The sequence below is a fragment of the Herpailurus yagouaroundi genome, unplaced genomic scaffold (assembly GCF_014898765.1).
Source record: "Herpailurus yagouaroundi ecotype Mexico unplaced genomic scaffold, PumYag 196, whole genome shotgun sequence".
Taxonomy (NCBI): Eukaryota; Metazoa; Chordata; class Mammalia; order Carnivora; family Felidae; genus Herpailurus; species Herpailurus yagouaroundi.
Genome location: NW_024412427.1, coordinates 5966517 through 6037435, shown reverse-complemented (window position 1 = coordinate 6037435; position 70919 = coordinate 5966517). Strand labels below are relative to the sequence as shown.

The following is a 70919-nucleotide window of genomic DNA, read 5'->3' as shown; positions in this document are numbered from 1 at the left end:
GCGGTGGTGGAAAAAGCCAGAAGCGTGCATCACAGAGGGGATATGAAAGCAGGTCTGCCCCCAAGAAACTGGCTTGTTTCTCAAGAACTAGAACAGCACGAACTTGGAAAGGCTCACTTGCCAGTGGTCTTAGCCATCACCTGGAGACACACTCTCTCCCAGCTCTGCCCAGAAACAGGAGTTCCCCTGACTCTATTTACCTAGCTATGAAATGGCCCCAATGCCTGATCCTTTCCAGGATGAGGTAAAGAGCCAAAAGTCTTAAAGAATGCAAGAGGGTGGGGTGGGGCCCGGGGCTGCTCACAGATGTATATCAATTTCCCAGCCCCAATTATCCAAAAGAAATGTCCTCTGGAATCATGTCAACCTCTCTTCCTCTATATTCCGCTTTTATCTGTTGTTGTTGGTTTTTTGGGGGGTTCATTTACTTTGAGAGAGAGTGAGCATGAGCGGGGAAGGAGCAGAGGGAGAGGGAGAGAGAGAATCTTAAGCAGCCTCCATGCTCAGCACAGAGCCCAATCCAGGGCTCGATCTCATGACCACGAGATCATGACCTGAGCCGAAATCAAGAGTCTGACACCTAACCAAACTGGAGCACCCAGGCCCCCCTGCCTTCCACTTTTAGAAAGCCTCTTCCTGTATCAATGAAACACAAAGCAAGAGCTCGGGGGAGGTTGATTTTGACTTGAGGACACTGAATACAATCTTTTCTGGATGTTTACAAAGTGTTTACCAAGCAGCCGGCTCTCCAAACCCTAGCAATTGCTTAAAACAAGAAAGCTGTTGATTTGCGCAGTGTTTTCTTTAAAAAAAAAAAAAATCATCACAAATGTTAGATTTAGAGACATTATTTCTTTTTAAAAATAACTTGTCAAGGGTACAAAGTATTTAGGAGGTTTTCTTCTTAGCTCAGAAAGCAACAGGGAAAGGAGCCTTTTTTTCCGCATGAGATTAAAAGGGGGGGGGGGAGGGAGGGGTAGATAAATTGGAGAAGGGAGGGGGATCAGAAACAGGAGTGAGGCTGGTTAGTTCCCTGCCCTCTGAATCCCAACAAGATTCATCTCTGATTCCACCCACCCCTGCCTTTTTCTCTTCCAAGACCCACCAAGAATCTAGAGGGAACAACCAGACTGAGTTCCATTCTGCCCCCCCTCCCAGCCTTCCCTCCCTCCTGTGCCCCCCCCAACGCCCAGTGCTCCCTGACCTGCCTCTCATATCAGATGTCAGCCTCTCTCCTCACACACAGATACCAGAATGTGTCCCAAAGGGTACCACTGAGGGATGCAAGATTTTAGTGGATGATACACAAACAATGTTGTTGTTGTTTTTTTAATTAGCAGTATGTATTTCAAGGAGTATCAAAAAACTAGATACTGATACATGATAGATAGATAGATAGATAGATAGATAGATGAGAGATAGCTAGGACCTCAAAGCCATGCTTTCACAGACATTACCCCTTTCCTTTTTAAGTACATTTTATTCAACACATATTCATTCAACCAATTACTGGGTTATTGGGGTCTTACTGAGTGCCAGGCACCACTCATAGTGCTTAGGGACATGGGTGAACAAAAGTCATCAGACTTTGACCTCACAGGGCTTATGTGCTGGCAGGAAAAAGCAGAAAATAAGCCCTAGATGAGTAAATAATCCAGTGTTCCAAGGTGATTAGCATTAGGTGGGGAGGGGTGAGAAGAAAAGGGTCAGTAGAGCAGAATAAGGCAGGTCCAGAGCGCCCAGGGAGGCGGGAGGGAGCAGGTTGCCAGACCAGGTAGGGTGGTCAGGATAAACCTCATCAGGAAGGGGAGACAGATCTGAGCAAGGAAGTGAAGGGGGTGAGGGAGCTGGCCACAGCTCTCTCTGAAATAAGACGGTGCAGGCAGAGGGAGTACCAAGCACATGTCCTGAGCAAGGAGAAAGAAATTTCCCATTCCAGAAAGAAATTTAGACCTAAAATGTTCTTCCCTTACCCATCCGACTTGGATAATGCTTATCCAGGCTTCATATCCTAGCTCGAATATCACCCCCTCCAGGAAGCCCTCCCTGATCACTCTCCCCAGGCTAGGTCAGCTTCACTTCAGTACAGATGCTCTCAGAGATCCGGGTTGCTTTCTCCTTTTGAAACTCTACACCGATTCCTGTTACATCTAACTGCTCGCACGCTCTCTCTTTCCTGCTAGACTGTAAACTCCACGAGGATTGTTTGCTGGGGTTATTTCTGGTTTTGTTCATTGTTGTATTGCCAACACCTAGCACAATGCCTGGCATATGGAAGACACACAACAAATGTTTGTTCAGCGATTGAATGGATAGTCTTAGGTGGCAGGCCCGGAAGCAGATTATTCGCTGAACGCAGGATTGTAGCAGTTGTGGAGAACTGGGACAGTAGGTTCCTTTGGGACCCAAAGTTTTGGTGGGCCAGAGCAGCTCCAGAAGCTGGAGCCCCTGCCATAGCAAAGCTGGATCGGATCAGCCCAGGAGCCCCACCTCTCTCTCTCACCCACCTGTTCACAAGCCGCCCCCCACAGGCCGTCTTGCCAGGATAGCTTCTGTCTTCACTGGAGAAGCCAAGTCTCAGATATTCAAGAAGCTTTTGCTCCGCCTTCAACTCTGCACCTGCAACAGCAATGTTGAAAGGCTTCCTTTTGAAGCATGCAGGAGAATCCTAGGAGTGGCGACCAACCTGGCACATCTGCTGGGCTGCCTGGCCAGGCACGGAGTGGGCCGTGTGCACCAGCATAAAAGTGACCCTCACGGTGGTCATTGTACAATCATATCGTATGGCTTGGCTGTGACAGGTAACATGCAGCAGTACATGATTGACAGGGGCTTGTGGGGCGAGCTTTCCTCTCTTGCTTCCAGAGCTTTCCTCTCTTGCTTCCAGATCTCGAGTGCTTCATATAAATATTTATGGGAGTCTGGGCCTCCATTAACCCCGCCACTGCCACATTTCACTTGTTACACGGTGCTTGGGGGGCGGGGGGCGGTGTGAAGGCCAGTGCCCGATACACAAAGCACGTATGTCTGTGGATGAGAACATGTAAAGATGATCATGGACCCAAATGCATTTTGTCAGGGTGTTTACACGTATGTAATCCTTGGCTTTCAGTGCAAGCATAAATCCATACAGGTATATGCACAATCGTGTGCCTTTCGTGCACACGGTGTGAGAGTGCAGATACAGCAGATAAGCGCATGGGGATTTAAGCGTGTGCACATACATGCTTGCCTGCCTCTGTGAATTTAAGAGCGAGCTGCATACGTGTTTATGCGCGTGCCTGCCTTAAGAGTGTAAGCACATCTGTGTGAAGGTTCGAAGTTTCCATACTGCACCAGAAACAGCTTTGGTTAAACTAAGGATGATTCCATCAAAACTGCCTCACCTAGAGGCTGCTGCTTTTATAGACACTTGCTCTGCTAATTATGATCCATTTGCTGGAAAGTTCAACTGAGAACAGATGAAAGGTGAGGGGTCTGTTGATTATGAAAAGCATCAATGTCCCAAGCTAGCAATGCCCAAGTGGGCCCCACCACACACACACACACGCACACACACGCACACACACACGCACACCCCAGGACCACCATAAGCTGCTGGCTTCTCCGTGAGAGACTGATGCTGTAGTTTCCCTCTGATCCCCTTATGTTTGTCCTGCTGTATCTCCAGGAGCCCATCGTCCATCTGTGTGTCCGGGCAGGGAGACTTGTGGGTGGAAAATGGTAATTATACCCCCAGGAAAGAGACTACCCTGTGCAAAGGGAATTAGAAAGGAAACTCTCCTCCACAAGGGCTATTTGCCACCCCTCCATATTTTCCCCCACGCTCTTCACCACCACCACCCCCCTCAGGTGTTTCAGATAAGGGATGTGAACTTGTGGAATCTGATGCCAAAAATACAAATTTTGGTATGGGGTGGGGGGACTCAAGTTTTCCATCTTCTGCTGGGCAAGAGGTGCCTGGTCTCGGCCTACTTCTCCGTCTTCATGGACAATAGTAGCCCACACTTCAGAGAATTAAGTGAACCATTTTAACAGGACTAACCTCATGATCTGGCCACGCCTCTTGTGCCCCATGACCTCGTGAACTCGCTGCCCCTTGTCCGTGCAAAGGGACATGTGTACCGGGCTCCAGTTCCCAGGACACCAAGGAGGGCCAATGCCAAGCCTTGCATTGGGAGATGCAATGCCCTGAGGGCGGCCCACTCAGGGAAAGCAGAGCTGAGTCCCCAAGACCAATCCAAGCCCAGGGCCTCTCCTGAGTAGGAAACAGGTGCACGTAACCCTGGCAGGGTCAAGGCAGTGAAAGTGACACGAGGAGAAACAAGGGGACTTGAGAGTGAGCTCCTGATTCCCGATGGAGTCACAGGCCAGGCTCAATGCCTGCCTTGCTCTCTCCAGCTCTGAAATGAGCACCCCTAAGCTTCCCACCCCCCTGCCTGTTTACTGAAAGAAGTGTAAGCCCCTGTAAAACGCACAGAGCCCCACAGGGAAGGCACGGGCGATAGAAGTTTTGAATTTGTGGGCTTCTGCCCCTTTCTCACGCCAAAACTGGCTTCTTCCAGAAAGTATCAGGCCTCCTCCCATTGCTTCTGCGGCTGCCCCTCCAGCCTGAGGACAGGATCCCCTTTTTTGATACAAATAAAAAGGACTGTGTAACAAGCGGCTGCTACTTTACAGGAAAATAACTTCACAGGCAAAGAATGCAGAAAGGCATTCTGAATTTTGCCTCGGAACAAACCCTTATTAATAATTTAGGTGGTTTTCCAAATTGGAGCAGCAACTTATCTCATACATTTAATTTCTTGCAGGTGAGAACAGTCAGCTCCGATCTTCTTATCTAAATTCATCTTTTAAGGTAATTTGTGTCGCACGATGGAAAAGGGGACTTTAGATGCTGGAGAGACGTAAGGTGTGGAAAATGCATGGGGAACACGGCGAAGGCGTTCAAAGCACAGAGAATGTGTGCTCCCCAGCTGACAGGAATGCTCTCCGTGGTCTGGATGCCTGCTCCTAGGAGCAGACACAGAAGAAGGGGCAAAATTCTAGCAGCAGCCTTCTCAAACAGAAAGCTAGTCCTCTGAGCCAGGTAAGCGCCAGCCTGGGAAGCCTTATGGTGACTTCCTCCGACAAGCCGGTCCACCCTGGATCAGGGACTCTCCCTTCGCTGCAAGCTGGCAAGTCTCCTCAGAGGATTGCGCTGGGCCCAAGCTTGGGAGCAGCTCTAGGAACCAGACTGACTTCTTCTAGGAGGGCTGCTGTTGGAAAAGACGGTGTCTGCAAAAGGCGCCTTTTGAGGACTTTTATTTTGGTGGGGGGAGGAGGAGCAGAGTAAACCTCTAATCCTCCCTTCCTTACATAACAAATCCAAACACTGCTATCTCTGGGATGGAAGGCCAGGCCAGCAGACAGCAGGCTGTACAGGGAAGGGTTACGCAAGAAGCCACTTCTGGGTTTTCCTTTCTGAAAACAGAGCGGCAACGAAGCGGGGTTTGCATCTGCAAGTCTGCAAGGGCCCCGCTGGAATCTCCCAAGCCAGCTGTTTCCAGGGCCCTACCGAGACCGAGCTTGAGTAGGGGTGGGTGGCAGAGGGAGTGGAGGGTTTGCCTGGCATGGCAAAAGCTGTGACTCTAGTCACAGAAAAGCCCAATAAATGACCACACTGGCGTGGTTCCTGGCACGCCCACGCTAGGCCTAAGAGGACAGGTGCCCCAGGAGAGTGGGTGGCATGGAGGTGGGCACCTCTGCCTGGGACTGGGATGGCCCTGCCACAACAGTGCCCAGAGACCCTGGATCTAAGGAAGGCGGGCTGGGACCAATAGAGGGATGTGGGTCTAGGGCCCAGCCCCAGCTGTGCCGGCTTCTGCCACGGAGGGCCCGGCTTGGCCGGCGGGGATCCTGCAAGAGGTCGATCCCCACCAGCCGGGCTGCGGGCGGACGACGCGAGGGAAGGCTGGGGAGCAGAAGCCGTCCAGGCGGGAGAGCCCAGAGCCACTGGCTTGGCCCGGTGCCCCACGGAGGCTCGGGAACCCCGGAGCCCGACTCCACCCCCTCGCCGCCGCTGCCCGCACTTACCGGACACCGCGGCCCCGGCTGCCTTAGCCCTTCCTCGCCTGGCGGAGTCTGAAGGCAGAAGGGACGTGGGGCCAAAACGCAGGGAGAAAGTTTTCTGCAGTGAAGAGTTCGCCAAGGAAGGGCTGAAGGAAAGGGAAATGGCAAAGAGTAGGGCCGCGGGAGACCCCACCGAGCGGGGCTGCAGCCGCCACCCCTGCGCGCGGGCCGGGACCCCAGGCTGCAGGTCCGCCGCGCCGAGCGCCAACCCGACCCCTCGCGGAAGGTGGCGGCGGCCGATCCCGCCCGCACGGCCTCCCGCACTTTTGTGCCACCCGGGGGAGGGGGTCGTGGGGGCTTCGCTCCCGCGACCCGACGGGGGCCGCCCCAGCCAGGGATTCGGCCCGGAGCGAGCCACCGTCCCGGGGCCGTGTGCGTCTCACTCGGCGTGCGTCCCCGGCTGCAGGCGCCAGCCTGTCTACGTGGGACCAGTGCGGGCAGGGACGAGTCCCGGCGCAGGGAGATGTGGCCCCCGGGGTCGTGGAGGAGCGCGAGGACCCCGCGAGCAGGGCGCAGCGGCGGGAACAGAAGAGGAGCCGCGGGGCCGGGCCGGGCCGGGCCGGAGGGCCTCGGGACCCAGTTCGCTCTTCCTGCGCTCGCCGGCGCCGGCTCCGCGGCGTGGTGGCGGGTCGGGACGGCGGGCTGCGGGCTGAGACACGGCCAGGGCCTGCCCGCCCCGGAGTCTCTCGAGGTCCCGGCCCCCTCCGGTGCGCCGCCCGCTCTGCCCGGCTCTCGCCCGCGTGCGTCCCGGGGCCGATTGGTGCCCAAACAGCGGGTGGGTGCTGGGACTGACCGCGCCCGCCCGCGAGGGCGTCGGTGTGGGTGCTGTGTGTGTGTGTGTGTGTGTGTGTGTGTGTGTGTGTGTAGGACTGCGAGGTGTGGTTGTAGGCTTCTCAGAGATGCAATTGGTCACTCTGAAACTGCCTGACCCACCATGTCATTCTAGATGCTGGTCGCTCACTGGGTTGGTGTCTGTGTTTCCGTGCTCTGGGGAAGGGAAACCAACGCCTTGGAGTCTGTGACCCTCCCCAGCCCAGAGGCTTTTTCAAGCAGAGTCCAGGTGGCTCTAGAAGTGGAAGAAGCCAGTCCGTTCGGGATTATTCCAAGGGGAGTCAAACCTCCGCCAAATGGAACCCAGGTGATCCCCCCTGGTCTCCAGGTTCGTACAGCGGGGTTTCTTCAAGCTCTCAGCCTGGCCAAAACCGCTTTCGCCCCACAGGGGATACACTTGTACATTTGGCCGTGCTCTTATCAGATTTGTGGACGTGCCCTTGAACACACAATTACCCAACTAATCACACCCCCTTGCTCCTTCATCCATGTGCACTCAGGTAGAGCGACTTCACAGGCAGACGCGGCCACCATCCCTCTCCCCAGCCTCAGCCAAAGCCTTCTGTGCCAGGCGTATCTTTGGCTTGGTGAAATGACCTGGGCCTTGGAACTTAATTCAAGCTAGAATTCTACTAAACAACACCAAAACGCTATTAAATGGATATCACTGCCGGTAGTATTTGCATCCTTACTTTCCGGATTTTTTTCCCCTGGTCTGTCCTTACCAGACCGGGACCACCACGCCCAGGATTCCGGGAATCCCAGGCCAAAATCTATTCCCTGCTAGTTTCAGCCTTCCCTTCCTTCTCCCTGGCTCTTCCCAGCTCTAGTTCCAAGATCTGCTGCTGGGGTTTCTGGCCTCTCCCCATTCAGGTCCTGAAGTTCCATGTTAGGAACTCTGGGCCACAGAACCCCAGGGCTGGAAGGCTGAGTCTCTTGGACTATAGATATTGGGTCTGAAGATACCAGAAGCCCGTTGGACCCAGCCACTGCCAAAGGAGCAGAGAAGCTTTCTGGATTTGGGGGCAGGGGGTGGGTAATCCCACTCCCACTCTCAGAAATATCTGAGGCCAACTCTGAATTATAGACAGGACTGCAAGAAGGCTGAGAGGGGTTTTAGGTAACCTAGACGGGAGATCTTGACTCTTCTGAGCATCTGGAAAAGGGAAGGTCTGGGCCCACCTCCCAGTCAAGGATGTCCAGTTTGCAGGGTGGCTACACCAGAATGATGCCCCAAGCCCCCTCTACCTCCCAGTTTGGCAAGTCACTGAAATCCTGGTCAGGACATGCAGTGCCCTTCTGTGGGTCTGAGGGCTCCAGGCCTGAGTGGCATGTGTGCCCAGGGCACACCACCCCCCAGGAAATAGGTCCGCAGGAAGGGCTTCCTGTCTGAAGAGCCTTACCCTGAAAGCCCTGGTGCTGGGTTCCACCTGCTTCTCCAAGTCCTGGGGAAGGAGGCACAGGCCTCCACTCAGGGCAGGCAGGCGTTCTCACTCTGGGCAGCGAGATACGCTGGGCAGGAGAAAGTTGAGAGCCTTGCAGCCCAGGGAGGAAGGCCAGAGTGGCAGGGCCAACTGAGCCTGATTGCCAAAAAGACCCCTGTTTCCCCATCAGGAAGCTCCGGCTTCTGGGCTTCTTGGGATCGGCCGATCTGTACCTCAGAGCCCGCAGGCTAGCAGGCCAGTCCTGATCCTCAAGCCTGAAAGCCTCCCCAAAACGTGTCCCCTCTCAGCTCACAAACCCGCTCCCAAATGAGGTCTCTACCTAGAGTGAGAAGCAGGAACATATTTGGGACTCATGTACATACACACTCACAAGCAAGGGAGAGAGTTGCCCAGACCTGGTCTGTTTCTCCATTGGCCAGGGAGGGTGAGTGTCCCCAAAGTGATTCGACTCTTAAAAAGGCAAGAGAAGAAAGTCAAAGTCAGGCGCACGCAGAATCCTCTAAATAAACACCATTTCCATGGGTTTAATAAGCAAAATAGGAAACCATTTTAATAACCAAAAAACAGAAACCAGTCTGAATAAAACTACAATAGACTAGGTTTTAATATTTTCATATCATAAGCAGGGTTTGAAATTGATCCCTTATTTTACATGAAATAAAAACAAATTTCTGTTGCAGCAAATTTGATTTCAACACAGTTGAATCCGTAAAAACCGAAGCTCGTTTCTGATGCAGGACGAATATCCACAATATTTAAAACTGCAAGCACCATGCGGTTCATACAATCTTGTTATTACTGTTAATTTATCAACTAATACAAACTCAAAAATGCATCCGGCCAGCAGCGCCAGCAATCTCAAATGGGAACTAAAAAATACGCTTTCGTTTTGGTATTTTTGTCAGTGCAACTTAAATCCTTTTACTGACCTGCAGGAAAAAAAAGGTAATAAAGAAAAACACCCAGATTTTCCCTATAACTACTATACAACTGAAGGGGGTGGGGGGGGGAACTCACCTGCTAGCTCAAAAGCAGGGAAAGAAACACACAGAACATGTTGGTCTAAAGGACGCGCTTGAAAGTTGCAAAATTACTTGCCAATGGTTGGGTTTCTGGTACTTTCTGAATGTGGTGGTAGGTTCAGCACACGTTTGGGTCACCATTGGGCACCATTGGGTGTCCGGGCTGGTGAAGCTACTCACCCTAAGAGCACCGCAGCCACAGCAATTAGTGTGGATGGACCTGGAGGGCTGTGAAGGGACCCTGGGGTGATTCCGACTGCATTAAAAAGCACATAAGATGTGTTTTCCTTTCCGTTCTTGTTAAGGGTGTCAGTTTGGGACACCCGAATTAGCAAGGTAGGAGTGAAGACATTCCTGGGCCGTGCTCCTCCCGGGTTCAGAACTGGGCAGCTACCCTCTCCTGATATTCAGGAACTGGGACCCGGGTCCTCTTTCTGTCGACACCCACAAAACTGAAAACTGAAGCGGAAGGGACAAGAGGACCGAATGAAGACGGGGAGAGGGGAGAAAACATGCAACTTCCAAGGGTGCCCCAAGACAAAGTTGTTTTCTGATGCAAAATGCCCAGAACTATTTTTTTTTTTTACTTACAAAAAATAATGCCATAATCATAAACCCAAACGAAGACACTCAGCTTGCTGCCACGTTCTCTAAGCTGTTTGGCGGGGCGGTATTTACAAGCCGACAGCCGGGACTGAACCCCGGCAAGCAGCCGCCGGAGTTTCTGAACTGCCATCCCTTCTCACTCAAAGAAACAAGGGGGTTATGATCCATGATCAACAACATGCTAAAAGTTAAACAAGAAAATGGTACAAAATAGAAATTATTACCATACATGTCCAGCATGCAGGATTAATATTTTTAATGCAGATTTTCGTATTTTTTCTATATAATGGAGCAGGCAATAAAACTGATGAGAATTGCGCGCAGAACGTCCTAACTGAGGCCCGCGTCTCGGGGCTGAGAGCCAGTGTTCTCCGGACCCTGGACAGACAGGTCCGTCTGTCCTTCCTTCCTTCCTTCGCTCAGCCTCGCCTCGCGCCTGCCGGACGCCAGGGTCCCTCTCCTCTCCTCGCTGCTCTCTTCCTGGGTTGGACTGCGCTCCGGGCCGCGACGCAGCGGCCCCGGCTTAACGCGCAAAGTTCAGAAAGCCAGGAGTCTCCAGACGGCCTTGGCGACTCCTCGGGACTATGCCTCGCCGCCCTCCAGCCTGGAGGAAAGTTGCTCCGGGACTTCCCACCCCCTCGTCTGGCTCTGGCTCTGCTCGAGTCTAGGAGGCGGCGCTGGCGCGCGCCGCTCTCCTCTTGGCCAAGGTCCCCTGCCTGCCCGCGCGCCCTCCCGTCGCCCGCGTCCCGCGCGCCCTTCCTCCCTCTCCCTCAAGTCAAACAGGTCAAGGCTGGGGCCGTGGCAGGGACAGGGTCCGGGGGGAGTCCGGGGCGGGGGACACGGGGACGGGGAGTCCGGGCCCGGGGCATAGGGCGGGGGCCAGGACCGGCCACGACTCACAGAAAGAACTCGGGAGAGGAGGGGCTGTCGCTGGTGGAGCCCGCCTCCCTGAAGCCGGAGTTGGCGAGTTTCTCGCACTTGACCTTGTAGGCGTCTCTTTCGCGGGCCAGCCGGGACACCTCCTGCTTAAGCTGCTCCACCTGCTGAATGAGCTGCGTCTTCTCGTTCTCCAGGTGGTGTTTCTGCTGGACGCGTTTATACCTGCACGACTGGGCGTAGCCCCGGTTCTTCAGGGTCCGCCGCTTCTGCTTCAGGCGGATCACCTCGTCCTTGGTGAAGCCCCGCAGGTGGCGGTTCAGCTCGCGCACGGACATGGACACAAGCTGGTCGTCGGAGAAGCGGTCCTCCACGCTGCCGCTACCACCAGCCGCCGTCGCCGCGGCGGCCGCGTGCGGCCCGGGCCCGGGGTGGCTGGTGGGCAGCTGCTGCGCTGGGCTGGCTGCGCTGGACGGCGGCGGCGACGCTTGGTGATGGTGGTGGTGGTGCGGGTGCGCGTGCGGGCCCAGCTCGTCGTGGGGCACGCCGGCGCCCGGGTATGCGTGGTGCGGGTGTGGGTGGTGGTGGTGGTGATGGTGGTGCGCGCCGCGGAAGCCGTCGAAGCTCTGCAACGGCTGTGGCACCGGGTGCGAGCCGATGAGCGCCTCCACCGCATCCTCAGGCGTCAGGTTGAGCGCCTCGGGGTTCATCTGCTGGTAGTTGCTCGCCATCCAGTACAGGTCCTCGAGGTGAGTCTTCTGTTCGGTCGGGCTGAAGCTGGGCGACGAGGGCACCGAGCTACACGGCGTGCTGAGTGGTGTGGATGACACCGAGCCGGCTGGCTGCAGGCGCGTGCAGGGCCGGCCCGGGCGCTCCGCGCGCCCCAGCGGCTCCTTCTTTACGTCGAACTTGAGCAGGTCGAAGTCGTTGACGTACTCCATGGCCAGGGGGCTGGTGGGCAGCTCGGGCCCCATGCTCAGCTCCGAGGCCATCGCTGACGCGAGGCGCAGCCGCCGCTGCCGCCCGGGAAACTTTGCGGCCGGCCGGGGCGCGCCGAGCCGAGAGCGGGGGCGAAGAGCCGCGAGCCCGGGAGGCGGGGAGCCGAGGGCGCAGCGGGCCGGGGCCGCCGGCCAAGCCTTTGTCTGGGGACGCGGCGGCGCGCCGGAGAGTCCCGAGGCTGCCTGCGCCGCCCCAGAGCTCGGGGCTGTGGCCGCGCCGGGGCCGGGCCGAGTCGGGAGGGGCGGAGAAGCAAGCGGGGCGCGCGGCTGGGCGGAGGGGAGGCGCCGGGCAAGCGCCCGCCGCTCGCTCTCTAGCTCTCCTGCTCTTGGGCTCTCTCGGTCGCAGCCGCTCGCAGCCCGGCGGCGCAGCTGTGCTGGATCCGGCGCCGCCGCCGCCTTTTATCGCCTTCCTGATGTCACCGGGGCGCGGGGGCCAGGGCGGCCCAGAGCTCTGGCCAATGGCTGCACGGCCCCCGCGGCCCGGCGGCGCAGGGCGGGGCGCGCCTGACAGCTCCTCCGCCCCCCGCGTCAGCTGACTGGCGGCCCCAGCAGCCGGAGAGCCGCGGAGGCCTGGCCGAGGGCTGGAGCCCAGTGGGACGGCGGGCCCCGGCCCAGCCCCCAACACCCTCCAGGTCCCGGTCCCCGCCCGCTTGCCTTTGGGGCGCCCCCCCCTCCGTGGGCCTGGCCGCCGCTTCCACCCCTTTCGCGTGCTCCCCTCGCTCTTTACCCCTCGCTCCCCACCCCCAGCCCCTGTCACCCCCAAGGAGGCTCAAAAGGAACGCCGGGACGACACCTCTCGGGCCCTTTGTTCCCCAGCGTCCCCCGCCCAGTGGGGGACGTTCCGTGCGCCGCGCGGCTGCGGGGCCGTACGAGTGTGTGCGGTGGTGCCTGCCTGTGTTTCCGCAGGTCTGCGCGTAATTTGTGTGCTGGGGGTGGGTTTGCGGCTCCAAGAGTTGTGTTCAAATCCAACTCTTAGCCTCAGGGGACCCTCGGGCTAAGCAGGGGCAGTTCCCCTCCTGGAGGCTGCAGGGGCCGAGACCCGAGATGGGACTCCCTTGCCCGGCCGCTCCCCGCGCTCGCCCCACGCACAAAAGCACAGGATGAAGGAAGCGGGAAAGAATCGGCCGTAAGGCTCTGGTTTCCTTTCCCCAGCCCGACGCACGGAGCCCTGAGCTCCGGAGGCTGGGGGCTGAGGCCAGCTCAGGACGGTGCTCCGGGTGGCTCTCGGCTGCTGGGGAACCGACCCTGTTTTTGTTTGAACGTTTTGTAACGATTTAGCAGATCTCGGCGTCAGCGGGCCGCGAGAGGCTCAAACAGGCATAAAGTGCGACCCCAAGTGGCCACTGTGCGCAAAGGCGCGCGGAACAGCCCGGCCCGCGACTGGAAGGCTTGGACGACGCTTCGGACCCAGCTGGGTCTTCCTAACCTGTCCAACCCGGGCCAGCCCAGAACGGAGGCTGTGTGTGCACCGGGGCCCAGGACAGGTTCCCCTAGAGCCACTCACGGTCCCCGGGTCCCGTCCTGGGACTCAGCCGCGAGTTCGGCGCGGATCACGGCGCTTGAAACTCCAAGCCCCAGCTCAGGGCGCGGGGGAGAGGGGCTGGGGGTGCTGGGATCCCCCTCGGCAGTCCCCTGCGCGGGACGGTCCTGGGCCGAGTTAAGTCTGTGGCTGAAAGCCGAAACGCCACAGCGAGGGGGCCCAGGGCTGTCCATGAGAAACCTCAGAGCGCAGACGGGGAGCCCACAGCGCACCGCACTGGGGATCCAGGCAGGGCTCGGGCGCCGTGCACCCTCCCAACTCGGACTCAGTCTGGCCCGAAATAAGAGTCTCTTCCCCGAGACTCCGGCCGGGGCGCAGAAACCGGATAAATCGCAGATTCGCTGTACCCGGAGACCCGACCCGCCTCCCGCGTCGCCTTCTGCTCTTCAGCTTTGGGCGCGCGCAGCGAAAGGCAGGAGAAGCGTGCAATGGGTGAGTGTGTCCCAGCCGCTGACTGTGCAGAGCCAGCACGACTGACGGCGCGTGTAGGGGCCAGGTGAGCCACACCAGTGCGGAGACAGCCAGGTTTTTTTTTTTCAGTGTTAGAAGGTAAAATAGTTTGCCTCCAGCTAATCTGAAAACTCTCTTTTGCGCCCTCGGTCAGGCTGGGGTGGGGTGTGGTCTTGAGCCGCCCAATTTTTAGTAAAATGAATATATTTGAACCAAAACTTGGACTGAAAGGTTTGGATCAGCAACTGTTATTCTGGAAGAGCCCGTCTTCAACCCTTTGCGAGAAGCGTGCTCTCCGCAGAAACGATTCGGCGATCTCCGGGGAGAGTTTGGGCCCTGCGGCTGCTGCGCCCCTGCCCGAAGCTGGGCTCCAGGGACGCGCACCCTCCCTGGCCCGGTAGTGTTTGGACGCGGTGAGAGGACACTCGCACCGCGGCTCAGCGGGGGAACGTTTCCAAGCCGTCTGGGGTCTGCACAGACTAGGGCTCCGGCTTGAGGCGGACAGGGCGTGACAAACGCACTAGGCTCTCTCGGTGCCGACTGACCCCCAGCCGTCGGCGACCTCCTTCTGGGCACTAAAGAAACCCGGTGGCGCAGAGGAAACGCCTGACTCTGTGGACTTCTGCGTTCGTACCGCGGCGGCCGGGCCAGGGTCACCCCCGGTCTGCCTGACCTTGGCTGTCCAGGACAGAAACCGGAATCTCAGCAGTGTGGCCAACTAGGCCCTAAGGGTTCCTTCGGCCCGGGCTCCGCGGTTCCAAGCTTCCCCGTCTCCTGGGGCGTCCCGCCGCCGTCTCAGGGTCTCTAGAACTCGGGCTTTGTCTGGGCAGATGCTGTCCTCTTTGTCCTGTGTCTCCGTCTCCGTTGCGGTCAGTCCCCTTCCCTGGGCTCGGACTGCGATATCTCCGTCCAGCCCTAGGTCCACCGTCCCGCCAAACGCGGTTTTGTGCTGCTGTCCCAGCCAAACCGGTCCTTCCTCTCTCACCCCACCCCCAACCATCTCCAAAAAATGTTGGAACTGAGGGAGTAAATGAGGCACGAAGATTGCTCCGGAGTGAAGGCCGCTGCAGGACAGCCGACCCCACTTCTCAGTGATACCCCAGGCCGGCACCTGCTACGCTCCGCCGCGGAATCTCGGCGCTCCAAACCCTACGGCCTCCCGCTCCCGACAGCCGCTGCCCGCCGCCGCCTCCCTGAGCCTGGGGCGTGCGGGGCTTCCGGTCAATCGGTCTACGGGCAGTTCCTGGAGGCTGCACTCCTTGCCTAAAAGACTAGCTGGGAGAGAGGCGGGGCGCGGGGGCGGGGGGGATGGAAAGAAAAGAAAAGGGATGGTGGGAGAAGTGGAGAGTGGAGGAGGAGCGGCAAAGGGAAGGAGGCCAAAGACACAGGAGTAGCGCGCGGAGCCCCAAGCCTCTTTTGAATTGGAGCCGAGGACTATCGGCGGCGCCCAGAGCCCTCTACCGAACAGTTTGCTGTCTTTTGCCCCCAAAACTCCAACCTGAAGTTTTCGCCCTGACGCGACCTCCTCCCGCTACCCACCCCAAGTTGGGCCAGAGGGGATGCGTCCTGGGCGCACCACCTGGGAATTCTTCAGCTGCAGTTAATGAGCGAGGAGGCTCTGCGCGGCCCGTGCCACTGCGCGACCTTGGGGTGCTCGGGGTGGGGGTGTGCGAAGAAGTTATTCTTCAAGGGAGCACGGGGTCCACCGCCAGCCGCCGGGTTCGAGGTTCGCTGCGCTGTTCCCACCCTTCCTGTTCAACCATCCCGCTAACCGGAGAGTGGCCCCGCGGCGCGTTCCGCGCTGCGCATCCAGCCCAGCGCGGCGTTCCCGGCCGGCCGCCGGCAGCCCGGTTCAGCCCCAAGATGCATTGTACACCCGTCGTTCCCTGAGAGCGGCAGGGTTTTGGTGCGTGAGTGGGCGTCTCTGTGCGTGCAAGGGTGAGGTGGGAGGTGTGCAGGAGGTGTGTGTGTGTGTGCGCGCGCGCGCTTATGTGTTGAGTGGGGAAATAAGGCACGCTTCGAACCCAAGAGCCCGGAAGCCCCTGACCTAAGCACCAATTGTACTATCCGGGGTCTCCAAAGAGGCCCATGTTCCCAAACGCCTCAGGATGGGCATCACCCAGGAGGCCGAACACTAGTCTCCTCCAAGGAGCCCTGAGGCCTCTGCCCCCTTCTTCCAGGCCTGGTGGAAGGGAATTCTGTTGCCCTCACTCCAGGATTCCCAAGGCCCAGGGCTTCCGAGAAAAGGAAGGAACGTTTTCTCCCTCCTCTTCCTTTTTCCCAAAGGCACCTGTCATTTCCACTGCCCCCTGCCCCACACAATGCCCATCAGATTCCAACCCAGTGCTTCCAAAAAGGTACTCTTGGGCTTCTGGATCCTGGTAGCCTTGAGCACCCAAAGGACTCAGTGAGTCTCAGTAGGGGGCCAGAGATCCCCCCTCCTCTGCAGAGCCCTTTTCCCACTCCCTCCCTTGGAAACCAGAGACACCACCCCCCACCCCCCCCCCGCGCGCGCACACACTGGGGGGTGGAAATTTTTTATTAAAATTATTTCACCTGTTTCTTTTTACTTTGTTTTAACATAAATACTAGAAGTTTTTTGTTTTTTTTTTAATTACATTTGTGCCTTACATTCTATTCCTATTGGACAGCAATGTGTTAGACACCCCCGGGCAGTATTGCCTCCAATAGAGATGAAGTGTTTGATCATAATATTCACTCCTATCTCTATGGGGACTTGCAAAGCCTGTATCATTCACTTTTTCCTTTAATTCTCACAACTCTATAAGGTAGCAACTATTGTTATCCTTATTTTACAGAAATGTGTAGACAGGTAGGTAGGTAAGTACAGATACATAGCAGTGTCCTAAGAGTATCAACTCATTCTGTCCTCGCCACCGCACTTTCAGGTGGGGAGGATTATCCCCACCTACACAAAGGAAGCTCAGAGAGGTTAAGTGATTTCTTTAGTTGCACAGCAGCAATATTAGCCAGAGCTTCCGGCCCCAAGGCCGGTATTCTGAATACTATGTAGTACGTGGTCCCTGTCTGGACCCGGTGGCATCCTGGGGACCCAGGTGTCAGCACATTTCCCCAGCTGCTCTCTGGGCCAGGATTCCCAGCTCTCCAGACTCCGCGGTGGTTCCATTCAGGTCACAGCAGAGCCTCTGCTCAGTGCCAAGTCTTTGCTGAGGGCTGAGCTAGAAGGGCAGAGATGAACTTGCCCTCTTGTCAAAGGCCAGTCAAGCATCCTTGGGCTTCTTCGCCTTCTATATCCTCTTCCCTGGCTGTGCAGGGCTGGAGGGTCAGGATGGCAGAGAAACCAAGGCTGCATGCAAGCCAAAGGAGAGAAATCTTGCAGAGTCCTCTTACCCTGTCCTTTACCCTTGGCCTCAGCATGACCTTCAATCTTGGCCTTGATCCTTGGTCCTACCTCTCTCTGGTCTGAGTTTGACCTTCAGCTTCCATTCATCCATCTCTTAAGTGTCAGAAGAGAGAGAGAGATGGCCCAATGCTGATGAAGTTCGTTACCACTCAGAGCTGGTGAGGATGGCCTTCCCACCACTACCTGCCCAGGACCCCAGGACCAGCATTGGAGATCCTGAAACCTCATCATTGTTCTTCAGGGCCAAGGCTTTCGCCTCCCGAAGCCCAACCATCACCTATCTGCCCATCCCTCTACCTCAAGATCTCAGTTTCTCCATCTCTTGCCTTTACCCTCAGCTTTTGCTTCAATGACTACAGAGGCCTTGGCTCAGACTTCCTTCTTCTCCACAGTGTCATGGAGCCAGATTTCATGTTATATGAATCTGATCACCTTCACCCCCTGCCCCCTGGCTTACCTACAAATTCCTTCAGTACTTAGACAAAAACCCAAATGCTTTAGCATGGCCTTCAGGCCTTGAATGACCTGCTCCTGCTCACGTATCCCACCTCATCTCTCCCTGAAATTCCCCTCACCGTGTGCCAAGCACACTGCTTTCTGTACGTTCTTCCACAGCCCAAGCAATATTCTTCCACAGGGCCTTTGCACATGCCATCCTCCCTGCCCAGAATGAGGCAGTCTCTTTGTTCGAAAAGACTTAGAAGAGGTGGTCTGTGGCTCTTGCCAGGCCTCAGAGGGACCTCGCTGGGAACAGAGGTGGGGAGAAGAGTCCAGGAGCCAGAGCAAGGTTCCAGTCACTCTAGGGAAATCTCACATATTGAGGTCTTAGGCAGAGCTCTTACCTCTATCCCTTCCCTCTCCAAGCCACATCAAGCAGACCTTAGCTTTGGGAGAGGACTTAGAAGATAACACGGGAGAGGCTTTGGCCAGTTAGTCCTAATGCTTTCCACTCGAGAAAATGCGTTTAAGACACAGATTCCTGAGCCACAGTCTGAGTCTATAGGTCAAAGGAGAGCCCAGGAACTTGCATTTTAATAAGTTCCCGAGGTAACTCTGATGGTTGGGGTCCAAGAAATACACTTTGAGAAACTAGATGGAACTTGACCATGAGCTCCTGGAGGGAGCCATTGCAATGAGCTCCTGGAGGGAGCCAGTGGCCATTGCAATGCCCATCCCAGGAGGAACTCAGTTACAGTTGTGGAAGAATGAATGAATGAATGAATGAGTGAAGGCAAACACCAATGCTTCCTTGCATTATGACCGTCTTAGAACCCTCAGGTCTTTTCTGCATGCCCTCCAGTCCTCTCCTCTCCCCTAGTTAACAGTCATTCCTGAACCAGTCCTGCCTCCTTCCTCCTCAGACTGAGGAACAACTCAGAGGACATCGGTATGATGAGTGACCCTGCCCTGCTGGCCTTCCCTCTTTTCTCCCCCTCTATCTGAAAGTTCTTCGGGGCCTCAGGGGTCTAGCTTCCCACCGAATGCTCATCACAGCTTGGGGAGGAAGCCTTTGGGTACAGGGGCGTGGGTGGCACTGTCCCACCACTGGGACCTGCCGGCTGGGGCTGATGGAAAGAATAACGCTGTTTGGCTGTGCCTGAGCCCAGGCTCATTTCAGCCCAGGGCTGCTGTGGTCATTCAATCTCTTTCTTACCTTTCGTCTTTTGAAAATGAATTATACAAGACGTACAAGCCTCCTTTCTCATTGTAAAAAATGCAACAATGTAGTTTTAACATCTCTGTCTAGAGCTACAGCTTGCTTTTTATTTTTACTCAGCAACTTCTGCGTCAATACACAGAGATCTTCTTTCTTTTTAACTAATGCATGGCAATTCGTCCAGTGGATGCTCTGTAGTTGTTGGTTTGTTTTTTTTTTTTTTTAGCCAGTCTTGTACTTATGGACATTTAAGCTATTTCTGATATTTCACTACTGCAAACAATCCTGCAACGAATAGCTTTGTACATGCTCCTTTTTGCATGTGGGCAAGTATTTCTCTAGAAGAGATAGCAAGAAATAAAATTTCCAGATTGAAAGATGAACACAATCTGTAATGTTCATGCTGTCAAATTATCCTCTAAGAAGGCTGTATCTACTTAATTTCCCATCCAAAATATGTGAAAGTAAACTGTTTCCCCACAGCCACACCAACAATGGATTTTGTCAAGATTTTTCACTTTTGTGCCAATTCTATCTACGTCCCTTCAATGACCAGACTGGGAGATGAGAGCACAGGAATGGGCATGGCTTCGTTCTTCCCCTCCAGGGAATTGCAAACCTTCCCGCTGTAGCTGGAGTGGTGGTGTAATGGAGAGGCATCCATAATGCTGGTGGATCCCCAGCAAATGAGCCCTTGGTTCAGTGGGGGGCGGGGAAAAGAGTTGGCTGATCTGGGTTGCAAAGCAGAGGTAACACTTAACTAAGGCTTTGAAGGCCAAGCAGAAATTTGTCAGAGAAATGCAAGAAGGCCCAGTGGTAGGCTCAACCCAAAGGCACAGAGCAGAGGCAACGTCTCGGGCACTCGGGGAGCTATTTCTGAGAGGCTACAGATAGACCTTCATGCTTCCGCAGGAACCAGTGTTTAAAGGACCTGGAGTGGCATGTCAAAGAGTAAGACCCCTATCATTTTTTTTTAATTTTTAATGTTTATTTATTTTTGAGAGAGAGAGACAGAGACAGAGAGCAAGTAGGGGAGGATCAGAGAGAGAGACAGACAGACAGACAGACAGACAGAGAATCTGAAGCAGGCTCCAGGCTCCAAGCCTGATGTGGGGCTTGAACTCCCAAACCGTGAGATCATGACCTGAGCCGAAGTCGGACACTTAACGGACTGAGCCACCTGGGTGCCCCAAGTCAGACCCCCGTCTGAAGGGCTGGAAGATCCTTTCCACATGGGCAGGCATCCTTTCTGGTTTACTATCTGTCACATACTAGGTGCTCAATAAATATTTGTAGAAATGAGAAGGAGCAACCCAAAGGCATTTAAGCAACATGTTAACTGGCTTTCATTTCCCTTGGAGACATGCTGTGCTTAGTGCCAGGGACTGTGAGTCTGGCCGAGTTCTGCATGCCAGAGGTATGGCATAGACAAGCTGGGCTCAGGAATCCATTCCTGGGCCTGAGCCCCCCATTCCGGCCTGGTGCCAGGTCCCTTTCACCTCTGCCTGTTAGAGATTGCTTTTGGTTTCTGTGTTGACAAGCCCTGTTTCTGTGTTTGGAGCGGCTGTTCAGTGCCATTTCCTGATTTAATATCAGAGCCAGCACAGAGCAAGGATGCACAGTTAGCACTTTTTGCTCCAAGTATTTTTCAAGTTCCTTTTTGATGTAAGGGTTGGGTTTGCAGCTTCCCTGATCTTGCTGAGCAGGGAGGGAGAGATGGGGGAGAAGCTGGGAGCCGGAGGGGAGAGGGGAGGGGAGAGGGCCCAGAAAAGATTCATCCAGTAGAGCAGAGCTGAGAGAGATGCTAAGCTCCTTTCTAGAGAGGGGATGGCAGAGGGCTCAGCAGAGACAGAGAGGCAGACTATAAGGTCTGCTGGCCGGGGCAGCCTCTGTGAAGCCAGGCTGCTGTTTCTCCTCTGGGTGGGCATAAAGACGTATACATACGTTTATATGTATGTCTCTGTCACATACACAAAGGACTAAAAAGCTTAAATAAGCCAACAATGCAATTCAAAATACCAGAAAATGAAGACGAAATTTGTTCAAAGGAAAATTTAAGATAGATACAGGTCCCAGGCACTCAGGTATTGTGACTGAACATCTTCCATGCATGAGGCCTTCTGCAGGACCATGGTCTGGGAACAGACTGAGGAGCTCATCTTCTTCTGGTGGAAACAGATTTTTTCACTGCACCGTAGTCAATGCAGGGATGGAAGCGTGCACGGGGCGAAGGGGGGGCTGTCCACACACACACACACACACACACACACACACACACACGCATACACACACACGTGTGTGAGCACACACGCACTTCAGGACAAGACCTGGGGAGAGACTGGAGTCTTTGAAGGCCTTGACCCACCCGCCCCCACCTACAGAGAGGCACCTGTGTGGCCTGGTATTGGGTCTCACTTCTTTTTTTTTATGTCTATTTATTTGTTTTGAGAGAGTGCGTGTGGGTGTAACAGCAGGGGAGGGGCAGAGAGAGCAGGAGAGAGAGAATCCCAAGCAGGCTCTGCACCATAAGTGCAGAGCCCAATGCAAGGCTCGAACTCATGTACCATGAGATCATATAACCTGAGCTGAAATCAAGAGTCAGGCACTCAAGCAACCGAGCTACCCCAGCACCCCTCTCGTTTCTACCTCCGCTGCCACTCACCTCTCAGACTCTGCCTCTGACCCTCTGTGTCATTTGGGGTCTACAGAGAAGCAAATGCCAAAATGAGATGTGACATGCAAGAGGTTTACTGGGGAAACACCTGTGAAGGATAAAGTGCTGGGCGCAGGGGGAGGCAGGGAGAGCCTTCGGACCAACACCAGGCCTGACATCTGTGGGAGGGGCGGGGGAAGAAGGCGGCTTGGGAGGGAAGCCTGTCAGGCTTCAGGCTTGTCTCAGAAAGTGTCAGCCAGGCTCATGGGACAGTCCTGGGCCAAAGTCACCTCCTGAGAACCCCACATCTAGTGGGAACGGGCCAGCACGAACACTGCCCTCCCACCATGTGCTCAGTCACTGGCTGGGAGCACCTGGGAGGAAGTGTCCATCAGCGGTGCTCCCCACAGCAGTTTCCCTTGAAAGAGACCTACACAGGGTATTTCCCTGACCATCATATGCTCTCTTGTCCACCCAGTCTTTGCAGGCTTTCCAGGTAGTGAAATCATAGCAGCAAGCATCTTAGGGAGCATTTTCTCAACCTGAGGGCCTGTGCTATCTAGGGCTAGCATCATCTCACTTCAGCCTCCAATATGACCTTATAAGATAGGAGCTATTGTCATTATCATCCCCCATTTTACAGACAAGAAGGCTGAGGCTCAACTACACGAAATCACTTCCTAGAGGCCACACCTCACAAATGGCAGAGAGGAAGCAGGCTCTAGACTGTTTTGGCCAGGAGGAGGCTTAGAAAGGGTAAATGGGAGGCTCATTCCTCTCTGTATCTGTCTCACCTGCTGCTGATTCCTGCGATATGTTAACAAGACAGCCTCCAAGAAGACCCCTCAGGTCTCATCTGGGGTCAATGCCAACCCATTCCAAGCTGGCCTTCGGATACCAACCGTCTGCCAGCCAGCTCCAAACAAGAGGCCCAGAATGCTCACCTGAGGTAGGCACTCTCCAGCAGCCATATAGCTATCTGCCTTTTTCTCACGCATCGCCTCCTCCAGAAAGCCTTCCCTGACTGGCTCGTGTTTCCACGGCACCTTATGCTGAACTCCATCAGTGCATCTATCACACTGTGCCCAGAATGTCTGTTCAATCTGTTTCTACTACCAAATCGGGCCCCTCCAGGACCCAAATCAGGTGTGAGTCATGTTGGCGTACCTGGTACTCAGCACGTAGGGCCCTGGGACTAGACAGGTGTCAATGCATGGAAGGGAATCTCTGGCAAGTGAAGACTAGTCCAGGCCACCAAGAAGACAGCCTTGGAGGGCATGGGCCCCATGTGACAACCAGACCCTGGCCTTCAGAAGAGGAGTCTGCATTCCCCAGCCTGGCCGCCAGGGGCCTCGTCAACCCCCCAGGCAGTGTTAACACTGGTCCTTGCTTCTTGGCAATAAATCCATGCCTCCCACCCCACCCCAGCATCTCTGCGGGGGGCCCAGGCCCAGGCCCTCCAAGACCTGGGCATCTGCTCAGCCGCCAGTGGCCCAGTGGGTAGCCCCAGCCGAGGAGGAGAGTTATTTTTATTTATTTCTTCTTAATCGTGAACTTAATTTAGCCGCTAATCAGGTTACCATGGTGACTTGCGCTGGGTTTACAGCAGTTTCCTAAAGCGCCTTTTCCGCACTCTTTGGGTAAATGAATAAAATTTGGGCGATGAGCGAAGCGCCTAAGTATTGGGTGTCCTAGAAAAAGGTCAGATGCTTCCGTTTTGTATTGCCGTGCTTCCGGAAGAGCCATGACTCTGGGCTGACTCCAGTTTCCTGTCTTCTGCCCTCCCTTTGAAACCTTCAATGGATCACTATTGCCAACCGAGTAAAGTCTGAGATTTTTGCATTCCTCCTCTAGCTTCACCTCCCTAATGCCCCATCTCCCCTTTCCCCTGGGTTGCTCTCTGTGTGTTTGTGCCTCGGTGCCTCTGTCTGTGCTGTGCCCTGGGCCTGGAAAGCCAGGGCGGTCTCAGGGGTGGCCCAAAGGGTTAAGTTCTCTCCCCTCTGTCTTAGGAGTAAAGGAAACCTGGCTTGTCCTGGGACCACACTGCGCCCCGATAAGGTATCTGAGGACATCTTTGAGCACTGTTCCTGGGTCCACTATCACGGGGACAGTGGTGGAGAATAACAGCTAGCCAGCCCACGATTGTAGGGCAGAGGAGCAGCAGGGAGGAGAAATGAGGAGCCAGGATTTTGACAATTTTCTGTATTTTACGGTCTGGGAGGGTCATTTAGTTTTCTGCCCTGTTGCTGGGGGGCACACTGTTTATTTCCCCTCACCCGGTGAGCTCAGAGGCACTCCTGCTTGGATGCAACCAGAAGCCCCCCTGTGGCTTCCAGAAGGGAAAGTGTCTCCAGGCTGGAGGCAATCCTTTCCAGGTTTCCCCTGAGGACCTTGAGGCTGGCGGCCAATCAGACCCGGGATCAGCCACAGTCCATTAGCGAGTGCCCAGGGCTCAGGGCGCCAACGGAGCCACCAGGCATTGGTGCCAGATCCTGCCCAGGGAACCCAAAGCCATCTTTAATTATCATCTTGTCCTTCGTAAGCAGACAAACTGTACCTACAGACTGTAGGCTGGCTCACTGGGCTCAGAAAGCCCCCCAGCTACCAGCCCCAGTACCCTGAGTTCACCGGACACCCTCCGGGTCTGGATGTCTGCCAACAGGGACCACTCTGTGCACCTCCAGGGCTGTAGGAAGAACAGCCAGCCCAGGCTGCAGCCCAACTGCAGGCAAGGCTGTGTGAGTTCACCGCGAGACCACCCCTCTCTGGGCCTCACTTCCCCCATCTAGAAGATGGCAGGCATGCTGGCCTCACTTCTGGCCCTGCAGAACTGGGAGTCAGAAGAACTGGGTTCAAATCCTGGCTCCGCAGGGTTGGATTTTGCTTTAAGACTAAGGCCAAGGGAGAGGACAGGTCAGTTCCGGAACGCCTTTGGGAGGGTGAGGTCAACAGGCAGAGACACGTACAGTGGCGACCAAGAGAGGGATGTCTGTGATGTACCAGAAAAGACCGAAACAGCTACAGTGACTTCGGCAGGCGTGTTTGTCCATTTTCACCCCCAGAGAGTTCTGCCCACATGACTCAGGGGGCATGGGAGGACCTGGAGATCCAGACACAATAGCCCAGGGCTTGAGAGATCCTAGCTCAGTGGCAAATTTACTACGTGGCCTCAGGCAAGTCGCTTAACCTTTCAGGGCAGCAGAAGAGTTTTCCTCTGGGTGGCTCAGTTGGTTGAGCGTCCGGCTCTTGATTTCAGTTCAGATCCTGATCCTAGGGTCGTGGGATCGAGCCCCACGTCAGGCTCCATGCTTACTGCTTGAGTCTCTCTCTCTCTCTCTCTCTCTCTCTCTCTCTCTCTCTCTCTTCCTCTGCCCCTCTCCCCAACTCAGGCGGTCTCTCTCATCAATAAACAAACAAATAAATAAATTTGTGGGTTTTTTTGTTTTTGTTTTTGTTTTTGTTTTTTTTTTTTTTTCAAAAAGGAAGAGTTTTTCTGGGAAGATAAAATCCTACCAAACTGAAGGGGGGACCTTACGTCTCCAGACGGCTCTCCAGCACGTGGGTTTGTCAAGCTGGTTCTGGCCCATCTCAAAGTGGTGAAAGGACAGAAATTATGACTTTGTAAAGCTCAAAGAGCAAACCGCCTTTGGCCACTGGGGGTACCTTAGTTCACCCGCATACACACCTTAGCATAGAAACCATTCCCTGCAATGACCGGACAAGCATCTAGCATGGGAGAAAGCAGGGAACCTCCCGCCGACTCGGTGGGCATTATACAGCATTGCATTGAAGAACACGGGCTCTGGAGCCCACTGCCCGGGTTCACATCCCAGCTCTGCCACTTACAAGCTATGCTGCCTTTGGGCAAGTTACCCAACCATTGTGTCTCCCCCACCCACACATGTATAATGGGGCTAATGGCACATACACCCCATGGGACTGTTAGAAACATTAAATGAGCTAATACACAGGAAGCACTCAGTTCTGGGTGTCAATAACTAGGTACCAAACATTTCCCCCATGTGTTGGCTCTCAAAACTGCTACTATTAGTCCCATTTCACAGTCAAGGAAACTGAGGGGCAAATAAATTAAACGTCTTATCTGGAACTGAGACTTTAAATCAGGGTATTTGCCACCAGACCTTGCCTCTCCCACAGCTGCTCAATACCATCAATGTTCTCGACTGACTTTTCTGCAAAACAAGGTCATATAGCAGCGGAAACAGAGATGGGAGCAAGAGTTCATTGGGAAGGCAGGTGAGCCGCTGATCAATCCTAACATCTTTAAAGAACATATGGTTAGGACAATGGGAGTGCAGAGTGCTCTCCCCGACAGCTTCTAGCCGAAGTCAGATGCGACTGCTGGCTTCCAGGAAACACAGGGGACAGAGGAGCATGCTAGATGACACCATGAGGAGGCCCTCAGCTGGCACGGGGGACAGTATGCAGGATACATGACTCAGACTTACCAAGAAATAAATGTTATTTTAAAGAAGAAAGAAGGGCTCCTGGGTGGTTCAGTGGCTTAAGCATCCAACTCTTGCTTTCGACTCAGGTCACGATCTCACAGTTTGTGAGTTCGAGCCCAGTGTCGGGTTCTGTGCTGTCAGCACAAACCAACTTGGGATTCTCTGTCTCCCTCTCTCTGCCCCTTCCCCACTCTCTCTCTCTCTGTCTCTCAAAATAAATAAATAAAATAAACATTTTTTAAAAAAGAAAGAAGGGCACCAGGGTGGCTCAGAGAGTTTAGCCTCTGACTTCAGCTCAGGTCGTGATCTCGAGCTTGGTGAGTTCGAGCCCCGCATCGCACTCTGTGCTGACAGCTCAGAGCCTGGAGCCTGCTTCGGATTCTGTGTCTCCCTCTCTCTCTCTGCCCCTGCCATGCTCACACTCTCTCTCTGCCTCTCTCAAAAATAAATAAAACATTAAAAAAATTAAAATAAGAAAAGAAAGAGAGGGTAACATTTTAAAATGTGGGGACTGTTATAGATTAAAAGAAAGTTAAGAGAGGTATTAACCAAATGCAGGGTTTATGGCCTGATTTGAATAACCTAGATGTTAAAAAGACATTTTTGAGACGGTGGAGAATATTTGAATAACGACCAAATAGTAGATATTAAAGGAACGGGGTTTTAAAAATTATTTTTTTGCGGTGTGGTAGTAGTATTGTGGTCATGAAAAAAAATTTAAGTCATTATTCATTAGCAATGTCCCCCTAAAATATTTACGTATGAAGTGAGATGGTGTTTGGGATTTATTTTGAATACTCCAGTAAGGACGGGTGGGGGTAAGGAGTGCGCAAGGCTTGATTATAATTCTCTCTACTTTTGTGCTTATTTGGAAATGTTCACAATAAACAGTTTAAAGGGAAAAGAAGGGCAGAAAGTGGAACAGGCCACTATACAGGAAGAGCTCCATGCACAGGTCTCAGCAACCTTGGTTTTGAGTGAGATTTGGTCCCCCTGGAGATGAGAGGGACGGGGGAGACTCCCTTTCCCCCTGGCTCAAGACGGGAGAAACAGGTCTTTGCACACAACCCTAAAAATCATTCATTCACTGGCTCACTCATTCATTCTACAAGCCATTCATTCATGTGCTCACTCATCTACTCTCCAATTCATCCATCCATCTGTCCATTCATTCATTCACCTGTTGAGAGCCTACGATGTGCCAGACGCTAAGAGAGGCCCTGGAACAAAGGTGACCACCTCTGTCCTGGAGACACTGACAGTCAGGAATGGGGAAGGGGTTCAACTTGTAAAATCACACCAATATATCTGCAGAGACCATTGCATACTAGCCGGAAGCATAATGTGGAGGGATGCGGTTTGTTCCAGGGTGGGGGATGGTCAGGGAACGCCGTCGGTAACATTCTAGCTGAGACTTGAACAATGAGGAGACGACCATGTGAAGAGCCCAGGGAGGGGCGTTCAGGCCAACAGGACAGCACGAGCACATGTCCTGGGGCAGGAGGGAGTCTCAGGACTGTTAAGTCTGGGAGGGTTGGCAGGACAGACAGCAGGAGCAAGGAGACAGGTGTGAGATGATGGGGAAAGTCTGGGAGTGTCAACAGCTTCGCCTGAACCGAGAGAAATTTCTCCCCCATAAACAGAACATGCCATGTAGAGACGTAGCCTTGGGCCAGCTGACAAATGCAAGTTATTGACACAAGCGCTGGGAAAGCTGGTGTAAGTGCCATCTAGTGAAAATGCTCTACTTACTTAGAGAGTGTTAATCCAGGAGCCTGGTGGAAAGGAAGGGAGGGAGCCCGCCCTGGGGCGGAGAGGAGGCCACTACAAAGGGAACCACTGGAATCGCTGAGTAAGGAAGACTCCCAATTAGAGTTTTAAAAACCCAGGGTGAAAAGCAGCCCTGTGCCCCACTCAGCCCCTCCTTCCGTCAGCCAGCCCCGCCGGGGGAAGGAAGTCCCGGCCAACTGTGGAGACAGTTGTCCAGTGATTTATGGCCCCGAGACAAAGCCTCCCAGGAAAGGCCCTGGGAAGCGTACACGTGTTGTTGAAACAATCAGAGCCCATCCATCTGCCGACGTCAGCACCGTATCCGGAAAACGGGCCCAGTCTTCCCGTGGACTTTCCATGTGGTCGACGGGCACAGAAGCCTGGGAGCTCAGGGGGACACGTCCCGCTTTTCAGATGAGGTAACTGACACTTGGAACAGTGACTTGCTCAAGGTCACCGGGCAGGAGATTCAAACTCACGTCCCTTTGCGTTCCTGAGTTCTGATGCCACACTCTTGTCGTATCTGGCTGCCTCCCCAGCTGTTTCTGCAGCTGCCTGGGATGGCTGGTCCCGTGCAGGCCACAGGGCCTTTCCTCTGGGTTTCTGAGACTGGGCTGCTGTTGCCCATGCGGGAAAACTTGGCTCCCAGCTTCCAGTCCACCCTAAAAACCAAGCTGAGCCGTCCAAAGCCATCAGCAGCCTTCTCTCCTGTGGAAGCAGGGACCTCACTTCCTCCTTTGAAACTATGATTCTGCAGGGACTTTGGAGGGGTCATGAGGGATAAGCCTCCGCCTCCAAGCCATCTGCAGAGCCCTGAGCCATCGTGAGAGGTGAAGTGGTTCCCTGCAGGGCACACGCACGTCCCTGTGAGTGGATGCCAGCCCCTCCCCATCGCAAGTGCCGTGTCTGATTCAGCTCGGAGAACCCAGCACAGGCCCTGGCCCAGAGGAGGCACGTAGCAAGCATTTGCTGAATAAAGAAATGCGCCTTTGGCATCGGAGGTGTTACAACAGACCCAACTGAGAAAGGAAAATGAGGAATGGCTATTACATTGAAGAAGAGGTGGGGGGACACGCTTACAGTCTGGTGTCCACTGTAAGAAGCAGAATGCAAAACCGCAGACCCCAAATAGCCCATGTAACTCCGGTCTGATTTGAATTGTGTCAAACAGCATGCATGTGTGCAAAGAACTCCTAGAGGAGAAGGCAGATCAAAAGACTAACAGTCGTATCACTGTGCAGTTGGCTTCTGCGGGGTTTTACCGGCTTCCCTCATTTTTCTCCAGAATGTACTAACAGAGCATGTGCAACTTCCCAAAGAATAAGGAAAGTCCGTACCTAATTATTTTTTAGTAACATAGTTTTAGATAAAGTTTAGGGCACCGTCTGCCTCTCTGAACCCAGAGCCAGCTGCTGGGTGCCAGACAAGGCTTCGATGTCCTGCGGGCTTGAGGACAGCCGCCCAGGGCCTGCAGGGCGCACACCGTGGCACCAGGAGCTGCCTGTCACCTGTCCAGGGCCCTCGGGCCAAGAGTGTGGATGCCGGGCCTGACAGCCATCTGCCAAATCCTCACCACAACCAGGCACGTTTCAACAACTCCTTTCCCCTCCAGCAAGTCAGTAAATCAAACCGCGTCTCGTACGCAAGGTGGGCCCTTTCTGGTAAAACACAAAAAAACTTAATCTTTGGTCCAGAAGCAGTAGATTGTGGCGGTAAGTCAGCAGCCAAAACCATTAATCTTTGCCGCGTTCCCCAACCGGCCCGAGTAGTAAAGAAGATAATACCCCAGCAGAATCAGTGACCCACTACAAATTGGTCCTGAAAGGTCCACCAGCATAAATAGACTTTTGCTGATCCAACACTTGTTAGGAACCCCAACAAAGAGACTATTGGCTCATCTGATGAGCCGCTTGCGATGGGCCCTTGCAATGGCTGGTGATGGATGACCACCCTCCCTTGGAGGGGAAGATGCAGCTCCTGGTATGGGGCCCTTTCTCATCTTAAATTTGTCCTCAATAAATCACAGGTGCAGAGGAGCCGGCATCAGTTTCATTACACCTACATGCTCCAGTATCAATCATGCCACCATGGCGGCCTGTCTGGGCGCAGTTCATTTCAAGTGGCTTTTTCTGTCCTGATTCCGTTTCCACCGCGATCCAAGGGGCTAGGGGCCCTGAGGGCGGGAGGAAGAAGCTTCTCTCTGAAGGTCTGTGCTTCCTTGGGCTCAGCTCCTAATTCCCTCCTCCTTCTCCATTAACCATTTCCCAGACGGGAGCCATTTGAGCTCTGAGGCCACAGCCGCGGTGCAGACTTTGAGTCAGAAAGACTGGTTTGGGGACAACGGCTCTGACACTTGCAGACCGGGAACACGTGGCCTTACTTTACTGAGGTTCCGTTTCCTCCTCTGGAAAATGGGGCTAATAACAAGGACCTGCTGAGACTGAACAGAGTGATGCATATCAGGAGCCTAGCAAAATGCTGGGCACAAAGGGGACCCCCAGCTGATCTTAATCCCATGCTCACCCCTGGCTTGGATGGTGGCTAAAGAGAAAATACTGCAGGGTGGCTGGTCCCGCTCTCCCTTCGGTACCCAGGCCCCATGAGAAAATAGAAACCTCGCTGTTCCTTTCGCTGTGTCCACCTGCCTGGACCGTTCCCGGTGCCAGCCAAGGTGTGTCAGTCACAGCTCAGAATTTATGAAGATGCCACCACAGCTCATTTTTTGTCTTGTCCCTTTCATTGTAGGCCGTTAAAATACACTTAAAACTAAGGACACCAGACAGCTCTCAGACCTCTTCTTAATGCAATAATCAAATACTTTGATGTCATTAAATGCATGTGCAAGGCTCGTCATAAAAGCCGTGAACTTCTTTTTTAAAGAATCATAAATGAGAATAGATGGTTTCTTTTTAGGCAGGCCCTAAGCCGGTCTGCCCACCGCCACCAGAGGCAGGGCCGACACACCCCGCCGAGACGGCCCTCTGCCTCCTCCGAAGGACACAGCCCAGCTGCCTCTGCTCTGGGGTGGGGCACTCAAGGCCCAGGGGGCAGCCCTGTAAATCTTTAACCACATGAGCAAATCTTTGAGCGGAAGAGAAGAGAGTGCAAAGGACCCTGCTCCTGAGCTGGTCAGGAATGTCAGAGAGAACAAGCTCTTCAAAAAGACACTTCCATTCACTCTAAACCTACAGGAGAGCTGGAGTGACAGGGCCATTTATTTGCAGAAGAATTGGGGAGGGGGTGGAAAGGAGAGGCAGAGGAGGAGGAGAAAAGTAGGGACAGGAGAGAGAGGCAGGGAGAGAAGGCGGAGGCTCCGAGAGCAGGTAGGGAGAGACAGAGACGGGAAGGGAAATGGAACCGACTTTCCCCAGCACCTGGCGTCTCACCAGCACGGCACGCTGGCTCGGCCTGGAGCCACATATACACGCAACACACGCCAGAGAGGAGGCTCGCAACGACAACTATGGCGATGGTGATATGGAGAACTTACTGTGTGTCCCGAGTTGTGTCGAAGTCCTTTCCAGGTACTGCGTTCAATCCTCCCAGAACCCTGTAAGGTGGCCACCACATCTCATCGATTCTAAGATGGACACTTCCTTTTTCCCATTTTCACATCCCTGAAGCCGAGATGCTTTTTGCAATCACTGTCAGCCGGGCAGCAGCCTCAATGTCATTGTCACATCTGGGAACACACATCAAAACTTGCAGAACGGGTATCTGTGGCTTAAAGTCCTGAGGAAAACAGAGGAGCGGTTTTTAAAGAAACTCCACTGCTAACACTTGCGACACTACAGAAGAGAAACGTGTAGGAGCCAATTCTAAGTCCATCTCTGAACATGAAGAGGTTTTAGTAATACCTTAAATTACTTCACTTGTATTTTCCTTTTTGTGTATGTACAAAGGTCTCATGATAAAAATCTATGTCTAAATAAGGTACTTTCCATAACTGTAAAATTAAAATTCTAAGGGGTAAGAAAGTATTGTATCATAGTTTTTAGTTGGCAATGATTCCATTTTTCTTAGTGTGACAAAAAACAATGGTGCAACGTACCTTCATTGGCTTCTCGGACTTTGAGAGATACAGTACTGTCCCATCTTAAAGATGAGCAGACTGAGGTTTGGATGCCTTTATTACTTGCCCGAAGCCACACAGAGAGTCAAAACCCCAGATCTTTCTGATTCCAGAGCCATGTTCTCAGCCATAATTGCCATTCCTCTTCAACATCTCTGGAGCCAAATCAACACAGGCTCAAATTCCAGCTTGGCCACCTACTGGCTTTATGACCGAGAAAGGGACTTCTAGTCTCTGAGCCTTAAGCCGAGATGCTAATGAAATCCGCTTCTCAAAGTTGTGTGTGTGTGTGTGTGTGTGTGTGTGTGTGTGTGTGTGTGTGTCGGGGGGGAGGGGGGGTGGGGGGTGGGGAATCCTCGTGGGAAAAGGTACAGCACTGTGCCTGGCCCTGAGGAGATACCCACAATGTGGGGGTTGAGTGAGCGTCTCCATAGAGGTCCATGGTGCACTTGAAGAGTGTCCCCTTCCCCTTTGCCTCTGTGGCACCTGCCTGGAGAGGCAGATAGCACCAGGAGGCTGGGTCTAGCACTGGGATACTTTCATTGCTTACTGTTTTAAGTCCCATCTCGGGACCAGCCAGTCTATGCACACTTCTCGCTGCCTACGGGATACTCGGTCTTCCTTCCTACTAACACAACGACAGCCACATCCTTACCATCTTACTATTATTATCACCGTTCACATTTATTGAGTGCCGATATTGTGCCAACACTGTTCGAGGGTCTTTACACATATTTTGTGCTCACAGTAACCCTAGGAGTGGGCATGTTACAGATGATGAGGAGACTCAGAGAGCTGGACACACAGCTTGCTTTCAGGTGTCCCGGGCTGTGCAGGGAGCAATGCACCCAGTGTCTTGGGTTCATGCGGTACTCTAATGTGGGGCCAGTGATTCACCCCCATTAGGCAGGAAATTTAAGTTGTGAAGTTGACTTTTAAAAATCATAAAGGAGGAGCGCCTGGGTGGCTCAGTTGCTTAAGCATCCAACTCTTGATTTCTGCTCAAGTCACGATCTCATCGTTAGTGGGATTAAGCCCTGTGTCGGGCTCTGCGCTGACAGCATGGAACCTGCTTCGGATTCTCTCTCTCCCTCCCTCTCTGCCTCTCCCCTGCTCATGCTCTCTCGTGCATTCTCATTTTCTCTCTCTCTCTCAAAATAAATAAACATAAAAACAACAACAACAAGGGGCGCCTGGGTGGCTCAGTCAGTTGAACATCCGACTTCGGCTCAGGTCATGATCTCACAGCTTGTGGGTTCAAGCCCCGTGTCGGGCTCTGGGCTGACAGCTTAGATCCTGGAACCTGCTTCAGATTCTGTGTCTCCCTCTCTCTCTCTGCCCCTCTCCCACTCGCTCTCTCTCTCTAAAATATAAATAAAAACATTTTTAAAAATTTAAAAAAACAACAAAAGAGAGTCATAAGGATGTTTCCTGCCTCCAATTAGAAGCCAAACATGTTGACTGTAGAAAATTTCAAAAATACTTTATGACAGAAAGCTATGACTACTCAGAATCCCATTACAAAGAGAATGCCCCCTGGTTCACATTTTACATTTCTTTCCATTCTGATTTCTCTCCATATTTTATGTGATTGACATTATTCATGCAATTTTATAATCCTGCTTTTTCCCCCAGGATAGGTATTTCTCCATGGTATTGGAAACCCTTTGACAACATCATTTTAGTTTGTTTTTTTTTTTTTTACTATTTCACTAAATGGGTTGACCATAATCCACTTAACCATTCCCCTAATGTGGAGGATTTAACCGTTTTCCTGTGCTATAGCACAGCTGTGTGCCTAAAGGTTTGTTTATATTTTTACTTCCTTGGGATAAATTACTTATCGTGGTGTTACCGGGTCAAGTGACTTGTACATATGTTAAGACTCTTGCTAGAGATTGTCAAATTGCAATTCCTATGCAAGAATGTCTGTTGCAACCCATCCTCGCCAGCATTGAATATGAACATTTTTTAAATTCTCTATTAATTTGATAAATGAAATTTTTCTCTGTTTTAGCATATTTGTGTTTACTGGTGAACATGAACTTATTTTTCAACTTCATCATCTGATTATATCTGTGAATTCGTGGGATTACAGCAGACTCGTTAAGTGCACCTGCTAGATCAAGATGCCTGACCTCGAATCCTGGCTCCCTGCTTCCAATCTGTATGTAACTTTTAAAGCTTTATTTCTCTTCATCTTTCTATAGGGGTGAGAATAGTAACCCCTGCCTCCTCCAGTCTTTGTAAAGAATGAATGAAGAGATCCCATGCAAATTATACCCGGTACATAGATGTTTAATAAATATTAGCTACTTCAATTTCTTTTGTAAATTCTTTTTCACACACTTTTCTCATCTTTCTCTTGGACTCTTGATATCTTTCTTATCAATTTGAAAGAGCTCTTTTTATATGAAAGATACTTGTTAGCTCTTTGTGACATTTGTGGTGAATATATTTGAGTGGGCTTTTAAAGGTGTATTCCTTCTGCCTTGATGGTCTAAATCAAATCATTTTAGTGCCATACATATCTAGTGTGGCTGCATCTAGGAGTTATTTCTATTAAGAAAAGATGTAGAGGGGCGCCTGGGTGGCGCAGTCGGTTAAGCGTCCGACTGCAGCCAGGTCACGATCTCGCGGTCCGTGAGTTCAAGCCCCGAGTCGGGCTCTGGGCTGATGGCTCAGAGCCTGGAGCCTGTTTCCGATTCTGTGTCTCCCTCTCTCTCTCTGCCCCTCCCCCGTTCATGCTCTGTCTCTCTCTGTCCCAAAAATAAATAAACGTTGAAAAAAAAAATTTTAAGAAAAGATGTAGAGAAAGGAAGGGGGGTTGGTGTGCCTCAGAAGACGTGACCTCAGTTCACAAGGCTGCATTTCTCACAGACGGGGTAGGACTTGATGGGATTTCTCATACCCACAAATGCAGCCTGAGCACCGGGACGCAGAGAGAACGCTGCCACAGCTCGGACACGGTGATTCCTGAACCCTGCACCTGGCACTTCACGCCAGGGAAGGAAATAATGGAGCTTTCTGGGGCCCAGTCGTTCTCATCCTCAGTTCTGAAGCTGTCCTTGTGTTCACAAGGAAATTTTGACACACGCACACGCACATACACGCACACACACACAGGATCTCCACTGTACGTACATCACCACTTCCGTGCACTCAGTATTTTTCTGTCAACGAGGGTTCGGAGGAGTGAGAAAGCCCCTGTTTTCATTTTTTATGTCTATTAAAAATAAACATGCTGAGAAGCTGCCTTTTAGTCTCTTTATCAAGCCCCAAACGACGTGTAGCCCTTGTCAACTCGGCGTTGACGAAAGCAACCAGCACGATTTATAAGACGTCAGGAACAAACTTAGTTAAGGGCGGGTTTCCCCTCCATTGATCAAAACGGGTTTTAGCCCAATGGTGGGCAACCGGTCCCTCAACGCAGCTCCGGCAGTCGGGCAGGCAGGACGCTGTCCCCAGCCCACCGGCCTGGGCACAGCTCACGGGACTCTTGGCAAGCTCCTGGGCCAGGAAAGCTGGGAAGCCACCTCTTTATGGGTCAGCACAAACGAGATCCATTTCATGCTGAGTCAATTTAATCAATACACTTCTTGCTTTGGAAACTCAGGGCATTTAGAGAGAGCAAAGCCATGATACAGTAAAGCAGCTTTAAAGTCTAATGAGCTTCTCTGTGCTAATTAGTGACTTTGCTAACTGGAAGCTTTCTTTGTTAGAAAACACACCCTTGCCTTGGAGTGACACGAAATGCCAGCTTTTCTACTCCCAAACGTACCTCCCTTTAGCTTTCATCAAGCCACAAAAGGAATCCCTCTGTTCCTCTCACCCTGTTAGAATTAATACTTGTTGTTGTTGTTGTTGTTGTTGTTGTTGTTGTTTTAATTTAAGCAACTACCATTGCATTTTGCCTTGTAAAACCTAGAAAGGGCAAGAGCTCAATATCTCTTAAATTCCACCCGCCACCCTCCCGGCAGGAACCAGTCAGTGATCTCTGAAGGGTAAACACAGTACCCAGCCCAGGCGCTTCTGGAAGAGACACGATTGTGTGCCCCTCCCGCCGCCTCCCATTTCACGGTGAGATTTGGTAATTTGCAAATTGAGCAGCCTTCATTATTTTCCGAGGCACAAGCAGGGTCTCCACTCCTTGCGAGGAGAATGTGACCCAATCATTTGTCACAGCAACGCACGGATTCTAGAGCACTTGAGAATTCTTAGCCATAAAGCTGATTACTAACACAGGAGTGGTGGGGAGTGGGGCGGGGGTGAATCTTTTAATCTGGGAAGGAGGGGAGGACAGAGGCAAAATGGGAAAGACATAGAGCCCGCTGGTGTGGTTACAGCCCCAAGCGGAGCTTTTGGAGAATCAGAATTACAACTTGGATGTGTGAGTGAAATGTCCTTCCTTCTCGCTTTTCTGCCTCGTTTTCGTCGCCGTCTGGGTCTCTCTGTCACTGTCTCCATCTCTGCTCTTCTGTCCTTCCTGAGCACTTGCTGAAGATACCCTGCCTGGAAATAATTGCATTCAGACCCCTGAGTCCCACTTAAAAGTCTTTAGGACTGATCGAGATAAACTCAATCAGGCTTCTGTTTCCACCCAGAGTGCCCCCATCATTTATTAGACGAATTAAAGTATCAATTTCTGTTTAAACATTAACAGGGTGATGCCAAATATTAGTCAGTTCCTAATAATTTTGAGGGATTAAAAAGATAATAAAAGTAATAGTCCATTACATTACCTACTTCAGCAAGATTGTAATGAACGTAATAAATTCTGGATCAGGGTTATAACAACTTCCATCTATTTAAAATGAATTTGTAGGGTTACTTTCATTAACTATGTATATGGGGGAAAATGATCTGACATATTACTTTAAAAGAGCTGTAAAACCGATTAGGAGAAAATATGCTTTCCAGACAGGGATGCCGGCCACCGGGGACACGCGCATCCTTGGGAAGAGGGGGTCCAGCTGCCGAGACAGCCCGATTCTGGGTTTCTCATCCTGTGCCCTCGCTGCTGGGGAGAAATGAGGATGGAATCAACGCCAGAATGAGGGGAAAGGAGGCTTTTCTCCCCCATCTCTCTCCTCCTTTTTTTTTTTTTTTTTACTCCCCAGGTATATTCCCGCTAATGAACCGGGGCTTGCCATGGGAAGTTCTGCAAGGAAATAAACCCGGAGGCCTGCCCGCCGCCCAGCCTGGCCTCTGGGCCCCCAGGGGAAAGCTGCCGTATTAAAGGGGCCCATGCCCTCATCGCTGGAGGAGACAAGGGAGCGAGCACTTGGCTGCACCACAGAAATTACTGCTGTACCTCGAATGCCCGCTTCATTTATCAATTTCATAGCAGAAAAACCCATATGACTGCCTTGTTCACTCGTACGCTAAATCTCGACACGAAAGCTCCCCACCGCCAGTCAAGTGTGTTATGTGTGGGTCTGGATAAAGTAACTTGAAATACCACTAATGATTTATACTTAATTGAACCTCTAAGTGATTAAAGTGGCAGTAATGAATGAATAACACCCTCCCCGTTCCCTCGCCCGCTGGGCCCAGCGTCTCCAGGCAGAGTGGGCCTCGCCTGGGGACATCAGCTCGGACAGCCAGCCTGAGCCATTCCCTAGGCTTCCCCCCCAAGCTGCTCGTCTTGGTCCTGGCTAAATTGCTCTCGCCTGCAGTAAATGACTCCATAAGCACCGTATCAGACCATTGATCCTTTTTATTAGATTACCCAATTGTAAGGTTAATGCATTTGCATTTGGCAAACGGAGTGGGTCGGCCTGAGTCCCACGCGGGGATCGGTGTTTAAACGGACACACAGGAGAGTGGCTCTATCAACATATTGATTTGTTGGTAGCAGTAACCAGATGCTGATGCCCTTCCCCCACCCCACCCGCCAAAGAAAGTGCCAGGAGAACACAGTTCCAGGGCTGTGTCTTCCTTCCAGAAGCCCTTCTGACAGCCAGGAGACCAACTCTAGTGCCGACCCCCGATACTTGTGTTTCTAGAAGAAGGAAGGGTCCTGCAAAGGCTTTCAGTCACCTCAGACAGGGATAAATGTGGGCCCCTCACCTCGGACCAGGAACGCAGCTGATTTCTCTAAATGAGGGAGAGCCAGGACTTAAATCAGTGACAAGGACACAGCTTCAGAAGCCAAAAATTCTTCTTTTCTGAAACTCATAGAGTCAGACCAGGGCAGCCATTTCTACCTCGGTTACTATACTCGACATGAACTTTTTCTTGGATTTTCTAAACGCATTAACCAAATACCATTAAAATGGTCCACCATTGTTAAGGCTTTTCTAGTAAGTAAATTTCTAAGTTGGAAGAACATACTTTGTTAATCTAACATGAGTTCTACAATGAAGATAGTTTTTTGCAACTAGAAGCTACCCAGAGAAATCACTCCAGAAAACCATGTTCCTTTATAGATGGGGAAACTGAGGCCCAGTGAGAGAATGAATCTTACCTGAGACCCCCCAGTGAGTTCATGGAAAAAGTCCCCAGTCTTCCGCCTTCCAGATCAGCCTCTGGTAAGAAGGCAAGACTCCTATAAGAGGTGGCTTTGAAGCTGTGACACTGAAGAAATAGTCTTTTTATACAAATGTCTTAAGACACGAGCCATATTTCATATTCAGCTGCATGAACTAGGTCTTTGTCTGAATCGTCCTGCGGAGTAAGATTCGCTGTGAGTAGTGCTTACAGGATGGATTTGTTCAGCATCCTGCATCTGAGGACAAGGAAGGCAGTTTCCTCAGTACAATTCAGTTCCCTTTTTCCCCTCTCCACCTTCCAAAGGGAGCCAGGAGCCTGGGGAGGAGCCTGTCCTGTGAAGTCAGACATAGAGAGTTCAAGTCTCGGCTCAGTCACTTGGGGGTCAGATCATCTTTCTGAGCCTCAGCCTCCTGATTTGTAATAATCCTTCCCTTGCCAGATTGTTTTGAGATGCAGTGGGTTTATATGGGTAAAAATGACTGGCTTGGATGCAGCCCTTGTCCATGTAGGGCTTCTTATCTGTCGGTTCCCTCCCTCCTGGTTTCTAGGACAATGGCGATCCCCTGGTCCCTACAGGCACTAACTGGTGGATGACAGGGAGCTGGGGACAGCTCACACTAGTGAAGGGAGCTGCTTACCTACCCAGCTCTCTCCTGCTGTATAGGAGAGGCCCAGACCCTGTCCTGGCCTGAGTCTCAGAGGACCTAAGGAGCCACAAGGAAGAGGGTAAGGCCATTGTTAAAACAATAATCTTATTCACTTACGTTTTTAGAGCACTCTGTCATTTATCAAGGGCTTATTACATGCATTTAACCTTGTCTAATGCTCCCAACAACACTGTAAGGTTCAGATGGTTATGCCCACTTTACAGAAGCAGAAATTGAGGCTTGTGAAGGCCAAGTGACTGTCCGAAGTGACAAACCTAGGAAGATCCAGGGCTGGGATTTATACCCAAGCACATCAGCCCCCAGGATCTGTGTTCTGTCACTGTGCCTACCCCACTCCCACTCCCCTCCCAGGACTGGAGGTAACTTTGCAGCAGGGGACAAACCAACATTCAGAGACCCTGCTTCTCCTTCCCTTTCTCGCCTGCTCTTCCATTAATCAACAGCCCTAGTGGCAGGCAAGGGACAGGAAGGCATTTGTCCAGAGCTTCAGATGTGAAGGGGAAAAAAAAAAAATCACTGAGTGAGCAACAGTTGGCCTTGGTGAGTTATTGAGAAAGTGCTGAGGTGGCAGGTGAGGTGGTGACAGGTCCCTGGGGGCCCACGGGAAGCAGGGTATCTGATAGGGAGCGTGATGCGGGTAGATGCCATCTGGAGATAGTCGAGGCTGGTCTCTCTGGGAAAGAGGACAAAGAGAGGCCCAGCTAGAAGAGGCTATTTATCCAAAAATTTCTCAACGTTAGAGCTTGGTACCCAATACGCTTTGGCCTGAGCAGGCCAAACTCCCAATTCCCATAGGCCAATCAGTCAGCTACCGCTTCTGTTCTAGGGAGGACGCTCAGAATATCGGGGTAGGGGAGCTGGACAACCTGGAAAAAAGTGGCCTGTATAGACATGGGCAGACTTTTTGTCTCCAGGTGGGCCTGTGTTCATCTGCAGGGATGTGTGTGCATGTGTGTGTGTGTGTGTGTGTGTGTGTGTGTGTGTGTGTGCGCACGTGCAGCACATGACACTGATCGTGATATGTGGGACAGTGTCTCTGCGTGCAGTTGTGTCTCCAGGAGAGGAGGAGGAGGGTGGTGGGCATGTGTCTTAGTGACTGTGGCCACTCAGACTGCCTGTCTGCATATCTGTGGACACGTGAAGCTATTATGCCTCCATGAGAGGTTTAATGGCCACAGCCCAGCAGAGGTGAAGGACAGTGGGGGAACTTGGCCCTCTCAATAATAGGAATGTGACCACTCAGAGAATTCTGTGCCGCAGGGTCAAGGAGGGAGGGTCTGCTCTATCTTGAAGAGTCAGGGAGGGATGTCTGGGGGAGGGGCGTTTGTTGATTGCAACTTCTTCCCAAGTCCCTGATGGGACGGACTTGAGCCAGAATTTGTGGAAATTTCTATTGCCAACCAACGTCATATTTGCTCTATTGTTACCAGAGCAGACTGAAATGGGGACACCGCCCAGGCCACACAGCATGATGAGCTAAGGCAGTTAACCAGCTGTCTCCCCGGAAGTGTAACATGTGCTTCCCACCAGGCCCCATGCACATGGGAGGAGACAAGAGGAACCAGGACAGACCGCTGGCCGCCCGGCCGCCTGGACTCCTGGACCTGGAGCTTCTGAGTACTTTCTCGTGGGTGGGTGTTTCGAAGTCTGAGCTGAAAGACTCAGAAAGACACCACAACACAGAAAGACAGAACCCTACCCAGAGCTGGACACTGGCCTGGATGCAGTGGTACCTGAATACCCCTTCTGGCACCACCTCTCATGGCTATGTGCCCTTTCAGCGACGCGAGCCTCAGTTTCTTCATCTGCCCAATGGGGATGATTATTCCTCCCATGGAGTTATGCACATGGGGGCTGGAGTCCTGACCCTTAGCAGCTATACAACCTCGAACAAATCACGAAGCCCTCTGAGGCTTCGGCTGCTCATCTGTGAAACAGGGATAATAGCAGCAAATGAGATAATGTGGAGGAAGGCGCTTTAAAAATTTTTTTTAAATAGCATCTGAGAGAAGTCACCTGTGAGACGGAAAATCTCAGCTGGATTCTCAGCTCTTGGCCTGGTCTGCATTGCTGGCTGTGCATTTCTTAGAGAATTTGGCCCTCTTGGTGTTGCCTTCAGGGGGTGAGGAAACCCGCAGAAGGGGGTCCAGGACCCCGAGGACAGGAAGGCCCAGGGACAGAGTCTGCCGGCCAGAAGGCACTGGCCCGTGGCTCCCTGGAGCTGCACAGCAATGATTCAGGAAAAGGCTGACAAGGATATTAGCAGTGTGGGTTTTTTTTTTTTTTTTTAATCCTGAGCCCAGAGAAAATGCACGGTCAGGAAGAAAGGCGCCCAAGAGAGCAAGGAGAAAGAGAAATAATCAGAATTAGCCAGCGGGCAGGCAGCGTGAGCAGGGGCAACTGAGCCTCACAGAGGGCCGGGAGCCCCCGCAGGACCCCCGGCTGGGGAGGCGGCCAGGAAGTGGGCAGCCCTGGCCAGGCACACGAGGGGTGCTACTCCTGCAGCCAGGACCTGGGCCGCTGGAGCCCAACAAGCAGGCGCAGTGAAAGACAAAGAAGCCATCGCCAGGTGAGTCCGGCAACCCCTGGGGCTGCCATGTAACCCCTGGGACCCCTCCAGCCACAAGGTATGGAAAGGGTCCCAGCAGAGGGCTTGAGTTCTCTGTTCCCCATTGTTCACGGGGCTCTGGATGTCAGCGCTGGGGTTGGGGCCGGCCAAGAGTCTGCTCAGACACTGCAGAATGTCTGCAAAGCCTCTGCAGACAGGAGGCCTCCGTGCCCCCTCCCTCAAGGCTGCAATGAGACAAGATGACAGAGACCATGGCCCAAGAAAGCCACTGGGGTGCTTTTTCTGACAGGTGGAACGGGTGTATCAAGGTATTCCAGAAGGTGGTTCCCAGTGCCTACTTTAAGAGCGAAGAGGAATGGATTTTGATGAGCTGGGGCTGAGAAATCCACTTACGTGGGCAAGGGAACTGACATCCTTCCTAACTGAAACCTGCTTTTCACAAGTCATGTTAGACTATCGGATTGCTTAAGGAAAAAAAAACTCTGTCCCGAGAGAAACACAGCACACGAGAGAAACACAACACACATACACACACACACACACACACACACACACACACGGGGGGTAGAGGGGTGGAGAGGGAGAGAGGGAGAGAGACGGGGCAGAGCCGAATTAACGCACCAGCCCCTGATTCCACTCCAGATTCCAAATTAATGGAGTATAAATTAATGACAAACGTGTGTGATATCCTGGAAGTCAGATGCTTCTCTACACCCCCTTGCTGTCCTCAGGCAAAATGCTTCCCTTCCCCGAGCTGCTTTTCTGAGAACATGATAACAGGGAAGGGGGGTTGTATACCCCCAAGTCACCCAGGCCGTGGTGGGAACCCATTCGGCCCGGCCTTTATTCTACGAAGGGCATTAAATTAAGATTTGACAGCGTCTGTGTGAACAGAGCCGTTATACAGAATTAAATTTTGCCCGTGTTAAAAACATCATTTCCTGAATGCTACACTTACTACACCAAAATTTTGGTAACACCATCGTGGCCTTTTGCCCCCACTATTTTACTGTTCCAGTGAATCTCGATAAATGGAAGCACTGGGGCCCGTGTCACCCTCTGATCTCTGAACCCCATCTCCAGCTCCTGTAACGTAAGCTCCCTTCCCTCGTGATGTGAGGTAAATTGGGATCTTATCATTCAGATGAAGTATAGAAGGAAGAGAAGGTGTGCTTTCCCCGCAGCCTTGCTGACTGTCCAAACCTCTCTGTGCAAAGCTCTAAATTACACTTGCTCACGCGGAGAGCCCAGCAGACGTTCCCGAGAACCGCCTCGAGCTCCGGATGGAGCTGTCTCCCGCCAGAGCCGCTCTGGCTCACGGCAACCAGCTTTTGTGTTCCTCTCTGGGCGCCAGGTCAATGCAAGGGTCATCCGGACCCTCACCTTCCCAGCCCAGTCTCTATGGGTCACCTAGGTGAACATCGAGCCCAAACAACAGCCCCCCAAATTTAATTTATTTCTACCTAAACAAGTTCTTTTATCATAAAGCAATAAATTTGTCTTGGTGCTAGCAATTTGTTGCGGGTGACATAACATTGCAAATTGATTAATCGCTACCGTACGGGGCAAAATGAGAAAAGCAAGGAATTATTATGAATAGCGTCCGTCTTTTACGGGAGGGATTCATTATTCAAAAGTGCTCACTGGTGCTTACATGTGCCCTCGGTGCAGATTACATCCATTTGCAGACTTCCCACATCATGCTTACACAAATCAACAAACGTGCATTTATTAAGACATAGAATGAAGGCTATTTAAAAGTGAAAAATGGCCTTGTGCCGTTACTTTTCTTCAAGGAAGGCAAATCTGCGTGGGATGTTCCTGGGAAGCGACACCGTAGCTGTCACACGAGCGTCTCTGGGTTCTGTGCACGCGGGCTCATGCAGGCGCTACCAAAGCAGCCAGTTCTGCCACTGACAGCCCCAGGGTCAGAAACACCCCACCGGTGGTTCTGGAAGCCTTGCTCTGGCTCAGGAGACTTCAGCGATGGGCTGTCACCGCCTGCTGGGTGAGGACCAGCAGGTAGGAGTCAATTCTCCGAGAAGGAGCCTCCTAACCACCCCCCCTTCTGGGATGGGAAAGGAAACAAATATTCACTGAGCACCTACTCTGTATCAGACACCAGGCTGAATGCTTTATTTGCATTAAATAAGTAAGGCAAGCCCTTCTACTTTTCTGAATTTCACAGGGTGGTTGCAAAGACCAACTGAAATCATACAGGCACATAGTCAATGCTCAACACATGTTAGCTGTCATTGCTATTCTAATTACCGTCAATCATGCTCCAGGTGTTATTATCACCATTTTCAGATGGGGAAACAAAGGCTTAGAAAGGTTGCAAGACTTGTCGAATGGCACAGTGAGTACGTGAGCAGGACCGAGCTTCAGCTGAGGATATGGCTCCAAAAAGTCATGCTCTTTTTCACTAAACCGCCGCCACAGCTCGACGCTCGGAACAGGGCGCATTTGCTGCCTCTCCTCGAGCAGGGGAGGCCACACAACACCCACGATGCCGCCCCCCACTCTTGGCCTTCAGGAACCAGACGGGACGTGGAGAGGGTCTGGAGGTTCCATGACCTTCCCCATCTCTTCTCCTAACTGTTCCCCACATCCGCAAACCCCCATCTGCCCCTGACAAGTCTGCTCCTTCTCCTCCCACTTGTCCCTCATCGAGGACTCATCCTGAAGGAAAGCTCATGGCTTGCCGCAGCCCCACTATTGATTATTTCTGCTGAACCCATGCTTTGTTTAAAAATAGACCAAGAGCTCAACTTTCATATTCTAATTAGATTTCAAAGCAACTTTTATAAAATGAGAACACCTCCGTTATTTCTCTGCTGCTTATGGTGCCCTTAACCACTCCTGGCCAGGGTTAAGGCCCTTCTCATCCCTATCACCCATCAGATGACAGTAGTTACTCATCCTGTCCTGACAAACCTGTATGGAACCACAGACCTGTCTCCAGGTACCCAGAAGCCAGGCAGGGTCAGGTGATAAGCCATGAGCACATTTCACAAGACAATGTCTCTCAAAGGATGGCCTCAAACTACAACTCTGGGGCTTGTAAAATATGCGAGTTCTCGGCCTCCCCCAGGCCTGCCACAGAATCAGCCAGGGGTACGGCCTGACAGCCTGAATTTTTTATAAGATCCCTGTATAATTTTGTGTGCGTGCACCAAAATTCGTGACCTATTGTCCCAAATACTTCCCGGACTCCCTGCGCAACTTTTGATGCTATCAGGTTGAATCTTTGATTACCGTTAATTCTCGTTGCCTCACTGACAACGAGAGAAGGAGAGAAGACACAACCTAAGAAGGTGTTCACTATCTTGAGGCCCAGGTGGGTCCCTTCTTTTTAACTGCCCCCATCCTAGGGGCACTTGGGTGGCTCAGTCGGTTGAGCGTCCGACTTTGACTCAGGTCACGATCTCGCGGTTCGTGAGTTCGAGCCCCGCATCAGGCTCTGTGCCGACAGCTCAGAGCCTGGAGACTGCTTCGGATTCTGTGTCTCCCTCTCTCTCTGCCCCTCCTCCACTCATGCTCTGTCTCTCTCTCAAAAAATAAACAAACACTTAAAAAAGAAAGAAAATGTTTAACTGCCCCCATCCTAGATCTCTCAGGGCATCCCTGGGTATTCAGCAGGACGAGTGTGCTCAGGCTGAGCTAGGTGATAGTCACTTGCTGGATACTCCATTGTGCTGCTCAGTCTACGGACAAGGAGAGAGCAGACTTCCACACAAGATGGAAGTGAGATGGACATTTCTGTGCAATCCTGGGTTCTGTTTACAAGGCCCAGAACCTTCAAGTTATCAGAGACCTCCGTCCCTGGCTCTTGCAAAAACAGTCTGTCATTGTTTTACGTGCCCTCCAGTATAGTTCTCAAAACTTAGCCTGCATCTGAATCACCGTGAGGGCTTGCGAAGACAAGACTGCTGGGCTTTCTGACTCAGTAGGTCTGGAGTGGGGCCTGAGAATTTGCATTTCTATCAAGTTCTCAGGTAATACTCTGATCCAAGGAGCAGATTCTGAGACTAGATTCCAAGCTCCGTGTAACCTCCCCAGAGTCCACATAGTAGGTGCACAGTTTCTGGTCAAAGAATGAATAATTGATTAAATTACATGAGCTGCCTTCCTGAGCCCTCTAACTGAGGCTCCTCGTTCCACAACATCTGTGAGACATCTGTAAGAGCGCCCAGGAGGAATACGTGTGGTGGAACCGGGCTGAGGGCTCCCCAGCTGCAAGACTGGGTTTGTGGCTGCTCACATCCCCGGGAACAGGCCTGGCTCACCTAGGAGGTTGGCAAGCTATGGAGGGAGAGAGGCAACCCGTTACAGCCTTGATGAGCGTGATGACGAGTCTTCCCACCTCAAAAAGTGGCCAGTCACTTCCCGGCCAGACATTCACCTCTGTGAAGTCCGGCATTGATCCTTTTCTCCAGGGTAACTGTGAGGGTTCGAGGGGGCTGCGCGTGCAAAGGGCCCAGCAGTGTCCGATGGGTTCAGACAGCAGGTGTCTGTTCCCCGGCTCACTCACCACAATCCCTAACCCCTGTGAAATGAGTCCCAGAGATGTTTCGGGGAGTAATGAATTCCCTCATTTCAGCTAAACCACCCGTGATCCTGGTTTTGCGAAGACGTACGGCGGAACATGATAAATTATTGTTTTAAGGAGAAGCTTCATTCAAATATCCATTTCCCTGTCAAGTTAATTTTGTTTCAACGTATTTTCTAGTGGGTTCTGACTGGGAGCATAGATCGTACATAAACAGAAGAACATTATGTCTTTGGCCCATTCCCTGAGTAATGGGGAGCATGGCATGGGGGTGGGAAGGTCCAGGGATTGTGATGGACCAGAATCCACATTCCCTACTCTCCATGAATTGGTGACAGCTCTGAGGATTTATTCTAGGCTGCTTACATTTGTCCACAGGGCACAGAGGCACCAGTCGAAAGACTGAGTTTTTCCAGCCAGGGGCATATTTCCGGGAAACACCCAAGAAAGCAGCCTCGTATCCAGTCTCTAGTTGTGTCCGGAGCCATGGCCTCTGATGCATTATCTCACTTCCCTCTTAACCCCTAAAGACTTTAGGGTGTGTTTCCTAAGAACAAGGACATTCTCTTACATAATCAGAGTACAATGGCCAAGATCAGGAAATCAACACAGATGCAATACTCTTATGTAGTTCATGGTCCATATTCAAACTTTGCCAGTTCTCCCATTCACGCTCAAGTTGACTTATTTTCCTAGTTGAGAGTCTGGTCCAGGATCACATATTGCCTTTACTTGCCACGTCTCTCCAGACTCCCTCCGTTTAGGACAGTTCACCTCTCACTGTCTTTCATGACCTTGAAATTTTTGGAGGAGTTCAGACCTGTTATTTTGCAGAAGGTCCATCAGCTTGTTGGCTTGATTAGACCCGCGTTATGAATCTTGGGCTGAAGTAACAGAAGTGATGTGTCTTTCTCAGTGAGTCGTATCTGCCCCATTACTGGTGATGTTGACTTCGGTCACCTGGTTAATGTGAGGACCTCAGGTTCCTCCACTGTAAAAGGTATTGTTTTCCCTTTGTTATCTGTAAGTAATTTGTGGAGAGATATATAACTATCCTTGCACTCACTCGTTTTATTGTCTGTTGATGACTCTTGCCTGAATCGGTTATTACTGTAATGGTGGCAACATGGTGATTTTTCTAAATTTGTCATGTATTCTACATTTCCCAGCAACATTCTACTGTAAGAATACCATAAGAACTTTCCCTTTTCCCCATCTATTTATGTGAATATATAATACATGAGTCTATTTCTTTCTAACTCTATGGACTCAGAAGTTCTTCTTTTATTCAATGTGTCCTAATCCACTGCTATCATTACTTGATGCTTGAATCACATGACCTCATTTAATCCTATGACAACTGGGTGATATTATCAGTGACCTCCAGATTATCCTCTTAGGTCTTCAGCTACATCCGCAGGGCTCTGCTTCCTGACTCCCAGCCCCAGGCTCTGTCCTCGTAGCTAGATGTCCTTGCTGGGGAGACAGGAGGCTACACATTGCTTCACCCATCTCTTATATTCTGACCTCGTTTCTAAGTCCCATGTGAATGGGCCTACAGGGTGGAGGGAAGCCTGACTTCCCCAGCACTCTTTTTCTCTGTCTGACACAGATCAGTCTGGAGGCAAAGAGGCCTGTTGTCTGATCTGTAAAATGGATCCACTTATTGGGATGCCTGTTGTCATGATGCCCGCAGGCCACTTGTTAAATCAGTGAGTCTGACTGCATGAGCCTGGGCACTCTTGAGTTCATCATTCAACAAATATTTGTAAGCACCTACCAAATTTCAGGCTCTGGGTTAACCTGGAGTTATAGCAGTGAGCAAGTTAGACAAGGTTCCTATTTCAGAGAGCTCAGATTTGAGTGGAATAGATAGCAATAAAGTCATCCCCGAAAATAAAAGTCTGATGGCAGAAAGGATAAGGCCTATAGAGTAAACATCTCTAATAGGGGAACATGACCTTGTGTTGGGTGTAGCAAAAAGCTGAGACTCAGATTCATTAAGTAATTTACCCAGGGTTGCACAGGAATGGAATCCAGATTCTGGGTCTACCGACTCCCCAGCCCATGTTGGTGTAGCTGTTCTGTCACAGTGGTTTCCTGAGGGTCTCTGGGGATTCTAGGCAAAGGGTCTGTGTTCAGCTGTCCAGCTTGGCCCATTTTGTTTCCACTGTGACACTGCAGAGCCCAGATAAGTGACAGCAAGGAGGAAAGGACTCTGATAGATCCCACATTTTCTAAATCCCTTTTGTGGGGGGGGGGGGGTGTTGTTGTTTGTTTTTTAAGGACTAAAGCCAGGAAAATTGAACAAACTTGGGCATTAAAATAAGGGGAATAGACTCATACCTATGGTTCAACATCAGAGATCTATAATTGTGCACCAGGCCGTGAGCTGAGCACAGAGGAAGGCTGGGAGTACCCAGATGGGTCAGATGGGCCTGAGGCCAGAGCCCATGCTCTTCGCCACTGTACTGGGCTACGTCCCTGGGGATGTCCATCTGTCTGTCCGTCTGAGAGGGTAGAGACAAGGCCTCAGCACTCTGAGCAACCAGGTGAAGCCTAGGAGGGAGGAAGGAGGCCCACACCTGCCCCCACCACGCAAGGTATCAGGAAGAGTTGAGTTTATGCCCACACAGTACTACATGCCCGCACGGACACCCCGGCCTCCAGGTCACCTTTGGCTGGCCTTGACTGGTCCTGGCTTGATACCTGATCCCCGTGGAAGCTGACACCTCAGCATGAGAGGGATCAGGACAGACACAGCTGCCGCCACCAGAGCCTTGGCCGACTTCAGGGAGAGACTCTGAGGACACTGGCTTACGAGCTGCCTCCAGCTCCTCGCCCAGAGAAACGTGCGCATAAATTCTCGAGAAGAACAAGAACGGCAGGAAAAGAAAAAATTTTGACTTAACTGACTTGACTAAGTTTACACAGCTGGAAAACTGCGCTCAACATCCAAGTCATACATCTTCCGAGCTTACACATTTAACCTCTTGTTCAATAAACCACCTCCCTATACACAGGGCATGATATACACGCATCCAGTGCCTGGCATATAGTACGTTCCCTGCAAGATTGGTTCCATGTCTGAGTGCACGTGTGTGCACGTCTGGGTTTGTGGGTGAAAGCGCCTGTGAGCGTACGTGCAGGATGGCACAGAACGCTGAGATTATTGCAGAAGATTCAGTGAGATCAGGAATGGGATGCATGTGCTTACTTCTTGCCTCTCAGCTCTTGCTTCAGCTGGCACTTTTCCCTCTAAGGACACAGAGGAGCATAAACACCCTTCAAACCCATTTAGGACAGGCAGGGTGATAGCCCAAAACCTACCCTAGGCCTAGCATGGGTGGTTCCATTCTCATAGCGCATGCAGCTTGCACAGGCTCTGGAGCTGAGAAGACCTGCTTTGTCTCCCGACCCCACCCCTTCCTTGGGTCGAAGTAACACTGGACAAGCCACTTCGCTCCCCCGGGCTGCTAATTCCTGGAAATGGAGAAGATAATACTTACTCCTCAGCATTGTTATGAAGTTTCAGTGTAAGAAAATCTCCCAGCACAGTGCCTGAAGCATAGTAGGGTCTCAGCATATGTAGCAGTGTTCGTAGACTCCTTCTCAGGGGAGAGAAGGACGAGGGTGTTTAACCTCTGCTGAATGTCGCAGTCCCAAGGGAGCTTGAAAAATTCCTGAAGTCTGGGCCCCAACCTGAGAGGTTCAGACTCACTTGGCCTGGGGTATGGCCTGGCCTGGGAATCAGGGCTTTTAAAAAAGCTGCCCAGGTGATCCTAATGGACAACCGAGATTGAGAACCTTTCGAACATAGGTTCCCCCTGCCATTTGTTAGGTTCCACGTGGGGACAGATCTTGGACAGCCTGCGTCGAAGCCCCTCTGCCTGAGTCTGCTTTGTCAGCTTAAGCCAAGGCAGAGAGGAGGGAGAAACTCATCCCATCAGAGGCTAAAATCCTCTCCCTTGATTGGGGCTTGGACTTCCAAATCAAAATGCAAGACTCTGCCCAATGAAAAAAAGTTTTTTATTTGTGATTGTATTGATATTAAGGTGTTTTAAGAGGGCTGCTTGGGTGGCTCAGATGGTTAAGCATCTGACTCGATTTTGGCTCAGGTCATCATCTCATGGTTCATGAGTTCAAGCCCCACATCAGGCTCTGCACTGACAGTGTGGAGCCTACTTAGGACTCTTTCTCTCCCTCTCTCTCTGACTTCCCCTGCTGTCTCCCTCTCTCCCCCCACCTCAATAAATAAATAAACAGCAAAAAAAGATAAACACGTCTTAGATATACATTTTACTGTCTGCAATGTTCCAGATACTGTATCTTCCATATTCTCTTAATAGGCATTGCTCACAGCACCCTCTGAGTGTGCTGGGGCCGGTAGGGATAGTTATGTAGAATATAGATAGGGATATTCCCATCTCCCGGGCCTAAACTCCTAGTCCTTTATACCTCGGCCTCTCCACAGATTTCTGAGTCATTTTGGAATTTGCATGTAAAATAAAAGCTTCCTACATAATTGAAATTATGGCCAATTGACCGTGAAATGGAAGCGTCCATGACCAATGAGGTGTTGGGTTGGGGAAGGCTGTTGTGCTCAGAAATGGGGCCTCCAGAGCCCCAGGGCTGGTTCTCCAGCTCTGGAAGAGAAATCCTCCCGGAATCCTTGTTGCTTCCAGCCAGTCCAGCAGCCCTACCTTGGTCCCTCCCTCTGGTAAGAAGCAGTTTGGTGCATCTCCAAGGAAAGACATTCTGTTATGATCTTTTCTTTCTTGGTTGAGAATCCTTTTAGGGGAAGACCCAGGTAGAAATATCTCCTCTCTTAGGCCATGGCTTGTCAAGTCAAGGACCTTCTGACCAAGACTGGGGTGTGGGATGCCCTGAGGAAGGGAGTGGGAGATGATGCCAGAAAGGTAGACACAGATCAACTGTAGATGGAAAGTTTGAGCTTTGGGAGGCAGTGGGGAGCCATCAAAGTACTGGCAGAGGAGTCATATATATAAGCTGTGTTTTACAATGATGGCTTCGCAAAGAGGATTCGATGGGGAGCAAATGGAGGCAGGGAATCCAAGGTGTCAGCTTCAACAACAGCCCAGCAAACACAACATGTTTGCATGGACAGCGTGATGATGAAGAAGGGGGAAAGATGGGAGGAGACTGAGGAGATGACTAACTGAGACACAGAAAGGGAAAAAGAAGAAGTGTCATGAACTACTATCACAACAGGGTGAGGAGGCATTGTTATTCACCTCTTGTTAAAGGAGAAACTGAGGCTCAAAGAGGTCATACGTGTGGCTAATAACAAGCAAAGCCAGGAATTAAATGAAGGTCCATCCACATTTTAGAAATGTTAATGAATAGATAAGTAAAGTATTAAGACAAAAAAGGGGACAATGCTTTACTCTGGTCATACCACACACATTCAATTCTAGAACCCACACTTTATTTTTTTTAATATAATTTATTGTCAAATTGGTTTACATACAACATCCAGTGCTCATCCCAACAAGTGCCTTCCTCAATGTCCATCACCCACTTTCCCTTCCCTCCCCCCGCAATCAACCCTCAGTTTGTTCTCTGTATTTAAGAGTCTCTTATGGTTTGCCTCCATCCCTCTCTGTTTGTAACTATTTTTTTTCCTCTTCCCTTCCCCCATGGGCTTCTGTTAAGTTTCTCAAGATCCACATATGAGTGAAAACATATGATATCTGTCTTTCTCTGACTTAGTTCACTTAGCATAATACCCTGAGTTCCATCCATGTTGCTGCAAATGGCATGATTTCATTCTTTCTCATTGCCAAGTAGTATTCCATTGTATATATAAACCACATCTTCTTTATCCATTCATCAGTTGATGGACATTTGGGCTCTTTCCATAATTTGGCTATTGTTGAAAATGCTGCTATAAACATAGGGGTACATGTGCCCCTATGCATCAGGACTCCTGTATCCTTTGGATAAATTCCTAGCAGTGCTATTGTGGGTCATAGGGTAGTTCTATTTTTAACTTTTTGAGCAACCTCCACACTATTTTTTAGAGCTAGAACCCACACTTCAAAGACAGATTTTGATTAATGGAATGTATACAGAGAAGGGCAATGGGGGTGGTCCAGGAGTTGAAAATTATGTTATATAAAATGAATGTTCTGGGGGTGTACAGGTTGGGAAAGAGCAGAACTAAATGGCAAGTGATAGTGCATTCAAATGTCCCGAGCCCTCCTGAAGCCCCGGGAGGGAGCAGGAGCAAACCTCTGCATGGGTCAGCAATGGCCAGAGTAGGCATGTTATAGACAGGTCTTTATCTTGCAGGCAGTGGCAAGCCACTGACAGTGTTTAGCAATCAGTAACACATCTTTAGTTTTAAAAGATCACTCTCTGGAAGTGGGTCCAAGGATACCCTTTTCCATAAAACTGGATATGTATATATTGGATATGTATATATAATTAATATGTATTCCAGTACATATCTTGGTTCATTTATTTCTCACAATTTTCTATTACTATTTCTATTTTCTATTACAGTCACTACTGGGATAAAATCTTTTGGTTCATTATATTTTCTAACTAGGTGTTATTGGAATTTTGGAAACATTTTTGTGTACATATTTATTCCATATCCAGCCACTTTTTGAACTCTTTTCATTACTCCCAATAAAGATTCTAGGTAGTTAATTCTTTTCAGCTTTCTAGAAAGCTGCTAAACACATCTTCAGCAAGGAATGACGATTTTTTTCTTTCAAAAGTTGTAATTTATAATTTAAAAAATCACATTGTCTCATTGCATTTACTAGATTAAATTAAATGGTCTCATTGCATTTACCAGAACTTCTAAAACAGTGATTCTCAACTAGGGATGGTTTTGCCCCCCAGGGACCAATATCTGGAGATATTTTTGTTTATCACAACTAGGGAGATGTTTCTGGCCTCAACTGGGCAGAGGGGCATTCTTCTTCTTGATTTCAGTGAAAATTGTTTTTGTGTTTCACCATTATGTATGGATTGACTATTGGTTTTAAGACCAAAATTTTGTTGAGTAAGGAGTCTTTAAACCTGTGTTAACTAAGAATTTTAAAATCATAAATAGATATTGAGTTTTACCAACTTCTTTTACAGTCTTCATCAAAGTGTAATATTGGGTGTTGTTTTTTGTTTGTTTGTTTGTTTGTTTGTTTTTACATTTGACCTGTTCTTACATTATAATTGACTTCTTGGCTCCATTGACATTACTTTATAAAATCATTGGCCATTGTTAAATAAGCAAATCTCCATTGCTTCATCCCTTGTGGCATACACTGCACATGTGAGTAGTAGCTTGGTTACAAATCAATGCCCGTAATTTGCAGTATCTATCCTGTGGCTTTAAATGAGGACTCATATATGAAGCCATTGTTTCCTCCACTCTGATTTTTAATATGGATACCATGGGCCTCTCATTGTTCTCAGCTCCTCTGAAGGATGACTGCCAGCCTTCCTGAGATCGTCTCAGAATTCTCCATCCCATGGTGTGAATTTTTCATATTCCACAGAGACAGTCAATAAAAGGGCATACAATCTCAAATCTCAAAGTTCACCCAAGCATTTTCACCTGACAGAGTAGCAGACAGAAACTTAATTTTTTAATATAGATTTCCTGGTTTTAAGCTACCCTTGCAGTCCTAACATAATTCTTATATGTTCATGGTTTATTATTCTTTTAATATTAGACGTGGTGTTTTACATTTTTTGGTATCTACATTCAAAAGTAAGATTGACCTTGAGTTTTCTGTCTTTATATGGTTCGAGTATGAAATTTTGCTAATTTTGCTTTTCTCTTTATGCTATGAAACAATTATCAATGAGATTAAAAATTAGACTATAAATCAGAAAAGATGTACCTGGGTTTGGTTTTTGGTTTATCATTGTTAAAAACTATCTTTGTGATGTTAACTGCCCTTTTTCACTTCTAATGTTCTGTATCCATAGTTTGATCTTTTTATTAGTTATGAAAGAGATCTTATTGACATATCCAGAACTTCCCTTGCATTTAGTTGGCAATTTTTCTGTTTCTACTTTCTACATCATTAGTTTCTGCTTTTGCCCTTGAATATCACTTTTCACCTGTTTTCCCAAAATGCATGTTTTCTGCTAATTTCTTGAATAAAATGCTTCTCTGATTTTTGTGTTATTTTAACAATGAATTCACTTGATGAAATGTATTTATCTTTGTGTACAGTTTTGGCCACGTTCCTTAGGTTTCCTAAATAATGTTCTCATTCCTTTCACCTAAATATCTCACGACTGCTAGGTAGCTGAGGTTCTCTTCAACCCAAAGGTTTGGTTTTCCTTTCCACTAATTAATATTTTCCCTCTAATCTTTCCTTTCCTTAATGTTTCCTACTTTTATTATTTTGAGCTCTAACAATTTGACTTCTATAGCTTTTATTTTAGGTAAAACATTGAGGTTTTTCTTTCTGGTTAATATAGGATCAATTTGTCTTATTATACAAGAGTTCCTGAAAAGAAGTTTTTTCCTAGAACACAGTATCCCCTTTAGGATGTGCATCACAGAAGGGAACACAGCATTATCTAATAGGGGTCATGATCTCACGGTTCATGGGATCGAGCCCCACATCAGACTCCGTGCTGAGCATGGGAAACTGCTTAAGATTCCCTCTCTCTCTCTCTCTCTCTCTCTCTCTCTCTCTCTGTCCTTCTCCCCCACCCTCTAAAATAAAAAATTTAAAAAAAACAAAATTTGGAGGCAGTTGCATTATCAATAATAATAATTTTATCAAGAGATTGAAAGGCTTTGTTTATCAGAATTCTAAGGAAGGTAGGGAAAACAATTTGGATTCATAGGGGCTGGTAATCTGGAAAGAGCCCACTGAAATAGGGGGACCAGATGTATTTCCTAGGGTCATATCATACCCTAGGAAGAGTACATGAAGAGTATGGGCTTATGGAAAGGAAATCACTTGTGAAGGGATGGGCAGAGTACTGGGCACTGAGCTATGTGATCCTTCCATGTGGCATGGCCAAAATCTTCTAGAGAGTTACTAACTCCAAAAATACTTGGCTTAACTGGGTTTTTCATAGAAACCTGTGTACAGATCACACAACTCAAAAAAGAAAACCCAGAGAAACAGGGAAAGGTGAGGTTGATAGGTTTTAGGGAGCATCTGACAGCCCTAAGTCATGGAAGTGGGAACTGGAAAAATTTTATCTATATCTCCAAGGGTCAAGAAGCCCTTGGTGTGATAGACACAGGCAAAAAATACATGTTTCTCAACTCATCAATATCCTTACTTATACTTTATCTACACAATCTGTCAAAGACAGAGAGAGGTATATTAAATGCCACTGCCACTCCTCTGTTTTATCACTTTTCTTTGTATTGCTAACAGTCTTCATTTTATGAATTTTAATGTTATGTTATTTGGCACAACAAGATTCATGACTATTATTTTTCTTGTTATGGATTGCTTCCTTATTAAAATGGAATTATTTTAGTTTTGTGCTTTTTAAAAAAATTATTTATTTAAATTCAAATTAGTTAACATACAGTGTAGTTTCAGGAGTAGAACCCAGTGATTCATCACTTATACATAACACCCAGTGTCATCCCAACAAGCACCCTCCTTAATGCCCATCACCCATTTAGCCCATCCCCCCCACCCAATACCCTTCCAGCAACCCTCAGTTTGTTGTCTGTAGCTTTGTGTTTTTCATGTTAAATCCTATCTTATCTTTCTGTGTCATTTTGACTTAGGTTTAAATTTTGTACAAAACTTATAGTTAATTTCTGTTGTCTACTTGCTTGCCTTAATCTAATCTAAATGGCTATATGTTGATAAAATTTTATTCCATTTAAAGATCCAGAATTTTAGGTCTTACTGCACTGCTATTTTATACTTTCTGTTCTTTGATTTTTTTTTTTGCCATTAGTTATATTTTCTATGAGCACTGTGCCTAATTTCTGAATTTTGAAAAATGTTTAAAATATGAAAAAGCATGAGTAATAATATACAAAAATATTCCCATTAACTGTGTTCTGTGCTTTCTTTTGAAGAGTATAATACTTTCTTATATTTCTCTAAGGGATTGTCTTTTCTTTGTAAAATTTGTACTTGAACCTGTATTTGTCTGTTCATCAGTGCAATGAATTAAGTCATTTTTATTGGCTCCTCCTCTAAACAAGGAGCAAGGAAGCATTTTAAAATTTACCTCCAAGGGGAACCTGGGTAGCTCAGTCGATTAAGCGTCTGACTTCAGCTCAGGTCATGATCTCATGGTTTGTTGAGTTCGAGCCCTGAGTCGGGCTCTGTGCTGACAGCTTAGAGCCTAGAGCCTGCTTCAGATTCTGTGTCTCCCTCTCTCTCTGCCCCTCCCCCACTCACACTCTGTCTCTCTCTCTCACAAATAAATAAACATTAAAAAAATTTTTTAAATTTACCTCCAATTCCTTCCTCACTTTCATGTTTCATTAATATAATCTAGAAATTTTAAACCTGGATTAATAATTTTTAATTATATATTTGTTTATATTGTGCTCATCTTTTCCAGGAATTGTTTTTAGATAATAGCACCATTGCTAAGTAACCATATTTATGGTCATTAAAATAATATAACGGACTCAGTTCTATGTTTAACTGGTTTTAATATTCTCTACTCTGACTTTACATCTTGATTTACCCAACTTTGGGTAGGTCTCCAACTTTGATTCATCTCATTCATGTATGTATACCTTCAAAGAGTTTATTTGCTTTGTTTTTGTATTTTAGGGGGAGCTCATCAACAGTATGCTTTGCACATCCATCTTTCTGTTGTTTTCACAAATGAACAACTTGACTGAGAATAGTGTTTTTGTGTCATAACCTTTTCCTCTAAAAACCCATAGATATTGTCCTATTGTCTTGTAGTCTTCAGAGTTGTGGCGGAGTCTGCCAGCGGTCTGACCCTTGTCCTTTATAGGAAACCTGAGGTTTTTTTTTTCCTGTCTGCCTGTAGGATTCATTCATCTACTATTGCACATATTCAACATGTATCTGTTGGGTGCCTCCTGTATGTGAAGCAATGATCTCAACAGCAGTGAATGGAATAGAGAGAGATCTCTGCCTTCATGGAGCTGGCATTCTAGTGAGGGAGAGATGAGCCAAATAGAGATTTTGATGGTGATACATGTTGGAGCAAGGATAAAGCTGAGGAAAGGTACAGGGAGTTGGACACGTGGACATTTTCAACAGGGTCATAGGGAACCCTGCAGTCGGATGTCGAATAAAAACCTGAAGGAAGTGAGGGAGCTAGTTGTGTGGCTCTAGCAAAGAACATTCCAGACAGGGAACAGCTTATGGAGAGACCCTAAACCGGGAGCATGCCTGGTATATCCAAGGATTAATGGGAAGGACAATGTGACTGGGGTAGAATGAGAAGGGGGAGAGTAGAAGCTGCTAAGATTAGAGTTGTAACAGAGAGCCAGATCATAGAGGGTCTAGTTAACCTGGTTGTATGTAGGTCAGCCTTTGCCAAGCTGGGGTTCCAAGGAAAGTAGGCATTGGGTCTTGCTCTCCAAGAGGGAGATGTGGTAAGCAAAGTTTAAGCAAAATTAAGTTGTCTGTGGAATCCCATTAATATACTTTGTTTTTTCTTAAGATCAAGAAAGTTTCCTCTAGTTCACCTTCGATGGTTATTTCATTTGTTGTTCTGACTCCTTTTAAAATTTTGCTTTTGGGGCACCTGGGTGGCTCAGTCGGTTAAAGCATCCGATTTCGGCCCAGGTCATGATCTCACGGTTCGTGAGTTCGAGCCCCGCGTCAGGCTCTGTGCTGACAGCTTGGAGCCTGGAGCCTGCTCGGGTTCTGTGTCTCCCTCTCTCTCTGCTCATGCTCATGCTCACACTCTGTCTCTGTCAAAAGTAAATAAACTTATAAAAAAATAAAAAAATAAAAATAAAAATTTTGCTTTTATTTTGAATTTTTTGGAAATGTGTTAAAGTATTGCATGTATATGAAATAATATACTCAATGGTCTGTTCTTTAGGAAAGGCAGTGATCTCTGATGGAGCACCATTTTCTGTCTGCTATATATTTAATCTCTGCTTTTTTCTCTTACTATTTTGCTGGTTTTCAAGTTTATGCAAGATTTCTGATTTCAAGTCTAATAATATCTACTTTGCCTACTATTCGTGCAAATGCACAATAAAATATATTTAAAACCATTTCTTTTGTGATCATATTAGTTTTTTTTTTTTTAATTAGAGGTCTTTTAAAAATTTTTTAGAGAGAGGGACAGAGAAAGAGAGAGCACGAGCAGGGGAGGGGCAGAGAGAGGAGAGAGAAAATCCCAAGCAGGCCTCGCATGTCAGCGCAGAGCTCGACCTGGGGCTTGATCTCATGACCCTGAGATTATGACCCGAGTCAAAATTCAAAGTTGGACATCCAACCAACTGAGCCACCTAGGCACTCCCTATTAAGGTTTTTAATTGTAAAATTAATGGCAAATATTTATTAAAGGCGTGCCTCATCCCAGATATTCTGCTAAGAGCTTTATATGCTTTATTTCATTTACTACTCAAATCTACAGACACTTTTATCTGCATTGAACAGATAATGACACTGAAGCACATATAGTTTAAGTGACTATTGACTCTATTTTCTGCATTGCCAATTCTGCCTTTGTGCTGCATCTAATGTTCATGTTAATTTTATTTCTTTATATTTCATCTTTGTCGATTTTGTTGATGTTTTCTTTTATTTCTAACTCTTCTCAACTTTGCTCCCTTCGTGTCTTATATTGGTGTATCATCAACTAGTTTTTCATATCTTGCATCACGAAACTGCATGTTTCTCTGAATTTTGCTGAAAAGACAAATTTAGATGTGTCATAAAATGGTCTTTAGTTTACCATAATCGGTCTTTTTCAAAAGTAAGTTCTTTCTCTGCATCATGAGTTCTCTATTTTATGGCGACGATTTTCTCAGAGATCCCACAGCCTTTTTTCCTCCGTATTTACTCACCCTTGACAATGAAGGGAGGCAGGGAAGAAAAGTCTGTCCAGACATAAGATTTTTCTGGTAAATGAAATGAGATTTTTCTGAGTCCTCCTCACTGTCCACCTGTCTGCTATTTGAGTCCTCGGACCCAAGACACATGCCAGTGAGCTGGCTCAAATGACACCCTCTAACCCTGTCTCTAACTTTCCAGTTTCTGCCTCATATTTATGTGAATCTGATGGCTCGTGCAGAGTGAGACTCTCATGAGCCAGCCAGCTGGCCATGTCAGAAGGTCACATATTCCTAAAGAAATTGTGCAAGGTGTAATTTCAGAGTCCAACCCCTGAACTCCCATGTTTGTCTCAGGGTCAACCTCTTCCCTGAGCCAACATCACACCCCAGATGCCCATCGGCTCCCCTGATGCACTCCCACCCCGGTAGCAGACAGCGCGGGTAGCTCTACGTGGTGGGGGGAGTGTGGCTTGGGTGAGGAGTAGGAACTGAGGATTCTGACCTCTTGAGAACACAAGTCCCACAGAATGGGGATGGGAGGTTGAACCTGCCTCCTGCCTTTTCACCCATTCGGCCCCACTTTCTGCCTCAAGATTTATTCTGAGTTTCGGTTGGTGGTTTGATATGTGCATATCGCTGAATGGTGTTCCAGGACCTGGAGCCGTCAAACATGGCCATATTTGTGTGTTTTCATAAGCATTCCATCGGAAAGGTGGGGAGATAAAACTGGTTTGGCCAACGTAGGAACAGGGAAACAAGCTCACATGAGGGATGAGCAGCTCTCTAAGCCAGCCATTCCCAGACTCCCAGCCTTGCCTTACCCGCACATCTCTTATCCCCTTAATCAGTAAGGTGAGCTGGAGTTAGAAGCAAAATGTGACGGTTGAAAGCATGGACGCTGAAACCAGATTGCCTGGGTTCAAACCCAGGCTCTACAACATAGTAAATGAATGACACTAGACAAGTTATTAAAACAAAACTTCCTGTGCTTCAGTTCCACTCCCCACCCCCCGTAAAATGAAGGTAGTGATAGAACCCCTCTCTCTCTCTCTCTCTCTCTCTCTCTCTCTCTCTCTCTCTCTCATAGGGTTATTGTGAGGACTAATGATGTACTATTTGAAAAGCTCTTATATAGCCCTTGGCACATAACAAAATGCTATGTATGTGTCTGATTGATTAATTGATTGATTGATTGATTGATTGAAAGTGGGTAGCAATGATTACCACTGAGCCCCTTCTGGGTAAGCACAGTCTATCTTCATGAGCTACATCCTTGACTTCCTTTGCTCAGATTGGAGCTCTGCTCAGGGCCACCTGTTTTGCCTTGCCCCGACCCCTGGCCAGACTTTGCCCCTGAGGCCTGAGCCAACTCCTTATCCCCAGGATCGCCAGCATCCTTTAGGAATGGGTGTTAATGAAAATAATGACCAAGTGCCAAGGGCTCCGTGTGTGCAAGCCTTCAACACCTCGCCTGCACAAATCAGGTAACCCTCGCATCAGCTCAAAGGGATTGGTGCTATTATCCTCCCCACCAAACAGACAAAGCAACAAAGACCTAGAGGTTTCGCTGCCAGTAAGCAGAGGAGCTGGGATTCAAACCTGAAAAGCCTGAAGTGCAGAACCACTTCTCTCTTTGAAGAAAAGAGAGACTCTGGGAGTTCAGAGACAGGCCACTCCTTTAAGAAAGTTCCAGAGCAACGTAAAGGGCCCCCAATCCAGCACAGATCTCATGCACTGTGAATATCTGCCCAATGTCTGTAGAGTGAGAGCCTTGCCCTAGATCAGGCGTTCTCAACTGGGGGCGATTTGGGCAATGTCTGGAGGCATTGTCGGTTGTCACAAAGGGAGGGGGGATGCTATCGGCATCTAGGGGGTCGGGGGCAGGACCCTGCTAAACATCCAACAGGGCAGAAGCCCCGCAACAAAGAATTATCCATCCTCATAACAGTAGTGCCAAGAGTAAGAAACACAAAGCTTTGGATTTGGCTAAATCAGTCCCCCTTCCCCTTTTACCCCTGACAAAACAAAGAAAACTAGAACCCCACCCCCTGTGCCATAATCCTCCAGAAGAGCTCTGGGCCTGGAACTGACAGAACTGACCGTGGTGGACAGGGCTCTCTCTGTGCTCCCTTCCGTTCATCCCCTTGTCCCGTATCTTTGGGACAACCTCACAGCTGCGCTCCAAGACAAGACATTGTGAATTTCAGAGAGAGAGAAGGGGAGCATCTTGTCCTTTGGGAAAACTGAGTCACTGGATTACAAAAAAAAATAATAAAACTTGGCCGGCAGCCCCTCAGAGCTGAGAGAGGATATAGCCTAGAATATTTCAGATTTCAGAGGCTGCCAGAGAGAAGTGACTCTGCTCCTTGCATCCCAGAGCTTTTGTTTTGCATTTAAATGACGAGATTGCTGCCTGGGAGAAGCCCTTGGCTGGGCTGTCCTCTGCCAGGAGGGAAGCTGGCGCCCCTCTGAAGTGGCTGCCTTAATGTCATGTCATTACACCGTATTGCTGCACAGGTTAATATAATTGGGTGACTATGTGTGAGCAATGATCCGTGGCGTGTTCCAGCTCTGAAACAAATGACATTTAACCAGCCGGTCTGTAAGGTTCCTCGTTATCTACATGGTGAGCGATCGGAACGGAGAAGCAGACCTCTCCTCAGAGCAACTGATGAATTAGTTGTTGGGTTTCCTCGACAGCCTGGATTTATAAGAGCACAATTCTAACATAATTTATTAGATCTATAAACAGACAGATCCGATGTTTTTACTGAGATTACATCTTGTCACCCTCAGATATTGTGTCACTGACAGCCCTGTTATAATTTAATTTTATTATTCTGATAAGGTGTTGTTTCCGGGGGCTTTTTCAATTTATTTATTTATTTTTTTCCCCCCCTGAGAAGACATTTTTGTTTTTAGCTGGAAAGGAATCAGAAAATTTCATGCCGGTTGTGTCTGGTGGCCACCCAAACAGCTTTTCCGGTTAGTGACTGCGAGCGTCTCAAGGGTAGGAATGAAGGTGTGGCATGAACTAGTGTAGGGTCCCTGGCCTGGGGGACCCACAAGTACATGCAGGGTACGGTGGGCCTGTGGGGGTGGGAGGGGCTTCCATTCACCGAAACACCAGGCAATGATATCATGACCTCCTTCCCTAGAGTTCTTCACCTTTGCCAAACCCTGTCCAGGCCCACCCATCAGCCCAGGACACAGGCAAATTCACCCCAGATGCAGTCACCATTCACCCGAGATTGACTGAAGCGGGGATGGTGGGAGAAGGTCTGGCTATCTGGCCGAGGGAGCTTCCGAAGAACTGCGCTAAGCCCATAGCCCCGCGCTGACCACGTAAAAGGAGAGATGTGCGTGCCCACTCTCAAAGGCTCTGAGTGACCAAGACCTTCCAGTAAAGAAACAGTGGCCGTCCCAAGAACTGCAGAGGAAAATGAGTCCAAGAGCTGTGGGTCCAGTCCAAGCGGCATACGATGCTGGGGAAATGCCCCCCTTAGAGGCAATCAGATAGGGGTTTATGCCTGTCCAGTAGCTGTGACCTTGGGCCTTCCATAGCTGAAATACAGGGGGAATGATACCTGCCTCACAAGTCCCGGTGAGAATAATATGAGATAATGAAGACAGTGACATTTTAGAAGTTAAAGTACTGTGCCTAAGTGAAGGGTATATTTATTAGCAATAACATCTCTAAGCTCTATTTTTTTTTCATCGGGGAGAGATATATAACTTTAGTATTGCTATTGTTTTATGATAATAATCGACAGGCCGCTTTACATTTTACCAGGTGCTTACATGTCTTGTAAGGTGACATGAGTTCATTTTAATCCTCCTCCTTACACGGTGAGGGTGGGTGACTTTGTTGTCCCCATTTTGTGGAGGAAGAAATGGGCTCACGGGAGATACCTGCAGTTACTCAACTAGTTACAGGGTTTAAGTCGCAACTGAGCAGCCCTACACCCATGACTTTGCACTTCTGATGAAGTCGGGGCTCTCTCCGCTCTGAAAGCCTGCTTATTCAGGGTTCCGACGGGGCTGAGCCCGGCTCGGAGGACAATCAGAACCAAAGTTGGTCACCTGCTCCCCGATCTCAGGAACGCAACTACATACAGCTTGCTCGTTGAAGAGTTGATTTGGGTCAATTCACAGGGAGCCTGGGGTGGGGGTGCTCTAGGACTTCAGCACCATTTGCTTTCAGGGCCAGCTTCCGTCCTCAAAGCCGGAGGCAATTCTCGGAGTCTTTCACAAAGCCCTCCGTGCCTCATGGGGAGAGAGGAAATTAATATCAGACGTGGCAGAGTCTGAGTGGCAGCTTCGTAACAGGCTTGAACCCCGACCTCTCGGCTACAGCTGGGAACGGCTCAGTCAAGCACGTCATTGACTCCCGGGGCCCTGGAACCTGAGATGTGCATGTGGGCCTGGAGGTCATTCAGTCCAGCCCCCTCATTTTACAGATGAGGAGGCTATATCCCAGAGAGGGCAAGGGGCTCATCCAAGGTCAGACGGTGGGTCAGGGGACAAAATCAGGGCCGGAACCAGGTCTCCTGGTTCAAGCCTCTTTCCAACATGGGGTGCCCCATCAGGCATACTCTATTGTTGGATGTTTTTCTGAGGTCCAGTAAAACACAAGGCCCATCGAAACACCAACTACTCAATACGCGGCCTGCACATACTCGTTAAGGCACTGCTGCACAGCAGTGGGCTCTTAAGCAGGAGGGAGGCATTCACCCTGTGACCCTTCATCACCCTAGCCTTGAACTTCTTGTCTCACCCCACCAGGAGATCCAGCCTAATCTCCCTCTCCCACTCACCACCGGCTCCTCCTCAAGACTCAGTGCCACGATGTGCTGATTTTCTGGATAGTTTCTCTATTCTCATTAAAATTTTCCTTCCGGACGCTCCTGTCTCCCACCATGCTAGTGAACATTTTCCAGTCTCACCTGATCCTCAGGACACCCTCCTAGTAGCTGGAGGGGGACAAAAGCAAAGCTTCCAAAATACAATTTCAGCTCCAATATCCCATCCTCAGAGAAGCCTCCCCTCACCCCAGCCACCTCCACCAAAGACCAAATCCATTTCCAGCATCCTCGGCCAACTAGCTCTGACAGTTTGTGATGAGATATCGTCGGTGCGATTTCTTGATGAGCATGTGCCTCCCCCATTAGAGTGAGCTCCGAGAGGCCAGGCTACTGCGGGCCCTGTTTGCTGTGATATTGCCAGAGCTCCGTATGCGGGGCAGGTGCTCAATAAACACCTGCTCAATGAAGGAGACATAACAACAAAGCACATCCCTGCCCACCCACCCCAAAGAGAGTCCGCCTCGGTAGATGGGGAATTGTGGCTGCCCTTGGGGAGTCCAAAGAGGATGCACCTCTGAGCCAAAGAATCCCTCTTCGGGGGGTCGGCTTGGCTGACACAGAGCACAGAGAGCAAAGAGATAGCACCCTGTCTCTGCTGGCCCCCATCCCTAAGGATGAGTGTCTCCAATTGTCCCCAGCCAAAAGGATGCCCCACGTAGGGATAGGGGCAGGGGTCACCCAGGGATGTCTACAGCAAGATGCTCCCTCCTACCTGCTTCCCAAGATTGCTCAAGCTTGCTGGGGCCCCTGCTTGGAACCTGGCAGCCTGTCAAGGTAGAAAAGGTATGAAGCAAAAAAGGCTCAGCAGCCTGGTCTTGTGGGTCAGCCAGGGACAAGGCCAGCCACCATAGGAAGCAGGAAGAGAGGTCCCATGAGGCCCCTCTGGAGCCTGTCTTTGGATCCAGAGGGAGAAACCATGAGCCCTGGGGCCTAGCACAGAGGCTGTGTCTAGATACTGCTGGTACCTGATCAGCAGAAACTTCTCAGAGGAAGCAAAACAGCACCTACAGCCACTGTTCTTTGGAAACAGCTGGCCCGGGTCCCAGAGGATCTAATTGAACTCACAGTCTGGTCAAGAGAGGAAGGGATGGCTCATGCCTCCAACCTGGCCATCTTCAGCAATAGGGGTTACTGGGAAAATTTTGCTGAGGACGCAAGTACAACGTCATTGAGAAGGATGCTACCAGATCGGCCCCCTAGGACAGTACTGTCTGAAAAAACAGAATGCAAGCCCCATATGTCAGGTTTAAATGTGTCAGTAGACACATTTTTTTATAAAGTGAAAAGTGATATATCCTATTTAACCCAGATATATCTAAAATACTAACATTTCGACGTGTAAGCAAAATAAAAAAAAAATGTTAAGATATTTTATGCTCTCTTTTGAAATGTGGTGAATGTGCGACTACACTCACCGGGTGGCTCGTTTTGGGCTAGCCGTATTTTAAGGGGTCAGCCGCCTCCTCTGGCTGGCGGCTACTACATATGGGATAACATAGCTCTAGAAGGTCAAGCCAGGCTTCAGCTTGACAGTCCTATCTGGAAAGTGGGCTATCTCAAGGTTATCAGGCGTCTGAAGGCACCAAAAGTAAAATGCAGACCTGCAAAGGAGGTGCAGAGATAAGGGATTTCAGGGAGTGCCAGAAAGTGCTCACTCAGACCCGAGATTCCCTGAGCCAACAGAACCAGGCTTTTGCAGGGTTCCAGCCGAACTTTTCTGGCTGGGGGCACCCTGGAGCTGCGGCCTCCGTGGCTGCCCTCCGGAAATTCTCTGCTTTCAGCCTGGGAAATGGGGCTGTTTGAAACCGATCCAGGTTTTCAGCGGCCTGGTCCCTGCGGCCCATCTGCCAAGCACCAGGAGCGAGGCAGATGCTGGAAACACATCTGTCAACCTGCCCTGATGGTTTCTGGCACATCCCCCAGCCTCTCAGATACTGTGTCCCCCATCCTGGAAGAAGTCTCGCTCACAGGGCTTAACAGTTCCTGCCCCACCCCCACCCCCACCCCGTCGGAGGACATCCCGGGGCACCTTTAGAGTTGGCTGCCACAGAGGGTGGTCCCCCTCTCTAGGGTACAGATTCCTCAGTCTGCTCTGCTGCTTTGCTGGTGCCCACTGCTCCAACAAGCCCCCTCTGAGGTGGCGAGTGGGGTGCAGACCCTAGAGGGTCACAGACACAGCGAACAACTCTCGGAAGGGGCTGCGTGTGTTTCAGTCCTGCAAATCCCAACGTGGAGCAGGGCTGGCACCTGCGTGGCCAGAGGCCACACCTTTTCTGCCTCCATTTTCTCTTCTAAAATACAAGTTGTATTGAAGATGAGATGAGAATACGCAAATAAAGATGCTGACAGTCAGCATTCATCAGCTTCTGGGTAGAACAAGACAGAACGTTAACAGAAGCTCCGTGAGCCACGGTGAGATCAGGGCTTCTTTCCAGGTTGGGGGGTCCATTGCCCCCTCTCCTGGCCAGTTCAAGTCACCATCATCGGAAGTTCCTAGATGATCTCAGCACAATGTACATTGTAGGGAAAGTTGGTCAGCCTGGTTGTGCATATCTGGGTGTACTTTATATGTCAAAAAATCTTCCGGGACTAGACAGCCTAAAGCTGTCTGATTCTCCTCCAACCACGCCAACCCCCAGATCACGGCCAGCCTGGCACGGGTGCTCGGTTACTATGCCTAATCAAACAGGTGAAGGAAAGGCAGGGAGAAGGGAGGGACGAAGAGAGAAAAGTGAAGAACATTTGGTCAGGGGCAAGGGAGAGCCATAAGGAGACAGCAGTTGAGGGGGAAGATGAGGCACAGAATAATTGTACCTGCTACCCCAGCCCTAGGTCTGTGCATCCCCTCGGCCTCCTCCTCCCAGGGGACAATTGGGTGGCTTTGCACAGTGGGCTGGGCATGCTGGCTAGAGCTCAGTGCCTTTGGCTAACTCTCCATGTTTCTTCTTGAACCATCAAGGAGTTTGCACGTCAGCTAAACACAGTACCATATGTGGAAATACTCATTCTGATACCCATGTTCTCCTTATAAAAGCACGTTGTTTTATGTGTGGGCAGAAGAACTCATTGTAAACTGTTAAATATGATGTAAATGCTAATTTCTCTGCATTGCCCCGTAAAGGAACGCCCTGTGAAGTGCATCTCGGGGAAGGGCCATAAAAGAAAATGGTCAAAATAAATTAGGGAGGAACGCGGGTGGTAGCATACGGTGTGTGTTTTGCCAACACGCAGCCGTGAGTCCCTCTCCACGCTCTGGCCTCAACAAGAGAGGATTTGCATAACTGCGGCGACAGATGCCACCGCTTCCCAGCGGCCACCCGGCCTTGACAACTTTCGGGAAACAGTCTGCCAGATTTGCTTCAAACAAAAACATTTTTTTTTTTTAATCGCCAAGCATTTCTTCCTTTTGCAATTCTTCTTTTTTTTTTCATGTGTATTTATTTTTGAGAGAGAGAGACAGAGCGCAAGCAGGGGAGGGGCAGAGTGAGAGGGAGACACAGAAGCTGAAGCAGGCTCCAGACCGTCAGCACAGAGCCTGACACGGGGCTCAACACGGGGCTCAAACTCACAAACCGTGAGATCACGACCTGATTCAAAGTCGGACACTTAACCGACGGAGCCACCCAAATGCCCCTGCAATTCCTAATACAAATATGTTTTTTAAGTGCTTTAGATTTCAGTCCTGAAAAGAAGAGGCACAAATGGAAGGCTGGGGGTGCGCCTTCTATAACTGGCGCCTTAGAAAGTATCCTAGGGTTTGCGTTTGTTCCCCCAGGCTTGCAGTCAACACCCACCTTCTCTAAAAACTTCAAATGCGTTTTGGCCACATTCAAAGGGAGAACGCAGTATAATGAGAATGCATGACAGGTGTCCTCCCATGGCTCTTCGTTCACCGAGCCCAGCTCTGGATTTTAACCACAACGCAGATTCCGTCACACACACACACACACAAATTAGAATCCCGGGGTCACGCAGCTATTTGTGGAATGGATATTAGTACATTCTTTGCAAATGCATGATGTATGAACTGTATATATTTCTTTGATAAATTGTTTTTAAATATTTCCTCCTTTTTATTAATTGAAGAGGAGCCTCATGTATCAATGCCATTTCTTCCTGTTTTTCACATAAATTATTTTCTTGCAATGTTCGTTTGTATTATTATTGCCGATATTAAGGCAAAGACTTTTTTTTGCCTTGTAAACAAGATTTTGCTTACAGCTAAATGAAAAGAAGTGAAGTTAATCACATTGAAATAATAGGTTTAAAAAGGTAATTCAGTGGTATTGGAATGAAGTTTAATCTTCAGCAATAGAAGCCGTGCTGAGAGACACAGCAGAAAAGCCTGTTCTGTAATTAAATGGTATTTATCATTGGCAGGTCAGCCCTGCTGGGTGAGAGGCACCAGGTCTCCGCAGGGAAGGGAAAGGCAGCTGGAGCAGACAGAAAGGACCCAGAGCAGAGCCTGGGGACTCCAGAGTGGGCTGGGAAGAAGAGCCAGGTGTAGATAATACCTCCTGGGAACAGGCTTCACCACCCCGGCCGTGTGTATCTCAGCTCACAGCAAGGAGTCTGACAAAATGGGAAGAGCACCCTCCAGAAGGGACCCACCCCACAACCTCCGTGGTCAGCTCAGAATTGAGAGAGACCCAGAATCCAATCATTCCTTCAGGGACAAAATGAGAAAAAATGATACATTAAGCTCCCGGGGCTATCACAGCTAGTCACCCAGGGTGTGATGAGCCATGTCCCACGCATGGCAGTATAGCAATAATCAGTACTACCAGCGTGCTGAGCTTCCAGATCTCAGGCAAAGCCAGCACAGGTTGAGAATCTCCAGCCTGACAAGAAGGCTAGAATCTCAGACAGATGGTTCTCAGGCAGCCTTCTGCCAATGTAGGCAAACCCATCAACACGGTATCAACCCTTGCGTAAGCTGAGGGCATCCAGCCTGCAGCAGAGAAGGCTGAGGTGGGATTTCAAGACGGTCCTCAGGGTGCATGGCTGGCTTAATCAGAAGAGCATGCAACTCCTGATCTCAAGGTCATGAGTTCGAGTCCCATGATGGGTGTAGAGATTCCTTAAAAAGTAAATACAACTTGAAAAACAAAACAAAACAAAAAAAGATGGTTCTCAAACAAATCTCGGCAAATATGGTGAAACCCAGGACCAAAGCAAGTCATTAGGTTGGACCTTATCCCTGATTTCTCTTTGCAGAGCTGATCTCCTCCTAGACTGGGGGATCAGAGTCCCCAGAGAGCTTGGCGAGGCTAAGACAATGCCTTCTATAATTTGGGCCCGGGTTCAGGTCCTGAATCTACCGCTTGCAAAGGCGTGATGGTGGACAAGCAAGCATCCAAAAATGGGAGAAAGTGACAGTGGCTGGTGGTGATGAGGATGAAGTTAGATAATTCAGGGACAACAGTCCTTACTCTTCCAAAGGCCAAAACTACAGCTTGTTGCTAGTTGGTGGCTCTTTCCTTGAGGCCTTTTGACTCAAACTCCACTTCATCCATGAGATTCTCACACCACTGCCCTTTCGAGAGACCAAAAGATCTAGCAAAGGCTGACTGGTTTGAGGAAGGACCTTCCAGTTTTTAACTCTGATGTGTCTGTTGGTCAGGACATTTGCTGACAGGGAATTCGAGCATTCCTGAAGCTGCCTTCAAGGATTCCTTTTCAACCAGGCCTGTTTGATGTCTGTGGGTCCCTGGGGCTCATGTGCTGTCACAAGATGCCTTAAAATCAACCTAGTCCTCCACTGGCCCATGCGTCCTCCTGGAAAATATACCAGAACATTCTTTAGCATCAGAACAGCTGCATCTGGCACTGCTCCAGCCTTCATCTCCAAGAAGCTCGAATTCGGCCCCTTTATTACCATTCCCATTTTTATTAGTGTTCCGGAGCAAAGAGTCTGCAGCTAAAGTTATTGAATTTTCACTAAAACCTAAATACATGCACGACCCTTCTGTACTTTCATGTTCAAAAAGGGACAGACTTCCAACTGCTGTCTCCTGCCTCTGCCCGTGTCTTTCCTCATTACAGGCTGTGGTCCAAAACCAATACGGATTAAATAAATATCCCACTGAGAACCGCACTTGGGAGAATTGTCTCATTACCGTACAGATGTGGGCTATCTCCAAACAGCACCAACATCTTGTATTTTATTTTATATTAAAAAAAAAAAAGAAAGAAATTAAAATCCGAACAGTATCCAGGAAGGAAGTGTTTGCACGGGTGAATGTTTGATTTCATTTTTCTCCCAGCATGCCCTTTTCTTTTATCCCATAATGGCTCTTCTCAGTTAATCTGTCTTGAAAACCCGCAGGTAGAGATGTTTATTGATACAAGCCCTACGTGCAACTCGGTTTACAGAGACCATTGAACGTGCATGTAGTAAATTTCGCTTGATGTCTCCTTATTAATGCAATTCCACTCTGAACATTTCAACAGAAAGAGGTTTTGCCAGATGGGGGATAAGTCTTACGTTATAGACATATATGGAAGAAAACATTTGGTTTCCATTCTGAACGACTGATCCAGGCTGTCCCAATGACTGCATTTTTCAGGGCAGGTCACCAAATTCAACATCAATTACTCTGCCTTTTAGCAGAGCTTAAGAGAAAAAAAAAAGTTGTTGTTGTTTAAATCACCAAAATTTCATAAAAACATTTCAGCCTCCCATGTCGTACAAACAACAACAAATTACTTTCATAATTTCACAAAAGCAACTTTCACCATGGTTCGCACAGAAACATCCTGTACCCTGAAACCACAAATCCAACTTCCCGGCAGCTGGTAAACGTGAATCCCCAACATAATGCCCACAGAAGTTTGTTCCCTTCGACCCACCCAGGATCCAATGTTGGTGGACAGAAAAGCAGGGCAGAGGAACTTACA

At 49.7% G+C, this 70919-nt stretch overlaps 2 protein-coding genes and 1 long non-coding RNA gene across 3 annotated transcripts in view; 1 reads left to right on the top strand and 2 right to left on the bottom strand.

The window, feature by feature from the left end:
- The window catches only part of LOC121012035 (translation initiation factor IF-2-like), a 16876-nt gene extending 6731 nt beyond the window's left edge, over positions 1-10145 (bottom strand). The window contains exons 1-2 of the mRNA XM_040446793.1: positions 10001-10145; positions 6076-6980 (exon numbers count right to left, since the gene is read on the bottom strand). Coding sequence (XP_040302727.1) covers positions 6076-6980; positions 10001-10145 — 1050 coding nt within the window. The remainder of the gene's footprint in view (positions 1-6075; positions 6981-10000) is intronic.
- Positions 8907-11912, bottom strand: MAFB (MAF bZIP transcription factor B). Its single transcript, XM_040447059.1, has one exon. The coding sequence runs from the start codon at positions 11881-11883 to the stop codon at positions 10912-10914; it is 972 nt and encodes a 323-aa protein (XP_040302993.1). The 5' UTR covers positions 11884-11912; the 3' UTR covers positions 8907-10911.
- A 24255-nt stretch (positions 11913-36167) lies between these two features.
- LOC121011982 (uncharacterized) lies at positions 36168-37348 on the top strand. The gene is made up of 2 exons (XR_005781892.1): positions 36168-36275; positions 37006-37348. It is a non-coding gene; the product is annotated as an uncharacterized LOC121011982 (long non-coding RNA).
- Positions 37349-70919: the final 33571 nt, after the last annotated feature.

What these genes read in the sequence shown, in the direction of transcription:
- MAFB (XM_040447059.1), bottom strand. Translation starts at nt 11,883, where the DNA reads ATGGCCTCGGAGCTGAGCATGGGGCCCGAGCTGCCCACCAGCCCCCTG.